The 72,089-nt window shown below is 44.9% G+C and overlaps 1 long non-coding RNA gene across 1 annotated transcript; it reads right to left on the bottom strand.

Annotated features, from left to right (window-relative positions):
• Window positions 1-18,329: 18,329 nt before the first annotated feature.
• LOC147584539 (uncharacterized) lies at window positions 18,330-60,396 on the bottom strand. The gene is made up of 3 exons (XR_015250752.1): window positions 60,241-60,396; window positions 25,821-26,063; window positions 18,330-19,924 (listed from the first exon to the last, which is right to left on the bottom strand). It is a non-coding gene; the product is annotated as an uncharacterized LOC147584539 (long non-coding RNA).
• Window positions 60,397-72,089: the final 11,693 nt, after the last annotated feature.

Raw genomic sequence — 72,089 nt, 5'->3', positions numbered from 1 at the left:
TGACCTTAGCCAGAGTCAGACGCTTAACCGACCGAGCCACCAAGGTGCCCCTCTTAGAAAGCTTTTTAACTTCAAACAGGAAGCCCAAAGAGAGATAGGCTGGAAAATGTGGCTCCAACTAGATCTAGATACCCAGCAGTCCAGCACCATAGTTTTGAATGGTGAACTTGTGGCTGGTCCCGTATATAGGGGGGCATGGCTAGCTACTTACACAATATGTTGAGTTTCTCAAGCACTTGTAAGTCCCTCATTCCTCCCCAGCCAATCAACCAAGCCCTGTGTCGTCAAGTGTTACAGAAAAAAAACACTGCGATGGGTTCTAGTCACCACGCTATTAAGATATGTGATTTCGAGAAAATCCGTTGGTGTCAATGAGTATCAGCTGCTTTGTCTGTAAAGCTAAGAATTAGTTCTCATCCAGTTCTGGCATTCTACAATCCGTAACTTACTGAGCTCTGTAACAGAGCAGCGGCTCCCAACCTTGGCTTGCACGTTACAAATAGTTTTGAGAATTTTATTTTTTATTTTTGAGAGAGAGAGATAGAAGGGGGGCGCAAGTGACCAAGGGGCAGAGAGAGAGAAAGAGAATCCTACAAGGGAGAGAGGGAGAGAGAGCAGAGACAGAGAAAGAGAGGGGGAGAGAGAGAGAGAGAAGCGGGGCTCACCCGAAGTAGGACGTGAGCTCACCCAATGTGGGACTCAAAGTCATGAACCAGGAGATCATGACCAGAGCCGAAGTCAGATGCTTAATGTCTGAGCCACCTAGGGCCCAGTTTTGAGAGCTTGAAAAATGACCTTGACACATGGGCTGCAACCCAGATCAATGAAATAAGAATTTCTGTGATAAGGCTCAGGCATCAATATATTTAACTCTGTCCCTGTGATTCTGATTTTCAGCCGAGGGTGAGAACCATTATCCTATTTCATTTTTCAGTTTTCTAGAAGGGCAAGCTGAACAGGGTGAACAATGAGCCCTGGAAAAGCATACCTCCCAGGGACCCCATCAGTAGCCAGTGTGGCCCCGCAGCCAACGGCATCTGCCATGCGCAGTTCACTCGCTGCATTAGAAATCATTGTCTTCTATGGATGCTCCCAGCGCTATCTGGCAGTCCACATATTCTAGGGCAAACTTCCAGAATTAGGGGATTACTGCTGTGGGTGCTGAATTCTTGCTGCAAATGGTTTAGATGCAACCATTTCAGCCAAAGGACATTTTTCCCTATTGAGAGAAGAGAAAACTTCAAGTTACTCCACGCACTGCAGAATGAACTAGAAACGAGTGGCACCCAAGGGATAATTTAATCGTTTCCCTTCTCTTATGTAATAATGCATATTTTTGTTCAATTACGTGAATCATCGGATTCGTCCTAAGATCAGAATGCATTGAAAAGCAGGAGGAAATATATCTGTGGCAATTAGCTGCTTTTTAAAAGAAAAAAGAAATCATAATCAGTTGAGCTTTCTATGGTTCAATAGCACTAACCAGCATTTATGTCACTTTCAATGATAGGTTGGTCTGTTTCATCGAACCTTTTTTTTCCTGGGGAATGAAACGGCTATATAATTTCATGATTCACCTCCATACCTCCTGCCACATAACCTCATGTTCCACGCGAGCCTGCCTCCTACGTGCAAGGGCTCGCCCTTCACCTTTAGTTGTTTGTTCCTTCTTGTCTCTGCTTTGTGAGCTCTGGTGCCCTTTCAAAGTAACAAAACAGAAATAACTTGGCTTGAAGTTTCAGGAAGTTAACTTGTCCCCCTGAAGCTCCATTCATTTAAAGCCTTTGAAAAATGTATCTGACAGGATTAAAACACATGACATAAAGGAAGCCCACGAAAAGAGGAGCCCTCTTCATTCCTCTCTTTTCCTTTGAGGCTTAAAACAATCAAATATTGTAGTGGTCAAAGAAAAGCAAACATGTCCATTAACCAAAGAGAGCATCATTAATTTTCTTCAGAGAGGCTCAGACCCAGGCAATATATTTTCCAGGGTGTGGAGAGAGGTCCCCAGCTGTGAAAGGGGGGCTTAGGCCTATTTTATATGGCTTCAAACCCAGCGTTTCCTCACTTCAGGGTAGGATGTGCTTCTGTGGGAAGGCTCAAAACCGATCTCTTCTATAAAACCTTTCCTATAGTGATTTCCCATATTAAGTTGGATTTTGCCTTCTCTTAATTAATCACACTGTCTGATAACACCAGATTCCATTCCCCGTGGCAACCCAGTGATCATTATTTCTCTGAGGTCTTACAACCATTACTTTCAGGTTCCCTGAACCCATCTGGGAGTTTTAAGGAGCCTGTATTTGTCAGGATTTTATAGAGATGCAAAACCCTATAGGACAGATAGATATAGGTGGATATCTGATATATACACATATACATACACAGAGAGAGACTTTAAAGAACTGGCTCATGTAATTATAAGTACCGTCAAGTCCAAAATTTGTAGGGCAGACCAACAGGCTGGAATTCAGTGAGTTGAACTTGCAGTCTTGAGCCCAAAGTATGGAAACTCAGGTAGGCTTTCTATATTTCAGTCTGGAGGCAGAATTCCTTCGTTTTGAGGGAAATCTCAGTCTTTAATCTAAAGGCCTTCAACTGACTCAACAAGGCCCAGCTACATTATGGCATGCAATTGCTTTCTTTAAAGTCTATTGATGGTACAGGCTAATTGCATTTTTTTAAATGTTTGTTTATTTTTGAGAGAGGGAGAGAATGAGCAAAGGGAGGAGCAGAGGCGGGGGGTACAGAGGATCTGAAGCGGGCTCTGAGCTGACAGCAGCAAGCCTGATGTGGGGCTCGATCTTGAAAGATCATGAGATCTTGACCTGGGCTGAAGTCGGAAGCTTAACTGACTGAGCCACCCAGGTGCCCCACATCTTTTAAAAATGCCTCCAAAACCACACCTAGACCATCGTTGGACCAAATAATTGGGCACCATCGCCTAGCCAAGTTGACATATGAAATTAACCATCATAGAACTACAGGTGGTAGTTCTCAGGAAATACAACGTTAGCATCTCCTTTGCTTCCCCTTTCACTCTCTTCCTTCCTCAACCAGGGGCTCTTTATGTAGTCACATGACCAAGCAGCCTCATATTCCTCCAAAATTATTGATGATATCCCGTGGCAGCACCCCATCACTGAAACTGTACGTACAGCAAGGCTGAGCTGCCTGAGTGGGGGAAAGGTCTGGGGTACAAGGACATATGGGAAACCGCACCCTCAAGCAGTATTTCAAAGATCTGCCACCATTACATTTTGTGTTCATCAGTACTGTTTGAGCTGAACCGGCTCTCTTCCTCCCCAGTGATAGAAAGTTCCCTTGGGGCACCTGGGGGGCTCAGTCAGTTAAGCGTCTAACTCTTGGTTTTTGCTCCGGTCATGATCTCATGATTCCACGAGTGTGAGCTCTACGCTTGACAGTGTGGAGCCTGCTTGGGATTCTCTGTCTCCCTCACTCTCTGCCCCTCCCCATTCGTATCATCTGTTCCTCTTTAAAAAAATAAATAAACTTGGGGCGCCTAGGTGGCGCAGTCGGTTAAGCGTCCGACTTCAGCCAGGTCACGATCTCGCGCTCCGTGAGTTCGAGCCCCGCGTCGGGCTCTGGGCTGATGGCTCAGAGCCTGGAGCCTGTTTCCGATTCTGTGTCTCCCTCTCTCTCTGCCCCTCCCCCGTTCATGCTCTGTCTCTCTCTGTCCCAAAAATAAATAAACATTGAAAAAAAAATTAAAAAAAAAATAAAATAAAATAAAAATAAATAAATAAATAAACTCAAAAGAAAGGAAAGTTCCCTTTACTCTTGTTGTGAATTCTTCACCACCCACTTACCCTTAAACATTTGTGCACCCTGAGTTCTGCTCTCCACCCGCACCTCAGTGAAGTTGGTCCTTGGAGATTTCTAGACGGCACATTATTTGTCAGATTCTGCTGGGTCCGCCCTGTCATTGGCCTGCAGCTGCCTGTGGGGCTCTTCCTGCATGTTCCTCTTGGGTTCTTTGTGCGATCCTCTATTTGTAGGGGAATCATCTTTATCTGACATCCTAAGAACAGTATTCTCCAAAAATTTCCTTTAGCCGTGTTCTCTTCTCTGCCACCAACTCCTTAACAATCTTCTCTACCTTCAAAATTCATGGCCTTGATAAAGAAGATTCCAACATGTGTATCTGTAGCTCCAGAGTCTCTTGCAAACTCTAGACTCATAACTTTTCCCCATATTCATGACCTCTCGACCTAGCTGTCCCTCCGGCACCTAAATTTTATTATATCCAGAAGTCATTGTCTATCTCCTTGCCAAACAAACAAGACAAAACAAAACAAAACAAAACAAAACAGTGTGTATGTGTGTGTTCCTGGTACTGATCTCTCTACAAATGTGCCATTAATTTCCAAGTACTTGGGTTTCAACTTGAAGTTGAGTGGTATTTTCTGACCATTGTTATGCCCTGCCCCCCACAGCCACTTCATTTCCAAACACTATTTATACCAACAAAACATGTCTCAGTCTCTGAAACTGTGTCCTCCCTTTATGTTCTCACGGCCGCCATCTTGGGGAAGGCCTCCTTTTCACTCACCCCCTCCCTTGCAAGAGCCACCTCACTGCCGTCCCTCCACCAGCAACTGAGCCTCTCCGTGTCCCTAAGCACACTTCGGTTTCTCGTTCTCCATGCTTTCGCTTGGGCTCTCTCCTTTGCAGCCCTCTTTCCAAAAGTTACCCTGGAAACCAGAGATTTTGTTCGCCATCTTGGCATTTTACCATATTGCCTTGAAGTATCTTGTGTACCTCTCGTTTTCTATTATGGCTTAATCTGTATTATGGCTCTACCCCTGTAGAGGTAAAGAGTTTACAATCTGGAAGGGAAAATAAGCTACATCCACCAGTATAAAGTGTTGCTCATAGAAGGTGCTTCATTGATGTTTGTGGAAGGAAGGAATACGTGTTCACGTTGTACCTCCTCCGGAATTTAAAATAAAGGTGAGGGGGGCGCCTGGGTGGCGCAGTCGGTTAAGCGTCCGACTTCAGCCAGGTCACGATCTCGCAGTCCGTGAGTTCGAGCCCCGCGTCAAGCTCTGGGCTGATGGCTCAGAGCCTGGAGCCTGTTTCCGATTCTGTGTCTCCCTCTCTCTCTGCCCCTCCCCCGTTCATGCTCTGTCTCTCTCTGTCCCAAAAATAAATAAACGTTGAAAAAAAAATTAAAAAAATAAAATAAAATAAAGTAAAGGTGAGGACTTTGCCTTCTCCTCCTCTATTCCCTCTACTGCTCTGAGCTCAGAGTGGTGTGGGACACAGAAATCTCAGTAAACCTCAGTCACTGGAGGATCTCATGGACTTAAAAAGACCTGGAAATACATCCCTACCTTAAGCCCAAAAGAATACCTTAACTAGTGACAGCAAACTGATGGGCCACAGGCTGACTACAGGCCAGATTGCAATATACTGATTGCAAATATATTTTGATAATCCTCCTATGGTTTTAAATACTAAAAATATTTTTTTAACGTTTATTTATTTTTGAGAGACAGGGCACGAGCAGGGGAGGAGCAGAGAGAGAGGGAGACACGGAATCCACGGCAGGCTCCAGGCTCTGAGCTGTGAGCACAGAGCCCAGTGGGGTCTCGAACTCACGACCCGTGAGATCATAACCTGAGCCAAAGTTGGACACTTAACCAACTAAGCCACCCACACCCCCCAAGGTTTTACATATTTTTAAATTATTTCAGTAATTGTTTTAATAAATACATAATAAAGCCTTTAATAAATCAAAAGATTGCATATGGACACCTGGATATCTACCCTCTCTTGAAAAACAATGACATTTAGCAAGACTGGAACCATGTTCCCACTGGACACCTATCGGCTGGAGCTGATTCGGTGCCTCCTTACCACGGGCTCAGACTCCACTTTGCCACAATTCCCTCTGACCCTCTTTAAAGTAAGAGCCTGGTCCCCATAGACTCAGCAACCCCTCATCTAAGCCATTTGGGACCATAATTTCCTTGTGTAGCCCACCCACTCGTCAGACTCTCCCTATGACAATGTGTGAAACAGTATTCCAGACTTCACACTGACATCCCTCTCCAGGCTGACAAATGCAGACCCTCTTCCCAGGGGATCTGTGGGGCCATTCCCTGTGCCAAGTACTGCCTGTGACCTCATTCCGTTTCCTTCTGCCTTTCTTCTCTGCTTCAAGCAGAAGCAAGCCAAGACCCTACACAAAACCTAGTTTTCAACCTCATTCTCCTTAGAGAACAAATGAGACCGATGATTGCCAACCCATCTCTAGTGTGAGTATCTTCCCAGAACAAACGCTTAGAGACACTTTTATGTGGCCTGGCGTCCTCTGGGATCACACGGAGAAATGAAGAGAAATGCCCAAGTTAAGAAAGGATTCAGCACCACTGTCCCAAGAGAGCTTGTAGATAAAACATGAACATTCCAGAAGCTTTTGGGGTATCTGGTTTATAAAACAGATATTTGGGGACCCCACAAATCTTCCAGATGATTAATTTAATCTACCCCTTTCCATCCAGTTACCTAATTTCCTATAGACTGAGCTTCTTACAGCTGAGCAAGACAGTGTGGTCTGTATAGAGACTGAACTCCCTTGGCCCTTAGGCATAGCAGAAATACTAATGATGGATTTGAAAAGGAAATTGCTGGGTGGGGCCCCAGCTCAGATGAGAAGTGAAACAGGGCATTTCTTCAAGTGGAAGTTTGTGTTCAGTTCATGTGTCATCAAATTCCTTAGGTTTTACTGTAAATCGGAGTCATTCCCCACAGCCAGTCTTTTCTGAGAGAAAATTAATATGTGTGTGTGTATTGATAATTCTATATATATTTGGTTGATAGAATTAATATTAATTTAAGAAAATTAATATTTAATGTATATGATTACAATTTATAAATAATTTTATAAAAATTAATTGAGATCTATATTACAATTGCTTGTACATTGGTTAAGGTTTGACTATGCTTTTCTTCTTCCAGAACTGTTGAGAAACACAATACAGATGCATCAGGAGTATGGTTCCTAGGTCATTTTTGTTTGCTTGTTTTTTAAGTTTATTTATTTATTTGGGGGGGTGGGTAGGGGCAGAGAGAGAGGGAGAGAGAGAGAATCCTAAGTAGGGCTAGAACCTGAGCTGAAATCAAGAGTACGACACTTAACCCCCTGAACTGACTGAGCCACTCAGGCTCCCCCTAGGTTGTTTTTAATGCAAATAAGGGGCAAGATCCTGTTAGCTTTCCAGGTGCCTCAACTCTAAGGAAGCAGGGGCAAGAGTGCCTGGGTGGCTCAGTGAATTAAGCATCCGACTCTTGGTCTCACCTCAGGTCTTGATCTCAGGGTCATGGGTTCAAGCCCTTCGTTGGGCTCTGCACTGGGCATAAAGCCCACTTTAAAAAAGAAGAAGAAGAAGCTGAGGCTTTTCTGGTGAACACTATCTCCTAAGCCTTCTTTGTGACTAGAAATGGACCTAATGCAGCTCTTGGATGAGTGTGTTAAGATGAGCAACATCGAGCCGTGCAGCCGAGCAGGTGTTGGAGGACCTAAGGGCCGATGATTCAACTCATCGGTATCTCCAGCTCCTGCGTGCAGAAGGCAGCCCACACCCCAAGACCTTTCCCGTGACTGGGAGTCAGGGTCCTGGGCATGGGGTGTGGGCAGGCTCCAGTGGGCCTCGCAAAGTTCCTGCTCCTACGTGTGGTTACCAGAAGACTGTAATGACCATAATAAAAAATAACACGAGCATGCACAGTTCTGGGCCTCTGAGGTGCTGAGAGTACTTCTCAGCTGGGGCTCCTAGCGTCAGAGACAAATGAGCTAAGTGCTTACCTTAGGGTGGTTGCTCAGCACTCGGACCCCCGTCTCCCAAGGCGACCACTCCCCACGCATTCACTATGTGCTTTCTGTTCTTCCTGGCTGGGAAGTCATAGCTCCGGCCATTACTCCCTGCCTGACCCTCTGACAGCCCAGAGGTCCCGAACTGGCAGCCAAGGAGCTGGATCCTGCCTGCAGGATGGCCCTGTTCACCCAGCGACGTATTTTGCTGGCTCTGAGCACCTGACTCTACGCCTCCTGGGCTCCCCTCCCGCCTCTCCCTCATGGGCTTGTTGGCTGCGGGCTCACCATCCTACCAAATGACTTTACTCTTGTTGATGGCATAGCATCTGGCTCTTCTCAGTCTTTCCCAACAGTGTGTACTTTGTTTCTTGCCTGCTGGAAACAGTGAGCTCCTTAAAAACATGGGCTTTGGGGATTTTCACACAGGGTGTTCTCAAGGGGAATTCTAACAGGACCATGGAGAAGATGCGTTGGGTGGGAAGAGAGGAAAACAGTGGTGAAGGACCAGTTAATTCATTTCCCTAATGTCCACCAAGACATGCAAAAGAGATTCCCGTCACCCAGTCCACAGGTAGGATCCTGAGGACCACAGACTGTGATGAAATCAACCACAGATTATTTATAGTAGAGCCTGGATCAGAGCCTAGATGCCCAACTCAGAAATATATATATTTCTTCTATCTGGATAAAGGGAGAAAACAAAGACAATTAAAACTCCCCTTTCTGGGAACGCTCTCGCACTGTTGGTGGGAATGCAAACTGGTGCAGCCACTCTGGAAAACACGATGGAGTTTCCTCAAAAAATTAACCTACCCTATGACCCAGCAATAGCACTACTAGGAACCTATCCAAAGGATACAGGAGTGCTCAGCCCAAGAGGCATATGTATCCCAATGTTTATAGCAGCGCTATCAACAACAGCAAATTCTGGAAAGAGCCCAAATGTTCATCAGCTGATGAATGATTAAAGATGTGGTGTATATATATGCATATACACACAACGGAATACTACTTGGCAATGAAAAAGAATGAAATCTTGCCATTTGCAGCAACGTGGATGGAACTGGAGGGTATTATGCTAAGTGAAATAAGTCAGATGGATATCATACGTTTTCACTCATATGTGGAATGTGACAAAACTTAACAGAAGACCATGGGAGAAGGGAAAGGAAAAAGACAGTTACAAACAGAGAGGGAGACAAACTGTAAGAGACTCTTAAATATAGAGAAGAAACTGAGGGTTGATGGCAGGGAAGGTGGCAGAGGGGTGAGGAAAATGGGTAATGGGCATTGAGGAGGGCACTTGTTGGGATGGACACTGGGTGTTGTACGTAAGTGATGAGTCATAGGAATCTACTCCCACAGCCCAGAGCACATGGCATACACCGTATGTTAGCTAACTTGACAATAAATTATATTTTTAAAAAATAGTAAAATAAAAAATAAATAATAAACAAACAAACACTCCCCTTTCTGTAGGGAGCCCAGAAATAAACCTATGCGTATATGTTCAATTAATCTACAACAAAGGAAGTGAGAATATACAATGGGGAAAGGATAGTCTCTTCAATAGACAGTATTGGGAAGGGGTACCTGGGTGTCTCAGTCAGTCAGGCTTTCGACTTCGGCTCAGGTCGTGATCTCACGGCTCATGAGTTCAAGCCCCACATCGGGCTCTCTGTTGTCAGCACAGAGTCTGCTTCAGATCCTCTGTCCCCCTCTCTGCTCCTCCCCCGCTCATTCTCTCTCTCTCTCTCAAAAATAAATACATATTTTTTAAAAAGTTAAAAATAAATAAATAAAAACAAATAAACAGTCTTGGGAAAACTGGATGGCAACATTCACAGGAATGAACCTGGACCACTTTCTTACACCACACACAAAAATAAACTCAAAATGGGTTAAAGACCTAAGTGTGAAACCTGAAACCATAAAACTACTAAAAGAAATCATAGGCAGTAATCTCTCTCTCTCTCTCTCTCTCTCTCTCTTTGTTTATTTATTTTTGAGAGAGAGTGTGTACAAGCCCCAGAGAGGCAGAAAGGGGGCGGACAGAGGATCTGAAGCAGGCTCCGCACTGACCGCATCGAGACCGACGCAGGGCTCGAACTCATGAACCGTGAGATCATGACCTGAGCTGAAGTCAGATGCTCAACCGACTGAGCCCCTGGGCGCCCCTCTCTCTTTTTTTGAGTACAGTTGACACACGATGTTACATTAGTCAGGTGTACAATTTAGTGACCAGACAAGTTTCTGCCATCTGTCCCGTTACATCGCCATTACAATACCATGGGCTGTATTCCTAATGCTCTGCTTCTTATACCCGTGAATTACTCATCTTACAACTGGAAGCCTGTATCTCCCGCTCCCCTTCACTTATTTTGCCCAGTCTCCCCTCCACCCCCCACTCCCCTCTGGGAACCATCAGTGTGTTCTCTGCATTTATAGGTCTGCTTCTGCTTTTTGTTTGTTCGTTCACTTCTTCAAGATTCCATTTATGAGTGGAATCATACAGTATTTGTCTTTCTCTAACTGATTTAGTGTAATACCCTCTAGTCTATCCATGGCAGCAGTCTCTGGGACACTGGCCTTAGCAACACTTTTCTAGACATGTCTCCTGTCACCAAGGGAAACCAAAGCAAAAACAAGCTATTGGGACTACACCAAAATAAAAAGCTTTTGCAAACTGAAGGAAATCATCAACAAAACAAAAAGGCAGCCTACTGAGTGGAAGAAGGCATTTGCAGATGTTATATCTGATAAGAGATTATTGCCCAAAATATGCCGAGAACTTATACAAATCAACACACACCGAAACAAACAATCTGATTTAAAAATGGGCAGATGGGCAGAGGACCTGAACGGATATTTTCCCAAAGAAGACATACAGGTGGCCAACAGACACATGAAAAAATTCTCAATATCACTCATCATCAGGAAATGCAAATCAAACCCACAATGTAATATCCATTACATTACCCCTGTCAGAACGGCTAGTATCAAAAATATGAGAAACTACAGGTGTTGGGGAGGATGCAAGAAAGGGGAACCCTCGTGCCCTGTTGGTGAGAATGTAAATTGGTGCAGCCACTGAGGAAACCAGCATGGAGGTTCCTCAAAAAATTAAAAATAGAAATGCCATACAATCCAGTAATTCCACTAGTGGGAACTTACCCAAAGAAAAAAACACTAATTCGAAAAGATACACAAACCCCTAGGTTTATTGCAGTATTATTTACAAAAGCCAAGGCACGGAAGCAGCCCAAGTGTCCATAAGAGACGAATGGATAAAGGAGAGGTGGTATATACATACACCATGGAATATCAGTCAGCCATAAGAAAGGATGAAATCTTGCCATGTGCAACAACATGGATGGAGCTAGAGGCTATCACGCTAAGTGAAAGAACCCAGAGAAAGACGGATACCATATGACTTCACTTTACATGTGGAATGTAAAAATTGAAACAAATGAACAGCAAACGAAAGCAGAAACAGACCCATAAATACAGAGGACAAAGTGATGGCTGCCAGAGGAATGGTGGGTAGGGAGATGGGCAAAATGGGTGGAGGGGAGTGGAAGTTACGGGCTTCCGGTTATGGAAGGGATAAGTCGCAGGAATAAAAGGCACAGCCCAGGGAATGGAGTCAGTGTATTGTAATAACATTGTATGGGGACAGATGGCTACACTCGGAGTCAACATAGCATCACACACAGTGCCCGATCACTATGTCGTACCCTGGAAGCGAACAGAACCTCATGTGTCGGCTATACTTCAATTAATAAAACAACTTTTTTCCCTCACTTGTGGTGGAAGCAAATGAGTGGCCAGCATTGGCCAAATGAAGCCACTTTGCTCAGCAGACCCCTGCTTTCTTTGTGTGCTTCCATTGCCCACCAGAAGGAACGGTCCAGAGGTTCCCGTGTGCCTCATTCAGTCCCCAGGCACTTACCCAGTGCCCCCGGGGTACTTCGAGTGTGCTAAGCTTGCAGTTCAAAATTCCCCACAAACGAAGCCGACTTAGAGACGGTCTCAGCTGTGGGATGCGAGCCTGCCGCTCGGCAGAGGAAATCTGCTGTTTTCTACGTTGTTTTCACCGTTCTAGGAAAACTGTAAGACTGACAGAGTTACTCCCTCACATGGCCCGGCCCCCTAGTGAGTGGAGGTGGTTCAGGACAACAAATGATGACCACCAGAGCTTCCAGACAGCCCTGCTGGGCTCGTTGGCTGGGCTCGTTGAAATGCTGTCTAGTAAAATGAAGGCATATGGAGTTTCCTGAACTGAGTCCATACCAATAGCAAGGGGAGAGGGGGATACGCAGGGAGTGCAGGCTCTGCGTCAGGAGTTGGGGGAGGTAAGCCACAGTGGGATTGTTTAGCCTCCCCCAGGCAGGGCCAGAGCAGAACACGCTCGGTTGGGAAAACTCAATGCCCCTGGGGTAGTTTAAGGTCTCCAGCATCACCCTGATAGTGGAATGGAGCAGTCGGTGCCAAGACCTCACTCCTAGAAGCCAGGCCTCATTCCAGGCGAGGCCATGCTCGCAGAGAGCTGGCATCATTCTTCGAGCGGCATACCTTGGTGCCACAGGACCCAGTCAAGCCAGGGCATGGTGGGACGATGACCTGGGGAATCACCTGAACTCCAAAGGGTACGGCCCTGGGTTCCACAAAATCCCGGTCGTTGAAAGAACCTCGGACAGCTTCTCAATCCCCTAAGCAATCACTCTACTCCTACCCAGCTCACTACATTCCATACTCTTCACCATATCTACACTTGGGGTGACACGTTCTCTCTTACTGGCCCCCAGGAGGTAACAGAATGCCCCCAGCAACTTGATGAATTCCCAGTGATGGCCCAAGGGTCAAGGATTTGGATTCTGTTGAAATGCGTGGATCTCCAGGAGCCTCCATGGCGGCTGGCTGGCAGGGGGCAAGTTCGTTGAATTTAATTATCTGAATAAAGACTCCATTAACATGCCTCAAAACTCAGGACGATCTAAAAAGTGCCATCAAAAAGTCTGACCCCCTCTTCCCCACCATCACCCACAAGTAACTGGTTTTTTGTTTTTTTTTTTTTTTAATTTTTTTTTTCAACGTTTATTTATTTTTGGGACAGAGAGAGACAGAGCATGAACGGGGGAGGGGCAGAGAGAGAGGGAGACACAGAATCGGAAACAGGCTCCAGGCTCTGAGCCATCAGCCCAGAGCCCGACGCGGGGCTCAAACTCCCGGATCGCGAGATCGTGACCTGGCTGAAGTCGGATGCTTAACCGACTACACCACCCAGGTGCCCCCACAAGTAACTGTTTTATTAGCTCCTCAAGTACGGTAGCAAATTATACATACTGCTCTGCATGTTGCTGGCAATCACTCTCCACCAGTTGACTGAGAACTTCCTCACTCATTTCTGCAACTATGAAGTGTCCACCTTCTTTCATCCCAGCTCATTTACCGGTCCTCTGTGAATGGTCCCTCAGATCGGGTTCAATCCTCGCTACTACGAATTGGGCTGCAATGGAAAATCCTGTACACACGCCTGGTAATATGTAAGAAGGCAATCCCAGAAGCGAGAGAGCGGGATCCAAGAATCAGTGCATTCGTAATTTTTGAGGGACGCGACCCCACCGTCTTCCACACAGGTGGCCAGTTTGCTCCTCGCGAGCGTTGGAGCAGAGTGCCTGCTTGGCAGGGGAAACGTTTGAAGATGGATGGTTCTGTGGGTCAGGGGTAGCCCTGCAGACACCACGTGAGAGAGAGGCAGAAGGCAGCGGGTGGTTTCATGCTGTCCGGAGCGGTATCCAGAAGAACCCCGGTACGAGTCTGAGAGATGCCAAATCCACTTGAGTTACTCTGGGTTTTAGAAAGTGCTCTAGAGCATGATCGCCCTCTGGGAGGCCTCTTGCAGAACAGAAATCCAACAAAGACCACAAACCCTTGGATAAAAGAACTAAAAAAATGATTTGATGCCCCCCCCACCCCACCCCCCACCCCCCGCCCCCCGCCCCCCGTCCAGACAAGACCGGTTTTTGAGCTTATGAGACTTTCCGTGTCTGGGGCTGAAACCCTGGTGAACAGCTGGAGGGCAGTGGGGCCACAGTGTGCACAGTGCACACCTGGGGATCAGGATTCGTGTGTTCTAATCCTACCTCTGCCCTTCAGTGTCCCCTGCCTTTCTGTGACTTAACTAGCTCTCCGAGCTTCGGGTCCCTCACCTGAGCAATAGATTCCATGCTCTGCGTCTAGGGAATCAGATAATGTGGATCCACATCTCCCGGAAAACTGGAAAGCGCTCTTCAAATGTTGGAGTTAGTGCTACTGAAGGGCAATGTCCAATCAGAATGCTGAGAACTTTGCATCGGGCCAGGAAAAGGAATGAGAAACCCAGTCACATGGGTCCCTTGGGGGGCAACCTGGGTCGTCTGGAGAATACACGTGCCAGCCTGTTGCACGCGTTGCAGACGAGTGCTCCAATTCTGACCTCTCTGACTCCTTCGCCAACTCGTGGCCCTTGACAAGTTTATCACGGTCAAGAGAAGGACGTTCTATCTCTTCGGTGTCAGAGGTTTCCCTCTCCGCTACAGTAAGCGCAGAAGCCAAACCCAGCCCCCTCCACCGAAGGAACAGCCAACAGCTCTGAGCGCAGAGTCCTTCCGGATCGGATCGGATCGGAGAGGCAGTGGGGAAAATCTACCCATGAATATTCATTTGCTACTCATTTAGGAGCGTTCTGTGTGAAGACCCTTTGAAAGCTGCTGGGAATTGGCATAAAAGGGTTTGATTAATTCCTGAGTCAGCTGGCGCCTACCCCAGAACACACGCAATGGTTGTCATCGAGAGCTGGTTTACTAAAGAAAAAGTCTCTGCAGATGTGTGGGCTTTGCAACGCTACAGCTGCCCACTCTCCAGCAAGAATAAAACAGACTCTGGGGCTGGGCTGGGCCCTCGAGAACGAAGGCACAGAACCAAACACCAAATGCAACTTCAGCTCCCTCCGGGAACATCCTGCAGGCTTGCGTCCGAGATGTCACGTCTGAGCAGGGAGGCTCTCTCCTCTGAGATGTCACGTCTGAGCAGGGAGACTCTCTCCTCTCCGCTTCATCGGCGGTGCTGTCCCCGACAGCATCAAGGAAGTGCTGGTAGGCACCTCCCAGGAGGGAATTCATTACACAGCTTGCCACCCAGCCATGTCTCCCTGCCGTGGTGGTCTGCTTTTAGAAAGGAGTTTCTTGGGGCGCCTGGGTGGCTCAGTCGGTTGAGCGTCCGACTTCAGTTCAGGTCATGATCTCACCGTTCGTGGGTTCAAGCCCCGTGCCGGGCTCGGTGCTGACAGTGTAGATAGAGCCTGCTTTGGATCCTCTGTCCCTCTCTCTCTCTCTGCCCCTCCCCCACTGGTTCTCTCCCCCACCTTGAAGTAAATTAACATTTAAAAAAATGCATTTCTACTTTCTTAAAGACTCGACTATTTAATTTTATTTTCTATAAAGCTTATTTATTTGAGAGAGAGTGAGCAGCAGAGGGGCAGAGAGAGGGAGAGAGAAAGAACCCCAAGCAGGTTCTGCCCTGTCAGTGCAGAGCCCAACACGGGGCTTGAAGGCACAGACATGAGATCATGGCCTGAGCCAAAGTCGAACACTTAACTGACTGAGCCACCCAGGCGCCCCGAACTTTTTCATTATTATTATATTTGTCATGCTCATCTGTGATCAGTGAGTATGGTTCGCTGAAAGCTCAGATGACAGTCAGCAGTTTTTAGCAATACGTTTTTTTTCTTTAATGAAGGCATGTACGTCCAGGTTTTTTAGACATAATGCTATCACTCAATAGACTACAGGATAGTATAAACATAACTTTTATATGCACTGGGAAACCAAAAAATTCATTTTGACTCTCTTTATTGAGATGTTTGCTTTACTGAGGCGGTCTGGAACCCAACCCACAGCGTCCCTGAGGCACGCCTATAATGATGCCAATGGTGTAGTAACAATACCACTAAAAATGATAACAGCGTTGACTGAGTACTGTACTTCAGCTTCCGTGTTTTCCTCAGTCATTTAACTACCCCAACAACCCTTGGAAGGAAGGTATAATTTTTATCGCCAATTTAGTGATGAGGCTCAGAGAGGCTAATTAATTTGCCTGCGGCCGCATAGCTAGTGTATGATGAAGTGATCAGTAAATCTTCAAAAAGTTCCTGGCTTTGTGAAGAGAGAAACCCCTTTTAAAAATCTATTTTTCTGGGGCGCCTGGGTGGCGCAGTCGGTTAAGCGTCCGACTTCAGCCAGGTCACGATCTCGCGCTCCGTGAGTTCGAGCCCCGCGTCAGGCTCTGGGCTGATGGCTCGGAGCCTGGAGCCTGTTTCCGATTCTGTGTCTCCCTCTCTCTCTGCCCCTCCCCCGTTCATGCTCTGTCTCTGTCTGTCCCATAAATAAATAAAAACGTTGAAAAAAAAATTAAAAAAAAAAAATCTATTTTTCTGAAGCGCCTGGGTCAGGCGCTTGGTCAGTTAAACAACAGACTCTTGACTTTGGCTCAGGTCATGATCTCATGGATCGCCAGTTTCGAACCCTGCGTCAGGCTCTGCACTGACACTGCAGAGCTTGCTTGGGATTCTCTCTCTCCTTCTCTCTCTGCCCCTCCCCCTTTTTCTGTCTCTCAAAATAAATAAATAAACATTCTTTAAAAATCTGTTTTTCTGAATCATCCTGTGCCATGCACACGAACTGTGTTTAGCTAGAACTCCACATGGGTTGTCTGGGGAACCTCTGAATTCCTGTGGAAGAGATGCAAACTAAAACCAGAAAACATGACGGAGGGTGTCCCACCCAACTCACACAGACTGTCAGAGGTCCAACACGAGGCCACAAACCCTGACAACCTGCTACCCAGATACATCATTACCTGTTGCCCTTATTCATGGTTTCAGAACACTTTCATGTTTATACCACATGGCAAACCCCTCAAGAAAAAGGGGGGTGGGATAAACTTACGTAGCTGACACTGTTAAAACCTCACCGACAATCATTTACCTGGCTGCCCCTTTTTAACAGGAACAGACCCCAAGTTTTGTTCACTCTCCCCAAAGGATTCCATGCACTTCAGGGATCGGTTAAAGCCTCCGGGGATTGGTTTAGGATGGACAAATGAACCAATGCTGGCCAATGAGACACAGAGGAAGGCTTTCAGAAGACTTCTGGAAATGTTTTCTTCAGCTCTTAAAATGATGCGTGAGAGAGCAAGAGTACTTTTTTTCCTGCCTCTGCACATTGTTGACTATATGTGAAGGCTGGAGCTGTGGCAGCCATATTGGCACCACGGGAACCAGACAAACCGGCATGCTGTAGATGGAAAGAATCTGAGTCTTTGCTGATACTGTTGAGTAGCTCAATTAACCGATCCTGCAGATGTCTTTCTGCCGGATTTCGTAACAGATGAGATCCTGAGTCCCTTTATTGTTCAAGCTTTGATACATTCTGCCATGAGTATTTGTACATGAAATGCCACTGTGCTCGTTGCTGGCAATGTTCTCCAGATATGGAGGGAAGGGTGATGAGTACATTTTGCTACCATGCCACTGTCCATAGTCCACCCATGGTCTCCCCTTTCCCCTGGCTCTCCCTGCTGACTCCCTTTCTCTGGTTCCCGGTCCAGCCCTCAGACCCCGAGCACAAAGCGCAGACATCTGATCACCTGAGCCTGACTCCTCTCCAATGTCAAGTTGTGGGTTTCCTCAGAGCCTCAGATGACCTGTCCCTCGCTCTCTGGGTCAGTCAGTGGACACAGAGGTGGGGTGGCACTGGTGGCCGTGCTGAAAAAACTGTATGAATTTGAACCCAGCGCTGAGTAGGGAAAAGCTCAACGGTGAGGAATTCTCGAGGAAAAAGAAATCAGAGGCTATCAGTGTCTGTGCCAACAAACCCTGCTTGAGATGCAGGGACAGCAGCGTAAGGAATGTGAAGAGGCAGGACACACGCAATCATAAAATTCATTTGTTTTGTAGAAGGTACTATTTCCTGAGCGCTTACCGCATGAGGGGCAGCGCGCTACGTGATTTGGAGATGACGTCTCCTTTGCTCCTTATGACATCCTGTGATGTAGATATTTCAGTGTGTCTACTTCAGAGAGGAAAATCAAGATTATCTAAGTCTCCCAGCTCTGTGCTGCTGGTTAGTGGCAGAGCCAGGATTTAATCCAACTTCAGCTGACTCAAGAGCCCATGCACCACAAACTACCACAATGGATAGCTTCATTCATTCCTTTGTTCATTTACCAGTTTGGGGTTTTTTTTTTAATTTTAGGGAGAGAGAGAGTGAATGAGCAAGCAGAGGAGAGAAGCAGAGAGAGAGACAGAGGGAGAGAGAGAATCCCAAGCAGGCTCTGCACTGTCAGCACAGAGCCCAATGCGGGGCTTGAACCCGTGGCCCTGAGATCATGACCTGAGTTGAAGCCAAGAGTTGGAAGCTCAAACGACTGAGCCACCCAGGCGCCCCTTCATTTACTGTTTCAATAAGAACTTACCAAGCACCAACACTGAGCCAGCCAGGACTTGTGTTCGACAGTGAAGATATAAAAGACAAGTAAGACAGAGTCTCTGTCCTTATGGAGCTAAGGGGCCAGCAGTGACATGGCTGGGCCAACATCTCCATTTGTACCACAGAAAGACCCCCAGGCCTCATGGAGCACAAAAGGGGCAGAGACGCCATAGAAGGAGTCCTGGACGAGAGGAGATCTCCTTAGTTTTTTGGTTTCTTTTTAGAATCATTCAACATTCTCACAATGTTGAGAATGTTATACATTCTCAAAATACAAATCAAGACCACAATGAGATCCCACCTCACACCTGTCAGAATGGCTCACATTAACAACTCAGGCAACAACAGGTGTTGGCGAGGATGCGGAGAAAGAGGAACCCTTCTGCACGGCCGGCGGGAATGCAAGCTGGTGCAGCCGCTCTGGAAAACAGGATGGCGGTTCCTCAAAAAACTAAAAATAGAACTACCCTACGACCCAGCAATTGCACTACTAGGAATCTATCCAAAGGATACAAACATGCTGATGCGAAGGGGCACATGCACCCCAATGTTTATAGCAGCACTATCGATAATCGCGGAACTATGGAAAGAGCCCAAATGTCCATTGACTGATGGACGGATAAAGAAGATGTGGTATATATACACAATGGAATACTACCCGGCGATCAAAAAGAATGAAATCTTGCCATTTGCGACAACATGGATGGAGATCTCAGTTTTAAACAATAGTTGAGAGTAGCTAAGGGGTTGTGGGGGGAGCCACGTTGCAGAGGGGACAGAACAGCAAAGGCTCTGCTGGTCCCTCTCTCTCTCCATGAGGTCTCAGGTCCCCTTCCTGTGATTTCTCCAGCACAGTACTCAGACTTCTTACGTGGGGTCTGGCTCTCCCTAGAGCAAGTGCCCCCAGGCAAGGGCCTTCAAAGACAGTTTCAAACAGACACGTCATTACGTTTGCCATATTCTCTTGGGTAAAGCAGTCACAGAGCCTGTCCAGATTCAACAGGAGGGGCCATACCCCCACGTCTCAATGGGAAAAGTATCAAAGAAATTGTGGCCAGCTGTAATCGACCTCGGCGGCTGCAGGAACTAAACATGCTAATACACATGAAACACTTAGAGCACTGCCAGCACGAAGCAAGCACTAGACCCACGTCTGTTGTTGTTGTTGCCACCACGTTATCACCAGTGGTGCATTCAAGATCCACAAGGTCAGGGAAGCAGGACCTTTCACCCTTGACTGCCCACCTCCCTCCACGACCTTTCCAGATAAAGGGGTGGTCCCCATTACAAAGAGGAAGATGTAACACTCACCTGCTACCTCAACCTGGCACAACAACTCTGGCCAAGACCAGCCCGCAGCCTGATGGGGCTCCTGAAGGAGATGTGCAGGTAAGGGAAAGGCTGTGCCCTTGTCTGGCACCTGCATCCAACACCACCTGCTTCATCCGTCTGCAGCCCTGACTCACAGGACAGAGGCTTGTGTGGAACACATCCAGCTGTGATGGCCTCCTTTGTAGAACGCTCTGCTCCAAGGTTTCCGGGTAAATAAAGCCTACAAGGAAAAAGAAAGATTGGGGTGCCTGGTGGCTCAGTCGGCTGAGTGTCTAGCTTCAGCTCAGGTCATGATCTCACAGTTCATGAGTTCAAGACCCGCATTGGGCTCTGTGCTGTCAGCACAGAAACCGCTTCAGTTTCTCCTTTCCTCTCTCTCTCTCTGCCCCTTCCCCCCCCTCTCTCTCTCTCTCTCTCTCTCTCTGTCTCAAAAATAAACAAACAGTTGGGGTGCCTGGGTGGTTCAGTCGGTTCAGCCTCCAACTTCGGCCCAGGTCATGATCTCACAATTCGTGAGTTTGAGCCCCGCGTTGGACACTGTGCTGACAGCTCAGAGGCTGGAGCCTGCTTCAGAATCTGTGTCTCCCTCTCTCTCTGCTCCTCCCCTGTTCTCTCTCTCTCTCTCTCTCTCTGTCTCAAAAACGAATGAATATTAAAAATTGTTTTAAATAAATAAAAATAAAGGGTTAAAATAAAAGAAGGAAGATTGTACTTTCCAGCTGTGCCTCTTGTCCTTTCTGGTAAATATTTCCTATCCCTTCCTTCCCTCCCATCAAGATGAATGTATGCAGAGTCACATACGCTTGCATTTACCCACTCACACATTGAACAAACACTTACTAAGCACCTACAGTGTATACAGAGCTGAACAAGACACACAAATCTTTCCGATATAAAGCTAATATTTTAATGGAGGGAGCCAGATAATAAACAAGTATGTAAGGAGGTAAACATGTGAAATATGTGATCACTGCTCTAAGTCAAAGCAGGTCACCTGATAAAGGGAACTAACTGCAGAAGCCTCTTTCACTCCGGTAGTTTTGGAAGGGTTCTTTAAGGTTACTGGAGTTTGGATCTAAGAAATGAGAATGTGCTAGCCTCTTGAAAACCTCGGGAAGGGGCGCCTGGGTGGTTCGGTTGGTTAAGAGGGTGACTCCTGATTTCGGCTCAGGTCATGATGTCATGGTCATGAGTTCAAGCCCCACATTGGGCTCTGCACTCACAGCACAGAGCCTGCTTCAGATCCTCTGTCTCCCTCTCTCGCTGCCCCTCCCTGGTCACCCTCTCTCTCTCTCAAAAATAAATAAACATTAAAAAAATATTTTTTTTTGAAACCTTGGGAGGAGAATTCTAAGCAACATGGACACCAAAGGCGAAGATACTGAGGTGAGAAAGGGTTTAATGTGTCTCAGGTCCAGGGCTGAGGGTAGAAAGGAAAATGGTTTGGGAGAAGGCTCAAGTGTAGACAGGAGTAGGTCCTGCGGGACAAGCTAGCCCAGAAACCCAACTTAAACAGGGAATGTGTTGGCTCAGCTGAGAAGTTGAGGCATGGCATGGGACTGACTTGGCTCAACAGAGTCAATGGGACTTGCCCACTTGACGTGATAAGTTAGATGGGTTCCCAGAGGTCCAAGTGTTCACCATCTTTGCAGCCAGCATTCCCCACCGTTCCTGCAAAAGACCTGGGCTTCAGTATTCCTGGATCAACTCAGGAGACGGACTCATCTCTGAGCCAGTCATTGTGACATAGGGAAAGAATATGCTGACTGTCCATGCTGGGGTTGCATGCCGACTCCCGGACACAGCGGGTGGAGGGAAGTCAGCCTGCCCAGAGCACCTGCGGTAAGAATCAGGGAGAGAAGAATTCCCCAAAGGAAAATGGAGAAGCAGCTCTCAGAAGAAGGTGCACGGATAGTGAACAGGCATAGGGTGGTGGTGGAGGGGAGGGGGAAGTTTCCACAAAGCAGGACCATGTAGACCATGGCAAGGAGCTGGGTAAGAAGCTAAGTACACTAGGAAGCCATGAGAGGGTTTTAAGCAAAGGAGTGGGAGGCAATCTGCTGGCATTTGATAACATTTCAAAAAGATTATTTTGGCCACTAGGTAGAGACAGGGTTACAAGAATCTAAGCCTGGAAGCATTGAGATCAGGGGACTATTACAGAATGACAGGCTGAAGAGGTAGGTGCCTTGAACGTGGGTATATGGGTGACAGCACGGAGTCAGAGAAACGTGAACAGAGCTGAGACACTCTTGTGGGGAAAGCTGATGTCTATAATCGATGGAGGAGAGTCAGCGGAGTAAGTAAAAGAAGTCAAGCGTGAATCCCAGGGTTCTGGCTTTGTCACCTGGGTGAATCATGAGGCCATTTGCCAAGAGGGGAAAGACATGGGATGTGGGAGGGCAGGGACAAGTCAGGAAAGTGAAAGAGGCCATTTGCCAAGAGGGGAAAGACATGGGATGTGGGAGGGCAGGGACAAGTTAGGAAAGTGAAAACCAGGAGGTCCATTGTGGGTGTGTTCCGTGTGAAATTCTGGTGGGATTATCAAGGGGAGACATTGACAAGGTCATTGGATGAGCGGGTCTGGAATATAGGAGAAAGGTCTGTGCTTGAGTTATATAAATCCAGGAACCATCAGCACACAGATAGTATTTAAATGTGCAGGACTAAATGAGATCACTTGGGAGCACATACAGTTGACCTTGAACAACATGGGTTCGAACTGCTAAGTTGCTTATTGTTGGATTTTGGGGGGTGGGGAGGTAAATGCAGCACAGTACTGTGAATGCATTTTCTCTTCCTTATGATTTTCGTTAAATTTTTTTTAATGTTTTATTTGTTTTTGAGAGAGATACAGAGCATGAGTAGGGTAGAGGCAGAGACTGCTGGAATCAGGTTCCAGGCTCTGAGCTGTCAGCACAGAGCCCAATGCTGGGTTTGAACTCACAAACTGTGAGATCATGACCTGAGCCAAAGTCAGACACTTAACCGACTGAACCTCCAGGCACCCCCGCCATTATGATTTTCTTAATAACATTTTCTTTTCTCTAGCTTACTTTATTGTGGGAATACAGTATAGAATACATAGGACATACAAAATGTGTTAATTGACTGTTTGCGTTATTGGTAAGGCTTCTGGGCAACAGTAGGCTATTTGTAGTTAAGTAGTGGGGAGTCAAAAGTTATCCATGAATTTTTAACTGCATGCTTGGGGGGGGGGGACTTGGTACCCTTAATCCCTGCATTGTTCAAGGTCCAGGTGTAGACAGAGAAAAGGAGGAGGCTTTCATACTAATTTCCCAACAAAACTGCCACTCTGTTCAAACTGGTTTACTTAGGTTCTAGGCAAATATAGGCTCTTCCACCCCTGGATATGTGTGTGCGTGTGTGTGCCCGTGTGTGTGCGCATGCACGTGTGTGCACCATTCCTTCTATCTGCAATGCTTCTGCTCACCCCTGAAGACTCATTCTTTAAAAATCAGCTTCAACATCACCTCCCCAGGAACATTTGCCTTATTAGCTCCACTGCAAATGCCAGCCCCTTGCATCCTATGATTTTCATTATCTGTTTACCATACATTTGGCATTTACAAAACATTGTCTTATGTTCTGTGTGTATATTACATTTCCCCTAAAGAGATGATAAGCCCTTAGAAGGCAGCCTTCAAGCCTTTGGACTCCCAACACGGGGCAAGTTGCCCCAAAAAAGAGTTAAAACAAAGATCTGTCGATCGATGCCAACATCCGCTCATACTTTCTTTTGGTGTCTTTGTTCCAGTGGCTGGGAATTCATGTCAAACTCCTACGCGTGGTGAGACAGGGGCTCAGCAAGGGTGTCCCAATCAACCCCCTGAGAACGAGGGAGGCAGCAATTGTTCACTGCTTTAAAATACTTGTGGCAAATAAAGGGAATATGACTCAATCCATATTGAAAAGAACCAGATGAAAGTAGTTCCCCACAGAGGAAAACCAAAGAATTAAAATGAAAGCCTATGAACCACTTCAACTATTTCTGCATCTATCCCCAAATAATATTCCACCCAAGTGGAACACATCTCAGTGTGTTTGCACCCGTTTAACACTCCCTCCTCCTTTCCCAGCCCGGGTTCCACAACTCCCAGCTTAGCGTCATCCCAAAATGTTTGCAGGTGGTTGGACTGGATTCCCAAGCTCCAGATGGCTCAGTCAGCACTGGAGAATCTGGAGAGCCCCGCATTCTCGTGCTTTTCTGGTTGCACCACAAAAGACCTTCCCATCCAGCCTCCTCCCCAAACGACCCCTCAGTTTTCCACGTGTGCTTGACTTAACCTGAGTCCCAACGGTCTCCGGCTCTTCCCGAGGCCCTCCATCTGCCCTCTCCTTGCTCTTCTGCCCACAACAGGGTTCTCCAATGAGGCAAATCACCCCTCCAACCCCACGAACACCCTCGGGTCTGTGAACTCCAATGGCCGTGACAATATTGAAGAGAAACTGAGCAGGTGTGATGCCGGTTTCCAAAGTTGACCTGCTGCCGATTGAGTCATATCTGCCTGTCTTCCGGAGGTTGTATTACGTTCCCCTTCTGACTCATGTCACTTCAAAACTTGTATAACTTGAATCTGCCAGGTGAACATGACCCTTCATTTTTTGCCTCTGGGTCTTCCAGCAGCAGCCGGCTCCCGGGGCTCAACCTACAGACACCATGCAGTGAACCCATCTGAGAACAGAATCCCTGGACCGACCATTTAAAGACTGCTGCATGGGGGCACCTGGGTGGCTCAGTTGGTTAAGCATTTAACTTCAGCTCAGGCCATGGTCTCGAGGCTCTTGAGTTCAAGCCCCATGTGGGGCTCTGTGCTGACAGCACAGAGCCTGCTTCAGAGCCTCAATCCCTCTGTCTTTGCCTCTCTCGTTCTCTCTCTCAAATATAAACTTTAAAAAATTAATGGGGCACCTGGGTGAGTGTCCGACTTTGACTCAGGTCATGGGGGGCACCGGGGTCTTGCATTCGCAGGTTCGAGCGCCTGTATCAGGCTCCGTGCTGACAGCTCAGAGCCTGGAGCCTGCTTCTGATTCTGTGTCTCCCTCTCTCTCTCTGCCCCTCCCCTGCTCATGCTCTGTCTCTGTCTCTCAAAAAATAAAATAAAATGTTAAAAAAAAAGTTTAAAAATTAAAAAAAAAAATTGCTGCATGATCTGCTAGTTAGACGGAGCCTGCTTTCTTACTTGAAAAATTAGGCTTAAGAACACTTTGAAGTATTGTCATGATGATAACATGAGATAACATGAGGGAAGGGTCTGGAATCAAACCTGGCATCGAAGTAGGGGCTCAGCAAACATGAAGTTGAATCTGCCATTTGTATAGGACCCAAAACTGGGCAAATATTGACAATTTCATATGACTCAACCTGCCACGAGCCTTCTAGTCAAGCACTGAGGACATTAGTATTCAACTGGCTGGAGTGTTAGGACCAGAGGAGATGGGATTTTAGGGATGGAACCTCAGAGATGACTTTCAAAGATTCATTTAAATCATCAATGATTTATTTAAATCCTCAAAGAATCAAGGAATGCCAGAATCCAGCAAGAGGCTTTAAAATGCTGGGAGATTTTCTGGACTCTGAGCTACTTAAGCAAAACTCATTTAAAGAGCTAGGATAACAATGTGGTTAGGAGCCTAGATTCTGGGGACAGATTTCCCGAGCTCAAATCCCAGCTCTGCTACTCATCAGCTTTTTGACCTGGAGCAAGTTTGTTGGCTAATTGGAGTCTCAATGTTTTCCTCCAGGACTCAGGATTGTACTGGGTTGCTATGGAGACTAAGTAAGTTAATATATGTGAAGTTCTTAGAACACTGAAGTGTTAACTGTCATTAACTTGATTTAGGTGGTATGTAGGGGCGCCTGGGTGGCTCCATCTCTTAAGCATCTGACTTCAGCTCAGGTCATGATCTCACAGCTCATGAGTTTGAGCCCCACATCGGGCTCTGTGCTGATGGCTCAGAGCCTGGAGCCTGCTTCGAATTCTGTGACCCTGTCTCTCTCTCTGTCCCTACTCTGCTCGTGCTCTGTTTCTCTCCCTCTCTCTCTAAAAAATAAACATTAAAAAAAATTTTTTAAATAGGTGGTATGTACTGACCAGAGACCCAAGATTGGAAATTCGAATTCCAGCAATGAGAAACCAGCCTCCTTCCTCTTCTAGCGCCGTTCCAGGACAGCAGCTGAGACACCCCTTGGGAAGTTCAAAGATGGTGGATGTCACCACCCAGGAGAGCTTAGGGAGGGTCCTCCCAGCCAGCGGCATTGCATCCAGTCCTTCCAGGTGCTTCGAGAGAAGGGCCGAGAACTTTAGTCACCCAAAGCAGAAGTGACTCAGGCGCACCTGCAGAATCCAATGGAGGAGAAGTGACGAGGGATGAAAAGGAAGGGAGATAGAACAGCCACACACCACGAAGAAGCGGACACAGCTCATGCTAGAGGGGAATGAAAGCATTAGTTGAATTCACGGTTTACTTAGAAAGTCAGATTCGGACAAAGACATCATAAGGAAAATGATAACGATGTCCTACAGGTTTTCCCATAACTACTTTCATGTGTATTACCTGATGACATCCATCCAAAACAAAAACAAAAACAAAAATAAAAAAACCAAAAAGTAAAACCCTATGAGGCAGGTAGGCAAAGCTAGCATTGTATTTGAAGATGAGCAATTAGGGGCGCTGAGTGGCTCAGTCTGTTGTTCAGCATCCAACTTTTGGTTTCAGCTCAGGTTGTGATTTCACAGTTTGGGAGTTCGAGCCCCACATGGGGCTCTGCACTGACAGCACACAGCCTGCTTGGGATTCTCTCTCTCCCTCTCTCTCTCTCTCTCTGCCCTTCCCTGCTCATGCTTTCTCTCTCTCTCTCTCTCTCAAAATAAATGACCATTAAAAAAAAAATTTAAAGATGAGCAACGGAAGGATCCGGGAGCTTCAATGACTTATCCAAGCCTACTTGCCCAGTAGGTGATGGAGCTGGAATTTGAGCCCCTTAAAGTCAGAGCCACATTTATCTTTGTCTCCCTAGCGCCAGCCACTAAGGTCAAGTTTACTGAGTGAATGGGCTCAAATGGGCTGGAACACAGACTCACGATCTCAGGCTGGTCCTGGATCTCAGGCAACGACTCAGATGCTCATGCTTTGCAGATTCCCAAACCCACAGCTGGACAGTCACTCAGAGGCAGTGAAGGGGTGGGGGGTGGGTAAAGGGACAGGGTTTCAACAGTTTGTGCCAGAACAGATTAGGTATCTCGTACAATAATCAGCATGCATATGTCCCTTTTCCATAGCCCTAATGACAAGCGAGACTATCCAGCCACAGCTCTCAGGCTGCCATTTATAACCCAGTTGCTCATGAGGGATAAAGCCTACCTTATAAGGTGGTTTTGAGGTCCTTCCTCTTCGTGTGTGTGTGTGTGTGTGTGTGTGTGTGTGTGTGTGTGTGTGTTTGTAGATACATACAGGTACTTATCAGGTACACCATTGATTTGCCCCACATCTTATTAGAGACAGATCTGGACAGAGTACTTAAAGACCTCAAGAGAAAGGGGCACCTGGGTGGCCTGGTTGTTGAAGTGTCTGACTTCAGCTCCAGTCATGATCTCATGGCTGGTGAGTTCAAGCTCTGCATCACACCCTGTGCTGATAGTGCGGAGCCTGCCTGGGACTCTCTCTCTCTCCCTCTCTCTCTCTCTCATTCTCTCTCAAAAAAATAAATAAATAAACTTAAAAAAAAATCTCAGGGCGCCTGGGTGGCTCAGTCAGTTGAACGTCTGACTTCAGCTCAGGTCATGATCTCGCGGTCCGTGAGTTCGAGCCCCATGTGGGCTCTGTGCTGACAACTCGGAGCCTGGAGCCTGCTTCAGATTCTTTGTCTCCCTCTCTCTCTGCCCCTCTCCCACTCACACTCTGTCTCTCTCTCTCTCAAAAATAAACATTAAAAAAATTTTTTTTTTATAAAAGGATATTCTTTCTCCATTCCAAAGCAGTGGAGATTTCACTGCTAAGTGTCCAAGCCCCTCTTCTGTTCCAAAGAGTTTGGGGGGATTTTGAGCCATTGGAAGGATGAGAGGAGGAGGCGTTTCTCCAAATGGAGTATGTTTGATGAAGCACCAGGGAATCTGGAGGCATCGCCATTGCCTGCAAGATAGATGGCCCCTGTGCTATCTGCTGTTAACTAGTGGTCCCTCAGTGGTGGCACATACAGTGACAGACACAGGAATGCAATGCTGGCAAAACTTCCAAGAGCCTGAGTCCTGGTGACAGACGATGCTTGCTCCCAAGAGACAAACATTTGCAGATTTCATTCGCTGGCTCGCTAGTCAGTGATTCTAATCTGTCTACCACAACGGACAAAGCCCTCAGGGTATAAATTGATGTAGCTCATTGTTGCTCTCTTGAATCCTTTAGAATTTCCTCTTTATCTTTCTGAAATGTTGCCCACGTTGTGAAAGAGGGTATGTGTGTTAGTGTGTTCTTCTCATTCTGCAACTGTAGGAACTCATATTCTTTCGTTTCTTTTGACCTCTCCCCTTTACTCTCTCTGTTCTCTTTTTTGTGAAACTCTTACTAGAAGCTGTTGGGACTGCTGGATCTGCTTCGACATCTCTTTGCTGTTCCCTCCTATTTTTTCTCTTTGTCCTTTTGCGTTATGTAATGGGGTTGATTTTTCAGGTCAATCGGCAAGCTCACGAATTTGCTTTTCATGTGTGTCCCTTGTGCCCTTCGTCTGAGGAATACTAGTAGTGACAGACCTAACATGAAAAATGTACAATGTTGCGGAACGTCATAATGAACAAAATAAAATGGAGAGGGGGCGCCTGGGTGGCTCAGTCAGTTAAGTGTCCGACTTTAGCTCAGGTCATGATCTCACAGTTGGTGAGTTCGAGCCCCGCATCGAGCTCTCTGCTGTCAGCACAGAGCCCGCTTTGGGTAGTCTGTCTCCCTCTGTCTCTCTGCGCCTCCACTCTTTGCACTCTCTCAAAAATAAATAAACATTAAAATAAATAAAATAAAAATAAATGGAGAGATTTACCATGTTCTCAAATAGGAAGACGCAGTAACATAGAATTGTCCCTTCTTAACCTAGACATTCAAAAGTAATCCTGGTAAAACCGTAAGAACATTGTTTTTGATAGACAGGCCATCTAGAGTTGATTGGGATATGTGTGAAGTAGGAAGATTATTGTCTCCTCTCCTGCTGGAGACTCCACTACGTTGAGAGTAAGGCAACTAGGATGACAAAAGAAGGTAGAAACCTGTAAAGAGATGCAATTTTGGAAGACGGAACTGGATGGGGGAGAGGTGACTGATTATAGCATGCGAAGGAAGTAATGAGCCAAGTCACCTGGAGGGGAATGACCGCTAATAAGTGAGCCAAATCACCGCAAAGGAAAACCTGAGATGCTCAGCTTTGGAGACGGCAGGTTCATTGAAAGGCTGGGTTGAAGTGCGGAGCTAAAAATCGGCGTTGCTCGTAGCTTGTCAATGGGGTAGCCATATCCTTCCTCTACCTCAGGCAGTCAGGCTACTAATCTCCCAGACCAAGGATTGAAGAGTTCTTTTCTGTTTAATTTAATGGGCAAGGCTGAGACTCAGGCTTACGCAAATGGAGACAGCAGAGGGGAGGCACACGGAATTCTGCAAAAGAAATGGTTGAACTGCATGATTCCCTTTCCCCAAATTGCGCTCCATATGCTGACAGGTGCATAAAGAAGATCAGAAGATTCTCTCTCTCTCTCTCTCTCTTTGTACAAACTAAATGGCCCTAAGGATGAAGCTTCCATTTTTCTCTTTTCTTCCTCCCTCCCTCCCTCTTCCTTCCTTCCTTCCTTCCTTCCTTCCTTCCTTCCTTCCTTCCCTCCTTCCTTTTTCTTTCTTTCTCTTTCCTTTCTTTTCTTGCTTTCTTGCTTCTTATGAACACTCTGTTCAATCACCCCTAAATGTAGCCCAGAGGTCAACAAATCCTGTCCACACACTCAGGCCCTCCAAACAATATTTTAGAGGCTCACTCTTAGATAGAATCAGAGTGCCAACCCTCCCAAACTATTGATGAGAACCTCCAGCACGAGAGAGAAAGACCAATGCAAGAATAAAGAAAAAAAAAGAAGAAATCTCGAGAAAACAAACGGAAGGGGATATAAGATTTCCTTACAACACTAGGGAAATAAGTGAAGAAACTGTATCCTTATACCCAGAAATAGAGGTGATATAAAAGGATAAAATCAAAGAACAAGAAGTCAAATTTTCTGCTGGAAATAAAAACTTAATCAAAATCCAATATTCAATAGGAAGGTTGGAGGAAGAAGCTGAGGAAATCTCCCAAGAACTAGCACAAAAAGACATAGCACTAAAAATTAGGAAAGGAAAGAAAAGTAATGTAGAGGATGAATATAAGAGGACGCACTAGCCAAGCAAAATGATTTCTTAAGAAAGAGAAGGGAGAAAACAGAGAGGTGGGAAATACAGAAGTAACACAGCAATAAAATTTCTAGCACTGAAAACAATAAATCTCCAGGTTGCAAGTACCTCTTCTATGCCCAAGAAAATGGATGAAATAACCCATACCAAAGTACGTAAGTTGTGAGATGTCTGACTTCTGGGGGAAAAGAGAAGATCCTAATGGTTCCCCTGAGGAGAAAAAAAAAAAAAAAGCCATTTACAAGGAAAACAGACAGGAGGTAGAAATAGGATTATTCACAGCTACAATGAATGTTAGAGACCAATAAGGTGGTGCCTTCAAGTATTTAAAGGAAAATTAAGTTTTAGCCTAGATTTCAAATCCTGGCCAAATTGTAATTTCAGGGAGTGGATAAAATGGACATTTTCAGGAGGGTAAGAACTGTAAAATACTCCCCTTCTTCCTTATAAAAAGCAAGTAGAGAACTTTCCGCTCTCTGGATTGTAGGCTATAACAACCTTCTCGCTGAGGTCAACTAAAACAGCTGTAGGGAAGGGCGCCTGAGTGGCTCAGTTGGCTAAGCATCTGACTTCGGCTCAGGTCATGATCTCGCAGTTCACGAGTTCAAGTCCCGTGTCGGGCTCTGTGCTGATAGCTCGGAGCCTGGAGCCTGCTTCTGATTCTGTGCCTCCCTCTCTCTCTGCTCCTCCCCTGCGTGTGCTCTGTCCCTTTCTGTGTCTCAAAAATAATAAATAAATGATTTTTTTAAAAAAGGAAGTAACAAAATAAAACATTCCTGGGAGTGGAAGCAGCATGGATACTTCCGCGTGCGTGCACACACACACACACACATACACACACACACACAAAATCAAAAAACAAAACAAAACAAAAAAAACAGTTGTAGGGAAACAATATATCCAGATACAATTTTAATTATTTAAATATATTATATATGTATATATCTTTATAATTATCTTATAATTAGCATACTTTCATTTATAAATGTTAAATATATTATTTTTAAGATACTAGACTGAAATACATAATTAAACTATATTTTACAAATATGAATAACATATTTATATTTCAATTCTTCTTCAAAGCATCAAAAAGCTGGTAAGATAGTGATGGATTACTGTGGCCAAATTTTGGAGAATCTGAGAAGCAAGGTCTCACCGCTGTTTTTGCTCTGCTTAGGAAGAAAAGGCTGCAATAGGGAGCTGCGGTATCTGGCAACCTCACTGGACAAAAGAGATAAAAGGGACAGCCAAGTGGAGAGTCCGATAGACACACACATTAAGTTGAGGTCCTGAAGGGCTTTACTCTAGGAGCAGGACTTCCCAAATGTGCCTGCATAGTACGATCTCAGGAGGGCTTTTATTTTATTATTTTTTTTAATGTTTATTTGTTTATTTTTAAGAGAGAGCACAAGCAGGGAAGGGGCAGAGAGAGATTAGGAGAGAGAGAATCCCGAGCAATCTCTGTGCACCATCAGCACAGACCCCAACGTGGGGCTCAAACCCATGAACCGAGAGATCATAACCTGAGACCAGGTCGGATGCTTAACCGACTGAGCCACCCAGGAATCCCGTCAGGGGAGCTTTGAAAAATTCCAAAGTGCAGGCTGCACCAGAGACCAATGAAGTCACAGTCTCTGGGGGTGGGACACAGGCATCAGTAGATTTGGAAGCTCCCCCTGTGATTCCAGTGTGCTGATGACTTTGGGAACCTTCCAGTGTGTGGAAGTAACACCGTTCTCATGTGGGTGACTCTGAGAATCTCAAGTCTGGGATCTCAGTTCATGTGGTCCCAAAGGGTCAGAAGCAAATGAACGTTCTCTGTGGTGGTATATATTTTCATCCTAGGCCTCAGATTATTTCTCCAAAAAAAGAAAAATGCTTAAATGCAATGTCAAGTGCAAGTTCTCTATGAGTGAAAACCAGCAGCTGGGAATATTACCATTCAAACAAACCCAGAAAGACACCCTAACTTCAGAGAGTGAAAGTACTGGGCACAGACTCCAAAACCATGTTTCTTGTCTTAAAAGAGAAAAGGAAAAGCTTGAAACTTTCAGCTGGGATGTGGAAACCAAAAAAGTGACTTTGATTTGAAAAAGAAGCAAGTAGAAGTTCTACAACTGAAAAATATAAGACCCATAATTAAGAATTTAATGCAGAGTCTAACAGTCCAGCAGATACAGCCAAAGATTAGACTAGGAAACTGGAATATAAATCAGAAGAAGAGATCCAGAATGTGTTACAGAAAGGCCAAAAGGATGAGAAAGAAAACAGAAGAGAGGATAAAAAATATCAGGTAAGCTTTGGCAAACTTTTTCTTGAAAGGTCAGGTAGTAAATATTTTAGGCCAGGCAGGCAGGCTATACTGTGTCGGTTGCCACTGTAGCTTAAAAAAAAAAAAAAAAAAAAAGCCATAGACAATAGGTGAATAAATAAGCATGACTATATTCAAAACTTTGTTTACAAAAATAGACGGCTGACCCACAGGCCATGGTTTGTCATAGAAAAAGATCTAATATATATATGTTAGATCTTGGAGACATATGTTCTCCAATCAGACCACAGAGGACAGTAGAGAGGAATAGAGTAAAAACAATAATCTAAGAAAAAAGTTACTAATAATCTTTTAAGAATTGATGAAAGACAACGACTCACAAATTTGGGAACCCAATAAATCCTCAGGACAAGTATAAAGAAATCCACACTTTGGTTTGGAAGAAAAGCAAAAAGAAAGAGAAAAGCCATTTTCTTTTTAATTTTTAAAATGTTTATTTTTGAGAGAGAGAGTGAGGGAGAGAGCAGGGGAGGAGCCAAGAGAGACGGAGACAGAGAATTGAAAGCAGGCTCGGCACTGCTGGTGCAGAGCCCCAGGCAGGGCTTGAACTCACGAACCATGAGATCATGACCCAAGCCAAAGGTAGACACTTAACCCACTGAGCCACCCAGGTGCCCCAAGAAAGAGAAAATCTTAAAAGAAGCTAGAGAAAAAGTTGCTTTCAAAGGAGTGATAGAGTGACAGCTGACATCTCAATATTACAAAATAAAATAAAAAGCCAGAACACAAGGGAATGTTATCTTCAATGTATTGAAAGAAAATAACCACCCATCTAGAATTCTAAACTCAGCAAAATTATATGCTTCAAAAATGAAGGCAACATAAAGACATTACTGGATAAGTAAAAGCACAGAAATTTTGCCTTCTGTAGATCTCCACTAAAGTATATGATAGAGAATGCACTTCAGACACAAGAAAAATGATCACGGGCAGAAGGTATAGTTGAGGGGGGAAAAAGGAGAGCAAAGAAAATAGTAAATACATGAGTAAATCTAAATGAATATTGACCATGTAGAATAATAACTTTTATGCCTTAAGGTGTCTAAATATAAAGAAAATTGAAATACATAGCAATAAAAGCATGAAATTTGGGAATATGATAATAAATACTGAAGTTTTTGTGCTGTCTGGGAGGAAGGTAAAGGAATTAAGTAACATTTGATAAGTCAAGGATGCATACTGTAACTTCTAGAATAACCACCAAGAAAAAGGAGATGAAGTGTGCAACTTCCAAGCAGATAGGAAAGAAAATTTTCAAGCTAGTAAAATCAATGAAAACAAAAAGAAAGAGAAGAAAAAAAACATAGAATAGATGGTAAATAAAAACGTTAAGCATTAAATTCTCTACATTAAACACAATGTAGAGAATTAGATTAAATGTAGATAGACTAACTGGCCGGTTAAAACACTAAGATTGCCCATCTAGATCAAAAAATCAACCCCAAATATGTACTATTTAAAAGTTACCTATCTAGGGGTGCCTGGGTGGCTCAGTGAGTTGAGCATCCGACTCTTGATTTCGGCTCAGGTCATGAACCCAGAGTCATGGGATCAAGCCCTTCACTGTCAGTGAGGAGCCTGCTTGAGATTCTTTCTCCCTCTCCCTCTGCCCCTACCCCTCAAAATAAAATTAAATTAAAATAACATATCTAAAACATAAGAATACAGAAATGTTGACAGCAACTGGAAAACATGCTCCAACAAAACAAGGAAACAAATTTAAAAAGAGAAAGACTTGAGATGAAGAAAATAAGGAATTGGAGGAGGAAGACAAAAGTTTCTGGGAAGAAAGCTTCCAGGTAAAGGAAGAAGTGAAAAAAAACTATCTAATGCTTCTGAGCATGGGAGAAAATCTGCTGATAGGTATGTGGTCCTTCAATGGAATATTTGGAAAAAACTGAGATATGTTTATAAAAAAAAATCACACAAGCAAAAACAGGAGCAATTAATAACAAAAAAAAAAAAAAAACAAGAAAGGATTTTATTTATACTGAAAAGGAAATGTAGTCATAATATACTAATCAACTCCCATAATATACTAACATACATAATATACTAATCAATACTAATATACTAATCAAATACTCCAAGTATTTGTCCAATCTTAATGTAAACATGAATTATGTATTTAGCCAAAATTGTGATAAACTCTGTTGAAGAGGGAGTGGGGTACGATGTAAAACAGAGGAATATTTATGAATGGAAGTCAATAAATGATGTGAAAAAGTGATCAATCAAGCAATTAGCAGTATAATAACATTATTTAGAAATTTAAAGGTTAATGCCAGAAATACCAGCTAGAAGAGGTAAAAGTGATTACCTCTGAGGAGAGGAAATGAGGAAATGAAGAGTAGTAGGACAAGTGTTGTTTGTAATTATAAGCCTTCTCATTTATTTAGTTTTTAAAATATGTACACATCTTATTTTGTTAAAAATTTCAAAAGTTAAAAATAAAACCAGAAAAGAGAGGAGGCAATGCAGGGAAACTTTTTCTACCGGATATAAAAAATTAAAATGGAAATTAAAATTGTAAATCACTTTATGCAGGAATAGACAAATAGCTATCTGACTACCTCATAAATTATATAAGTTAAACAATGATTAAGTGGCACAGATATAAACAAATAGATCATTGAAACAGAATAAAAGTCCAGACAGATTCACATTCATACAGGAATTCAGTTCATGATAAAAGCAGCATTTTATTTTTTTTTAAGTTTATTTTTTTATTTTGAGAGAGAGAGAGAGAGAGAGAGAACATGAGCAGGGGAGGATCAGAGAGATAGGGAGAGAGAGAGAATCCCAAGCAGGGTCTGCGCTATCAGCCCCAAGCCTGACATGGGGATAGATCCCATGAACTGCAAGATCATGACCTGGGCTGAAATCAAGAGTCGGATGCTTAACTGACTGAGCCACCCAGGCACCCCCAAAAAGCAGCATTTTAAATCAGTAGGGGAGGATAGTTTTTGATGACTGGGTGAGACACCTGTCAATTCATTTAGAAGATCAACGTTGGAGCCCTGTCTCACACCATACACAGAACGAAATCTCACACAGATTAAAAGGCTAAATGCAAAAAACAAAATTACAAAAAAAGAATGAGGTACTATCTCATTCTGAGTTTGCAATAGGTCTATAAAAAATTTGAAAATATGAAAAAGGGAAATGGCAGTACAGTATAATAAGGATGATTCCATTTTTTTAGAAATATATGTGAGGGGCACCTGGGTGGCGCAGTCGGTTGAGCGTCCGACTTCAGCCAGGTCACGATCTCGCGGTGCGTGGGTTTGAGCCCCGCGTCGGGCTCTGGGCTGATGGCTCGGAGCCTGGAGCCTGTTTCCGATTCTGTGTCTCCCTCTCTCTCTGCCCCTCCCCCGTTCATGCTCTATCTCTCTCTGTCCCAAAAATAAATAAACGTTGAAAAAAAAAATAAAAAAAAAAAAAAAAGAAATATATGTGAGTGAGTTTCTGTGTGTGTTTGTGTGCACACTTGTGTGAGTGTGTATGTGAGTGTGTGTGCTTATGTGAGTGTGTATATGTGGGTGAGAGTATATGAGTGTTTGTATGAGTATACGAGTGAGTCAGTGTGTGTATGTGGTGGGTGTGAATGTGCATGTGTATGGTTGTGGGAGTGTGTATGTGGGTGAGTGAGAATATGAGTGAGTGTGTATGTATGAGTTTGTATGAGTATGTGAGTGATCATGTATAAGTGTGTGCGTGTGTGTGTGTTAATAACAGTGACTAGATTTTGGTGGTGGTGATAATGGGGGAGGTTATAATTCTCAAAAATGTGGCAAAGATGGGATGACTATTACTTTCATTTTCTCCTCTTACCATTTTTAAAATAAAAAATGTTAAAAGAAAAATTTTTAAGTATTTAAAAGTAAAGTTTTCATCTTAACCTTCAAATTTATCCACCTGTTACTTACCAGGCAATTTGTAAAAAACTGTGTTCACTCGGCCACAGCAACTGCTTACTCAACACATCTCCAGAGGCAAGGGAAACCAAAGCAAAAATGAACTACTGGGACCTCATCAAAATAAAAAGCTTCTGCACAGAGAAGGAAACAATCAGCAAAATGAAAAGGCAACTGACAGAATGGGAGAAGATATTTGCAAATGACATATCAGATAAAGGGTCAGTATCCAAAATCTATAAAGAATTTATCAAACTCAACACCCAAAAAACAAATAATCCAGTGAAGAAATGGGCAAAAGACATGAAGAGACACTTCTCCAAAGAAGACATCCAAATGGCCAACCAACACATGAAAAAATGCTCAACATCACTCATCATCAGGGAAATACAAATCAAAATCACAATGAGATATCACCTCACCTGTCAGAATGACTAACATTAACAACTCAGGCAACAACAGATGTTGGCGAGGATGCAGAGAAAGAGGAACTCTTTTGCATTGTTGGTGGGAATGCAAGCTGGTGCAGCCACTCTGGAAAACAGGACGGAGGTTCCTCAAAAAACTAAAAATAGAACTACCCTACCACCCAGCAATTGCACTACTAGGCATTTATCCATGGAATACAGGTATGCTGTTCCAAAGGGACGCATGCACCCCCATGTTTAGAGCAGCACGATCAACAATAGCCAAAGTATGGAAAGAGCCCAAATGTCCATTGATGGATGAATGGATAAAGAAGTTGTGGTATATATATACAATGGAGTATTACTAGGCAATCAAAAAGAATGAAACTTGCCATTTGCAACTATGCGATGGAACTGGAGGGTATTATGCTAAGTGAAATTAGTCAGAGAACGACAAAAGTCATATGACTTCACTCATATGAGGACTTTAAGAGACAAAATACATGAACATAAGGGAAGGGAAGCAAAAACAATATAAAAACAGGGAGGGGGACAAAAACATAAGAGACTCTTAAATATAGAGAACAAACAGAGGGTTACTGGAAGGGGTGTGGGAGGGGGGATAGGCTAAATGGGTAATTACTCCTGAAATCATTGTTGCACCATGTGCTAACTAACTTGGATGTAAATTATAAAAAATAAATAAATTATAGAAAGAAAAAAATAATTAATTAATTTTTTAAAAAACCTGTGTTCAGATGTAAAGCCTGGAAGAATAAATGCATATATTTATATCTGCTACAACTTCTCCGATCTTTATTTTTTAAAAAGTCTTTGTTCAGCCTTTGTAAGTAGGAAATGTTCTCTTTAAGCAACATGTATTGAATGATTATAATATGCTGAACATATGACTAGGTATATCATGTAATTTCTCCTAACTCAGGGAAAAATCCCTAAGTAAAATTGCAAGCCAAATTACAAGAGGGAAACACTCTTTCAGATTATGACAGGAAATAACTTCAGAACTCCCAAGCAATAATGGCAATTTTTTTTAATGTTTTTATTTTATTTTTGAGAGAGAGAGAGTGAGAGCAGGGGAGGAGCAGAGAGAGAGAGACACACACAGAATCTGAAGCACGCTCTAGCTCTGAGCTGTCAGTACAGAGCCTATGTGGGGCTCGAACTCATGGACTGTGAGATCATGATCCAAGCTGAAGTCAGACACTTGACCGACTGAGCCACCCAGGTGCCCCTCAATAATGGCAATTTTTCAAATGGACTCCTGTATTGTGGAAAAACTAAAAAAATGATACAACTAGCACCCCTATATATTATGAGTTGTAAGAAGTGCAAAGGAAAAGATGCGATGGGAGAAATTTTTCTGGAAGCACTTAATTAGAAATAAATCCTGTTTAGGGTGCCTGGGTGGCTCAGTTGGTTGAGCATTGGACTCTTGGTTTCAGCTCAGGTCGTGATCTCACGGTTAGTGAGTTCAAGACCTGCACCGGGCTCTGCGCTGACACTGTGGAGCTTGCTCGGGGCAGAGAGACTGCCCCTCTGCTGCTTGTGCTCTCGCTCGCTCACTCGCTCGTTCTCTCAAAATAAATAAACTTTTTAAAAAATTGAGAAAAAAAAATCCTGTTTGCCCCAGTCAATTTAAAAAAATTTTTTTAATGTTTATTTATTTCTGAGAGAGAGACAGACAGACAGACAGATAGAGCGTGAGCAGGAGAGGGGCAGAGAGAGAGGGGAGACACAGAATCCAAAGCAGGCTCCAGGCCCCGAGCTGTCAGCACAGAGCCCCACATGGGCTGAACCCAGGAGCTGGAGATCCTGACTTGAGCCAAAGTCAGACACTTAACCAACTGAGCCAACCAGGAGCCCCTGCCCGTGTCATTTTCAAGCCACAAGAGTAAGGTCATTTTTTTTTTTTTCTCTCTGTGTAGCATAGAAAGCAGACCAACAAGATCAAATTGAAAGCAATAGGGGGGAAAAAAGCAAGACTAGAGGTTTTATACTGTCTTGGAGAACCTGCATGGGTGTCTGAGACCTTGAAGAGGATGGGGGCTCTATCCTGACCTCTGTTTTACCCCCCAGGTGACTGCCATCTCTTGCCGTCATTTGCTCAAAGACACCCTGGAGGCCCGCTTTTGCCAGGCACAGTGCTGGGCACTGAGGATGCGGCAATCTCAAGTTGCTGTGAGCAGAGGGAGTGGGCAAGACGGATAAGTGACAAGCAAGTACAATTCAGAACTCAAACGCCAGCCTGGAGGTGCGCGCAGAGAGCCGGGGAGCCGGGAGCTCAGACTGTCTCCCGAAGCCATCCGTTATCTCCCCAGGCGTGAGAAGCCACACAAGGAACAGAACAGCAACAGAATCTGAAAGCGTCTCTGTGATTGCAAAGCGCATACCCTGTTAAGATAACTCAGACGGGGAAGTGTGGAGGTGGGCTTGGGGAGGTGAATCAAGCACCCAGATGCACAGAGGGTACAGAGTCCTTAGCAGACCGGCTGGGACCCTCCCCCCACCCCTCACCCCCACGTGGCCCCTGCTCTCTGTCCGTTCCTGGTGCTGTCACCCTGCTGTCCCATGTCCTGCCGCCTCCAGGAGGCTGCTGTAGCACTGTGCACAGCTGAGCTCTGCTGGAGACACCCCCTCATGCCACCCCCGACTGCTCCTACCTCTCAGCCCTCAAGGGAGGGGACGCTTCCTTCCCACTGTGTTTTCTGTGCTCACTCACCCCTCCCTTCCCTTCATTCTGCACACACAAATGCCCAGGCAGCAACATTTAAGGAATCTGCACCGAACTGTCAGAGGTGATGGATTGGAAATATGGTTCAGGGAGTAGCTTCCAGTAAATGCCAAGACCCAGACCAGCCTACAGCATCCCTCCCGTCCCTCTCCCTCTCGGTGCCCAGCCTGCTGCCATTGTGGCAGGGACGTGCCCCAGGTCTCTCCTGCCTCAGAGCCCAGGGAGGCAGTATTTTCTCTTATTCCGCTCAAGTGTCCTAAGAGACACACGGTCAGTCCTGGTTCACACCTGATATGCCTGTGTAATTTTATTAATAGGCCCCCTTTTCCCTCCCCAGACAGACCTAGTCTGGATGTTAAGCTACGGGATCGCCTTGCCTGGGAATAATCTGCTCTAGGAGAAGCCGTGAGAATACCCATCCCTTTGGTGCACATCTGGTACACATCTCACCCCCAGCACCAGGGGAATGAGTGGGCCCCAGGAGACCCAATAATACTTAGCCTCTGGTTGTCAGAAAGCAGAACTTCTACCAAAGTCTGGCTCATTTTGTCGTCTATAATGTCACATGTGGGACATCGGCGGTCCCATCCAGGGCCCACTGTGGCTAAATCAATACTGTCCCGGGGCGCCTGGGTGGCTCAGTCGGTTATGCATCCAACTCTTGGTTTAGGCTCAGGCCATGATCTCTCAGTTTGTGGGATCGAGCTTGGGATTCTCTCTCTCCCTCCTCTCTCTGCCCCTTCCCCACTCTCTCTCTCTCTCTCTTTCTGTAAATAAATAAATAAATAAATAAACCTAAAAAAAAAAAAAAAAACAACCGTCCCTTTTAAGCAACAGGTGAGAGCTCTACTGATTCAGGAGTCCAAATGACGTTCACATCTGTCTGGGCTTGCCACATGCCATTCACACATACAAGCCTCCTGTACACAGGACAGTTCAACCAGTACGGTTCACCTTCAGTGATGGGAGCCCGTGTGTTAGAGGACTGAGAGATTTTTGCAGATATACAAGCAACTAAATATGCAAACAAACCTCAGACCTAGCTGCCAACTTTATTGGGAGAGGGACCGAAACGCCAGCTCAGAAGTAAGCATCCTTCTGTCTGCAACACTTGGGTGTGAACAGCCATATCCAGAGGCTATCTGATAAGCAAGCTTATGCTGTCTGCAGGGAGGTGATGCATGTCACATCGGTAAGAAAATTGGGCCTTTGCACCCCCCCCAACCCTTTCACCCTCAAACCCAATCAAACTGAATCAGGATGTGGCGGGGGTGCTGTAAAAGCAGGTCCAGGTGCCTAGCTGCTCTGGGGTCTGATGTGTTTTTTTCCATTCGCTACTCATTTCGATGTTTATATTGCAGGAATTGATTCTGCCCTTGGCTTTCAAAGCCTCCTGGCACGTGAGGCGATTGTTGCACCAGGAACATAGATTCCGTCTGGGCTGCCCAAGTGCCTCACAGCCTGCGAGTGGCTAAGCTTTGAAGGCAACCCGGCATTCAGCTCCTGCCAGATTTAAAAACTGCAAGGCCACCCTAGAGTGGCATACAGCTACCCCGTGGGTGTGAAACGCTACAGCTTCCCCATATGTCTATGTCTTATATGGAGTTCTGCAGTTTCTAAATGGAGTCAGAAAATGTAGACCTGAGTTCGAATTCTAAGCTCTTCTTCGAAGGAGCTCACGTCTGCTCTCCGGGACTTGGTGCCTTCATCTGGAAAGTAGAGTGGGTGGCTAGGAAGCCACCGACACCCCTCCTGTTCTGATATCCTGTGGGACTGTGCTTCTGTTGCTGTCTGGTTGTTGGACCTCAACAAGTATTCTCTGGGCCTCAGTTTCCCCATTTGCAAAAGTGGTACCATGGTACCCGTGTACTAAACGCCTTGCAAGGAGCCTGTGGGCTTTAAAAGTGGGATGGGGACGTGGAAACAGGCAGCAAATGAGTGCATGCAGTAGGAACTCAATAAATGTGTTTGCATGGCCTCCCAGATTCTCCATCTGTGAAAGCTGAGTGACACCTACATGCTTGTCTATCTCATGAAAATTGCAATGAGCTATGGAAAGAGATACAAAGCGCTTAGAATTAAGAAAAGCATAGGCAAACAGCAGGCATAATTATCATTCAAAAGTGGATGGGGGTCAGAGTTTAAGACATAGCGGGTAGCAGATATAAACCATAAATAGAGTCATCAGCTTAAACCCCTGGACTTGACCCCAGATCACACTGTGAGAGGGAAGGCAGAGGGGGACTCTCCGGTATTTCCAGGGCTTGTGGAGCCCCCAAAGCCAGGCCACGGGGGAAGGTGACAGAGTGGAGGCAATGGTGACAGAGTGGCTGTTGGGAGACTGGGGAGCCACCAAAGCCAAGGCAGCAGCAGGGAACAGAGGCGGTGACAGCTGAGGCAGAGGGGATCTTTCAGAACTCACGCTCGCTCTTGCTAGGGCAAAGGGATTGAGCTGGAGAGAGTTTGCTTTCCCTGTTAAGAAAAAGGGTGAGATTTTTGCCTGGGAAGGGAATCATCACAATAAATTGTGTGCCTGTTTCCTTCTAGGCAGAGAGCTCAGACCCTCAGGCAGTAGATCTTCACCTGGGAGCCTGAAGCAAAGCTGGAACCGTGGGCTGGTCAGAGAGATAAGGCCCTGCACAGAAAACTGGGCATGGCGATGGTTGTTTTCTCTAACATTTTGTTATGAAACTAACATTTTAATATGAAAAACCTCAAACAGGCAGCACAGTGGAAAGCACTTTGCTGTGAACCCTGGGCACCACCCCACCTGGATGACTTCATGATCATTTGACTATCCTTTCTGTATCCCATCTATCCATCTGTCTAACCCTGTCTTCACCCATTAGTCCATATTAATTCTGGTACATTTCAAAGGAACTTACAGGCCTCAGTACACTTCTCCCCCAAATACTTCAACATGCATAGGGTTACCTAGCGCTCAATATTTTTTTTTTACAGATCTTTCCTTCCCACGTAAAATTTATGTTCTATGAAATGCACAAATACTATGTCCATGGATGCTGTGTTTTGACGAATGCATGCACCTGTGTAGCCCAAACCCCTATCAGGACATAGAATATCCCCAGTTTCCTAGGTCAGCTACAGATTTGTTACATGACCTTGCACAGGAGTCTTATGTAACTTTGATTCCAGCATGTCCCCAACTTGTCTGATCATAAAGCCTTTTTTCCAAGTGCCAAGTTCAAAAATTCTACCTTATACAATTAAGGCTGCCTGGAATACTGAATATTATTTAGTTCAAGCCACTATATTACAGCTAAAGAAACTTGAGAACTGTAGATGTGATTTATCCTAGGTCCCTAAGCCGGTGGCACAGTTACAACAGGAAATTGATATGTATTGAGCAACCGCTCCCAACCAGGAAATGTACTAGATGCTGTATATGGGAACGCTTACCACAGCCTGCCTCACGGGGCTGTCATAAAGATAAAGGACAATCGTGTATGTGGAGTGCCTGGCATTGTCCCTAGCACAGAGAGGACACCAGAAGTCACCAGTGATTCTCTCCTCCGTTCCTCGCTAACATTTTAACGTGTTCATGTCGCTAAGATAGCAAGTATACACGCTTCATTTCATTCTGCTATCCCAATAACCTGTGAGGTAGGTAGGGGAGGTATTTTTATCCGCGCTTTACAGGCAATTATACAGCATGTCCCTGATCATTATTAGTAAATGATGGGGGCACCAGGACTTAAATTCAGTCTCCGGAGCCCAAGTAATTTCAGCAGAGAGCTTTAGGAGCTTTGTCCGTGTTCCTCCCAGGCCATCTGGGACCAGAGTGGAAGGGCACTTTGGAAATGCTAAGAAGGATATATTTGGCTCAATGACAGACACCCAACTTGAATTGGCTAAAGAAGAAAAGGAAATCTATTGGCTCCTATAATAGAAAGTCTCCTCCCGACGCCCCTCTCTCTCTCTCCCTCTCTCCCCTACACTCCCTCCAATTTCCTCTTGTCCTGGCTCCACTCTCAGGCAACATCACCCCCATGGACACAAGATGGCCCCCACAAGGTCTTGGTTTACATCCATTCAGGTGAGCAATCTCAAAGGACAGAGAGAACTTTCTTTGGCAATGTCAGGCAAACATCCAAAGACTAGGTTTATTAAACTAACTTATTTCATGTGCCCACTCTTGAAACAATTTTTTTTTAAAGGATGAACTCTGTTGACTTGCCACCATGTAAGCAGGGGGTGGGTCAGCTCCTCCCATGGTCTGAAAGGGAGGAAGGGATGATGCTCTCTGGAAAAATCAACATGCTGTTATCAGAAGAAAGGGAAAATGGAATGATGGATGCTGGGCAGCAAATTTTAGTTAACAAAAATAAGTTTAACAAAACTTAAGAACTTAAGTTGCTGAAAGTGGGTTGACTGGTACCCCTTGGAGCTTTCTAAACCCAGCCTTTTCAGAGATTTTCATGGTGGTTTCATCACACAAATGACTGAATTGTTGGTGACTGAATTCCGTCTCCACCCCTGAAGAGTGTAGGGTGGGGCGGGGGTGGGGAGCTGAAGGTCCAAAACTCTAATCACCTGTTTGGTTTTCCTGGCACTAGCTCCCTTCACTCCTCAAGCTGAAGCTACCCATGTCCCCCTCACTCCCCAAGAGTCACTCATTGGCACACACTCAGGTAAGGTTGAAAGGATCTCACTATGAAAACAAAAGACACTCCTAATAGAAGGTCCAGCTGAAGCTCCTGGCACTAAGAAAATGCTATAGAGTTCCCCTATTTTCTTTCTTTTTTATTTAATGTTTATTTCTTTATTTTGAGAGAGACAGAGAGAGAGAGAGAGAGAGAGTGTGTGTGTGTGTGTGTGTGTGCAAGAGGAGGAGGAGTAGAGAGAAAAGGAGACAGAGAGTCCCAAGCAGGCTCCCTGCTGTGAATGCATAGCCTGACTCATGGCTCAAACTCATGAACCATGAGATCATGAACTGAGCCAAAACCAAGAGTTGGATGCTTAATCGACTGAGCCACCCAGGTGCCCCAGGATTTTGTATGTTAAGTCTTGTGGCCCTTGCTGATGATCCTCCTAATAGACCTGGAGGAATTGGAGGGTGACAGTGATGAAAACATCCCTATTTCACAGATGCAGAAGCTTGCTATGCAAGGGTTGGCCAGGTGGCACCAGAGAGTGAAGTGTCAGCAAGCTCAACTTGAACCATGAATGGAACTATCTCCCACAAGAACTATCTCCTCACAATCCTGGGGTCAATGGTGTCCTTTAGGCCAGTGCGTGTTCAGGATATGTCTGAAAGAGGTTTGTGCTTGTTTGTTTGTTTACAAATGGCTCTGCTCTTTCTAACAATTAAATATGACATCTCAATGGTCAATCATTGTTTCATTCCATTTGACCCAAAGAATAAATGAATTTCTAACCTATGTCCTAGAGAATATTCAGTTGAAATGGTTCTCAGATAAAGTCAAAGTTTAAGTGGAGAATAGATTGGAACTCTACTAATATATTCTGAAAGAGATATACCTATTTGCGAATGAAGAGATTCAATTGGTTAAGTCTAAGGATAAGTAGACAGTTTACTCTTAACAGAATTAATTTACTTCATGGTAGTTTCCAGAGAGTAAATCATTCAAGTCCTACCTGATTTCTTCAATTTTTCCATTAATTCACCTGATCCCCTTGGGGTAGATATAGCATCAAAGAAGTTGAGATATGTATGGAATCTTAGAGGGAAGAATGGCATGTAGCCAGGAATATACTCAGATAGGGATTAGAAATCTGGACTCTAGTGGTGCCTGGGTAGCTCAGTCAGTTAAGTGTCCAACTCTTGATTTCAGCTCAGGTCACCATCCCAGGGTCAGCTCAGGTCATGATTCCAGGGTCATGGAATCGAGCCCCACATCAAGCCTGGAGACTGCTTGAGATTCTCTCTCTCTCTCTCTCTCTCTCTCTCTCTCTCTCTCCCCCTCTCTCTCTCTCTCTCTGGACATTTCCCCTGCTCACACTCTCTCTCTTTCTCTGAAACAAAACAATAATAATAATTTAGACATCTGAACTTGGGTAAGTCAAATCCCCACTCTGGGTGTCAGTCTCCTAAACTTGGGTAATAATCTCTAAGATTAGGGGCACCTGGGTGGTTCAGTTGGTTAAGCGTCTGACTCTTGATTCTGGCTCATGTCACGATCCCACAGTTGGGATCCAGCCCCATGTTGAGCTCTTCACTGAGCATAGAGCCTACTTTCTCTCTCTTCCTCTCTCTCTTCCCCTCACCAACTCACTCACATGCTCTCTCTTTCTATCTCTATCTTAAAATAAATACATAAATTTTCTTTAAACATTAAAGATTCCTTCTAGCATTTTTTTCAAGATATTAGGCTGTCAGGGTTAATTCTCTCCCCCATTTAATTCAATAATTTCTCCTAAAGTGCTCTAATGGAAATATACTCTTCTTAGCTGAGATGCGTGAGTGACAGGGAAGTCAACTTCCCAAGGCATTCACTCCTCATTAGTTGGTTTGTGGTCTTAGAACCTGCCTCTCTGTAATTTCCTCTCATTGATCTTTGTGCATCAGGAAAAGCCAGAACAACAGACCTTATCTGGCCACATGACTGCTGTTTAAAACTTACAGACCTTAGGGGCGCCTGGATGGCTCAGTCAGTTAAGCGTCTGACTTGGGCTCAGATCATGATCTCACAGTTCTTGGGTTCAAGCCCTGCATCTGGCTCTGTGCTGATAGCTCAGAGCCTGGAGCCTGCTTTGGATTCTGTGTCTCCCTCTTCTCTCTGTCCCTCCCCAGCTCACACTTTGTTTCTTTCTCTCTCTCTCACAAATAAACATTAAAAAAATTTTTTTGTAGACCTTATCCTGGCCTCCATTTTCCAGGAGAATCCTCTCTGCTTCCTTTCACTCCTATATAAGTGCTTTCCAGACACGTCAACATCCTCTTTGCTGAGATGTGGCCCCTCTCCATGTTATCAACATCTATCTTAAGATGTAGTTTTCCTGTCTGTGATCTCAGCCAAGCTCAATGAGTGTCTCCAGTGATCTAGCAAAAATACGTCTCCAAGTATTTTGGTTTGATGGGTAATGAACTCAAAGCAAGCACTGGCTGTGGATATGGTGGTTGGTTTTTGTTGTTGTGTAACCATCTACATCACACTGTTGCTTCTCATGGGTGTGGTTCCAGTTGAGCCTACGCGGGGATTCAGACTCTGTGAGGATATGATGCATTGGTACTAATGATGACCCAGGGCATTGGTCATTCTGCGTGAGGTGGCTTTCACAGAGGAAGGAATTTGCAGTGAGGGCTTGGTGTCAGAGTGCCTGGGAATGGAGATGGGAAGCGGAGACAGGTGCCTATCAAAACTGTGGCCTTGGAGATGTCTTAGATCTGGGGAGAGTAGGGCTGGGAGTTATATTAGGGTACACACAAGGCTACGTCAGCAAATGCAGGAGGTGGTACCTCCCCATCTCTGCTCATGGCCTAGCAGACTCTTTTTTTTTTTTTTTTTTTTGAAGATATTTGAGGGGGTTTTTTGTTTGTTTGTTTTAATGTTTATTTATTTTTGAGACAGAGGGAGACACAGAATCTGAAGCAGGCGCCAGGCTCTGAGCTGTCAACACAGAGCCCGACGCAGGGCTCGAACCCATGAACCATGAGATCATGACCTGAGCTGAAGTTGGACACTTAACTGACTGAGCCACCTAGGTGCCCCCCCTTTTTTTTTTTTTTTTAAATAAAATGGGCTTAAATTTTGTTTATTTGAGTATAGTTGACATACGATGTTACATGAGTTTCAGGTGTACAACATACTGATTCAACAAGTTTATATGTTGCGCTGTGCTCACGAGTATAACTACCACTTGTCACCATACAGCGTTATTACAATACCACTGACAATATTCCCTGTGCTGTGCCTTTTATTCTCATGACTCATTCATTCCATAACTGGAAGCCTGTATCTCACACTCCCCTCCACCCATTTGTCCACCCTCCACCCCCTAATGGAATCTTGATGTGGTGAATATTGAAGGAAACATGGCCCTTGAATATGTCTGCCCATTGGAGGGGATTTGGGGCTGCCATGAAACACCCCAGCAGGCAGTAAGTGACAGGCAACAGTCGGGGAGGAAAATCTGTCCCTCCAAGTGGCATGTGGGTGACCTTCTGAGGATTCCAAGGAAAGCTTAAAGGTACTTAGAAAGTGAACTGAGATCCTGTCTTAGACGCTGCCAGGGAAATCCGAGCTAGTGAGGTTGAATTCTTACAGATACCGAGAGCTTACTGGGACCATCAAGTCAGGGAAGCAAAGGAAATTTGTGTTCTCTTCCTACAAGCTTAACAGTTAACGCAATCTCTTTTTTGTTAATGTCAAGCAGGACTTTCCTGAACAATTCCCACGTGATGCCAGATCTTCTGGTCCGCATACTACCCTTTGGGTAACAAGGAATTAGAATGATGAGGCTGTAGATCCTCTTAAAAAAAAAAAAAGTATCGAGTGAAAAAGTGCCCTGAACTTGGACTATAACGTTTGGTGTCTCTGTTTCTTGCTGACTCCCCATCTTTCTAAATTCTCTGAGACTTCCTCCTACTTGTTAAAAATGAATCTCTGCCCCCAATATTTTTGCCGTGTTTGTGTGGTCCCTGAAAATAAAGAGAGAACAGCCATTTGCAAAGGAAACGGCTGGCAAGCAAATCTGTCTACTTTGCGGAAGGAGAAGAATCCGCTTTTCTTGAGGATATATTAAAATTAATCAGAGAAGCAGACTTGGAATTTTCATTATGTTTGATCTGATATTTGATATTCCAGAATGACTGGTAAATGAGCAGAGGGAGAAAATGCCAGGAAGTCATTTTAATATGATTTCTCCGCTCCTGTAATCCCAAAAACAAACTGTCTAGGGTTCTGTAGAGACTTTAACCCCATGCAATCAAAGCGTGTGCTCACAGCGACTCCCAGGTGAGCTTCTAGATCTTGTGAGCATTGAGATCACTGTGGACCTGGGTGCGTGCAGAAGCTACAGGGGTAGTGAGGGGTTAGAGAGAAAGGGAGTGAGCTCACCCTGATGGGGCTGAGTGTCTCCCTCTCTCTCTGCCCCTCCCCTGTTCATGCTCTGTCTCTGTCTCAAGAATAAATAAACGTTAAAAAAGAAATTTAAGGGGCGCCTGGGTGGCGCAGTCGGTTAAGCGTCCGGCTTCAGCCAGGTCACGATCTCGCGGTCCGTGAGTTCGAGCCCCGCGTCAGGCTCTGGGCTGATGGCTCGGAGCCTGGAGCCTGTTTCAGATTCTGTGTCTCCCTCTCTCTCTGCCCCTCCCCCGTTCATGCTCTGTCTCTCTCTGTCCCAAAAATAAATAAAAACGTTGAAAAAAAAATTAAAAAAAAAAAAGAAATTTAAACATTGTCAGAGTCTCCTCCATTTTCCTCAAGCATCACACTTCAAAATCTCGCACAGAAAAGCCTTCCCAACAACCAACCCTAAAACACTAGGCAGACAGTCAGGGACCAGGACACCAGCAGAAATTTCACATGACACTCAAGGGCAGAGGGAAGCATAGACATACGATCACCACTGGAAGGTGGCATCTCAGAGGAACACGCACTGACTCGGGCTCACGCTGCAGGGCAAGCTCTGTGGGTCCCCCTGCTCTTGTCCCTGCTACCGTCTTCAAGTGCCGGGGCTTCAGCTCTCCAAGAGGAGTAGTTTAGGAACCCTGCCCACTCAGGCTCCAGTAGGTTCCTTTCCACACTACATGAAGAGCAGATGTGTTCACACAGCACTCGCTCCCAACAGAGGCTCTCAAGCCCTGCATAAGAACGTTAACTGCGGATGGGGCGCCGGGGTGGCTCAATCGGTGAAGTGTCCGACATCGGTTCAGGTCATGATCTCACGGTTTGTGGGTTCGAACCTCACATCAGGTTCTTTGCTGTCAGCTTGGAGCCTGCTTCGGATCCTCTGTCTCCCTCTCTGTCTCTACCTCCCCTGCTCTCTCTCTCTCTCTCTCTCTGTCTCTCAAAACTAAGTGAACAACTGGGGCACCTGGGTGGCTCAGTTGGTTAAGCGCCTGACTCTTGATTTCTGCGCAGGTCATGATCTCACAGTTTGTGAGTTTGAGCCCCATGTTGGGCTCTGTGCTGACAGTGCAGAGCCTGCTTGGGATTCTCTCTACCACTCCCCTGCAAGCGCGCTCTCTGTCTGTCTCAAAATAAATGAATGAACTTAAAAAAAAAATTTACAATTAAAACAAAAAAGAATATTAACGGCAGAAGCCAAAGTGATGTCCAACTGACTTCTTTTGGCTGCCCAGGACCAAGCGAGTCCTAGATGAGTAAACACACGCCTTGTGTGTGGAGAGCAGAAAAGCAGCTGACTCGGGTAAAATGTAGCCAGGCAGGTATCTACACTGGGATAGGTGACTGAGAGAGGAATTTTTATCACCTTCTCCTTCAGCCTGCCTGTTAAGTGGTTGTTTTTCAGATCTCCTTCCATTTATTGATCTTTTATTCCTCACCTATTAAAAAAAAATGAGGAAGTTTATGATAAAAGTCCCAAATCCAATTTACTCATCAAAATAAAAATGAATGAATGGGGGGTCTGGATTGGAAAATACTGAATTATAAAATCTAAGCTACAGAAAGCCATTGCAATCAGTTCCCAGATTAGCTCTTTGCTCCCGGTAGCCAAAACAAAAAAAAAGAGGATACTATTAATTTAGTTTAATTTTTAATTTTTTTAACATTTATTCATTTTTGAGAGAGACAGAGAGACAGGGCAGCAGTAGGGGAGGAGCAGAGAAAGAGGGAGACACAGAATCCGAAGCAGGCTCCAGGCTGAGCTGTCAGCACAGAGCCCAACGCAGGGCTTGAACCCATGAACTGTGAGATCATGACCTGAGCCCAAGTCAGACGCTTAACCACTGAACCACCCAGGTGCCCTGGATACTATTAATTTTAAAACTGCTGTCTAACAAAAGGAGACACATTTGTCCATGAACAGAAAAAAAAATGTCCCCTTACTTCTAAAATGACCCTTCCACATCTTGGGTTTTCCCAATGTGATGAAATCAGAGTCAGAGATGTGCACCTGCTCTTGGAAATTCACACCAGCAGCACCGGAGGGTCAGAAAGCCACTGTCCTGCTCCTGGACTTTACATATACCTCTATGTGGGGAATGCGTGATGACAGTGAAATTGACAAGTTTATTTCTGGGATAAAAATGAATTAGTGGAGGGGAGCCTGAGTGGCTCAGTCAGTTAAGCATACGACTTCCGCTCAGGTCATGATCTTACGGACTGTGGGTTCGAGCCCATGCAGGAAGGATTTTCAAAGAGGAGAGACAATGAGACAAAGAACTTCGTGTATATAGAAACAGGTGAGGAACAAAACTTTGTGTGACTTTCTAATGTCCTTAATATAGTACTTTCTTTCCCTTCTGCTCCCCTGGGAGTGATTTAGAGGTGCTACTCTGCCACATGTTAGTTCCATAAGTTTGCAGCTGGTATCTTTCTGCCTTGATGTATTATTCACCTATGAAATGGGGTAGTAATACTGATATCAATGTCGTTGTGGTTTTAAATGAGGTAATACACATCAGGAGGGATCTTAAAATTATTCTGCACAAGTTGGCTATCATGTATGTGAAATTGCGGTCCTAATTAATTCCATTATGTTGCAATTTCCTTGAGGACAGGGTCTGGGTCCTGTTCACTGCTCTGCTGAGACTCCAGACTAAGCACGTGGTTGGTGTTGAGCAAATATTGGTTAAATGTATGGAGGGACAAGATATTTTCATTTTCCTGCAAGTTCCTAATGTATCTGGGATAATGAGGAGTAAAACCTTAAAGAAGAAGTAAGTAGACTCAATAAGAAAACGAGTCTGTGTGTTTCGTTGCACACTGGGTCCAACCTGGATGGAATTATCATTAGAGTGTGTAAAGCTGGTGCTTAAGACATGGGCACTAGTGACCCATCACGAACTTCCTGTAGGGCGATTTGGCAAAGGGCACAAAATCCTCAAAAACAATCACAACTTGACCCAAAACTCCACGTCAAGGAAGTTATGAGAGACATCCAAAGATGTGGGCAAACATATAACCATAAGGATGTTACCCAACAGGAAAACCAGATACCACTTTCTGACTCAACAACAGAGACTGGCAAAATAAATCATCTATATCTAGACAACAGGACACAATGCGGCCAACCTTTAAAATGACTGTATAGAGGGGCTCCTGGGTGGCTCAGTCTGTTAAGCGTCCGACTTCGGCTCAGGGCATGATCTCGCGGTTTGTGAGTTCGAGCCCCGCGTCAGGCTCTGAGCCTGGAGCCTGCTTCTGTCTGTCTGTCTGTCTGTCTCTCTCTCTCTCTCTCTCTGCCCCTATCCCACTCATACTCTGTCTCTCTCTCTCTCTCTCAAAAATAAATAAACATTTTAAAAAATTAAAATAATAATAATAAAATTATTGTATAGAAGTGTATTTGTTAACATGGAAAGATGTCTGGACATACTCAATTAAAGGAAAAAAAAAAAAAAGGATTGCCCAGCAATAAACACACAATGAAGGAAATACATGTAACAAAATGCCAACAAAGATGACCCCTGGCATTATTCCTGCTTCTCATTTTGCTGTCCCTGAATTTTCTCCTGATTCTATAAAAGGCATGAATTCTTTGTGTGGTTTTAAGAAAAGTTGACAACAGAAAAGGAAAGGAAACATAGTCTCAGATATGCTTTGAGGAATTTTGGGATGCTTGGAAAACACATGAGAAGTTCCAGAGAACAAAGCCCTATATTTATACACCAGCTAGGCAAATTGAAAGCTGAGGGGGAGCTTAAAAGATGTCAAAACAACTGATCAGCTGGCTGGTTTTTGTCCACTAAGGCATTTGGTTAAGGAAAATACCGCTGCTCTCTGCTTCCCGCATCCCCAGCCAATGCCACTCTGACCTCAGGCTGCCTCACTTAGAAACTCAGCTACCGGTGTCGGCCCCTTTTCTTCTCCTTTTGAGGTCTGGGCATCTGCACGAAGCAAAGGGAGGAAACGTCCACACTCTGAGTCACTCTGCCACGTTCCCAGCAGAAGACCATCGCACCTCCTTCCCTCCTCCCAGAGGAGACCACCCACAGCCAGTGCCCCCCAGCCACGAGTATGCTCCAGGGTCCAACACAGAGGGACTGCTGGATATCAGTGCACAGTAATTTCCTCCGGTTTAGTAACCACCCCCCACCCCCCACCCCCGCCCCCAGAACAATCTGAGGACTGGATTTTTAAACTGTGTTACACACACACACAAAAAGTGCTCACACAGTAAGAGCAGACAAGGAAGTATCAGTTCTGGTTTTTCGAAGTTGCTACACTTTCCGGTTGAAAATTGCTTCATTATCTACAATATCCTGCCTGCCTCGCCTCTCTGCCTCTCCAGCTTTCCTGCTTTACTGACAGCGCTAAAATCCCCCCATGCTTCCAGAGTATAGAAGCCTGTTCAAAAATCCATGCCACAGCTGTAGTATTGAAACCCTCCATAGCTTGTCCTTTCTCTGAAAATGCTTTCTTGTTGCTGTGCCTCCAACAACCTCCAAGCTCATCATGTGCCCAAATTTTGGTCTGTTCGGGGGGATCTGGGACGCTAGCAATCCCGAGGAAGACCTAGACCGAGTTTCCCCGAGAATAAAGGCCCTTCAACACGAACATCACACTGGACCCAAAGTCTGTGGTTATTATTATTATTAGACGTGTATTTTTTAAAGTGTCTATTTAAATGCCAGTATAGTTAACATGCAGTGTAATATTAGTTTCAGGTGTACAATGTAGTGACTCAACACTTCCATCCATCACCCAGTGCTCATCATGACAAACTATGCATCTTAATCCCCATCACCTATTATTTAACCCATCCCTTAGTCACCTGCCCTCTGGTAACCCTCGGTTTGTTCTCTAAAGTTCTGTTTTTACAAGGCTCTGGAGAACCAGGCTCAGTTCCTTCTGAGCACGAAAATGCTGTTCAGAGGACAAGTCCAAAGGCAAGACTTTGGAGACCATATGTTGGGCCCTTGATTACTTTCCTACACTCTACAGGGGAAAGGGAAAAAGATAAGGAAGAACAAGATAGCATTTGTTGTTGGCGTTTGGGGATGAAAAGTACTTTGTTCTAGAAGGTGTGGTCTTAAAGCACAGGTTTAACAAACACAGCATTAGGAAAGTCCACGTGTTGGGTGGATGTCTGTTGGCACTCTTTGAGTTCCAAATGAGAAAAAGCTCAAGACCCGAGGGCTTGAGCCAAGGGGAATTTGTTATCTCAAACATCAAGGCTGGTTCTGCCTGGATACAGAATTCAGATCAAACGATCGATGCCAGGGATCGGTCGCTCTCTCTCTCTTGCTAAGCATTCATCTAATTTCCTCTGGGTTGGCTTCACTTTTCAGTGCGCTCCCATGTTGAATTTACAAAGAATCCTGGCTTTCACCCAAGTACACCAAAGAAAGAGAGCTTCTGTCCTATTTATTTATTTATTTTCATTTGTAGAGAGAGAGAGCATGAGCAGGGGAGAGGGGTAGAGGGAGAAAGAGACTCTTAAGCAGTCCCCATGCTCAGCACTGGCCTGACATGGGGCTGGATCCCACAAACCACAAGATCAGGACCTGAGCCAAAGTTGGACGCTCAAGTGACTGAGCCACCCAGGCGCCCCACTGCAATTTTTGTCTTTTTTCTGATCACCCATGGCTTTCTTTGGCTTCTTGCCTGGGACGTTTTCCTAGACGATGGTCACTACTTAGCATCCCCGAAATCTCTCTATTTTCCCTTCTACCCAAACCTTTATGCACCCTTACTAATAACCTTTTAAATGTGCCTCAAACTTCTCATTATAGGACAGTGATAAATACAGATGTATTATTTTTAGTTATTTTGTATTTAATCTATTTTCCACAGCCCTCGGGTACCGGCACTGAATTAGCATCTGAAAAATGCTCACTAAGCACACAGTAGTGCTTATTCTAAATGCTAAATAGAACGTGTGATTTCAGTAAATACAGGTACACATCAGAGATATTTCAGGTTTAGTTCCAGACCAGACAATAAAGCCAACATTACAATAAAGTGAGTCAAACAAATTTTTGGTTTCCCCATGCATATTAAAAATTTTTTTTAATCTTTATTTTTGAGAGAGAGAGAAACAGAGTGTGAGTGGGGGGAGATGCACAGAGAGAAGGAGACATAGAATCCGAAGCAGGCTCCAAGCTCTGAGATGTCAGCACAGAGCCGGATACGGGGCTCGAACTGACGAACCGCGAGATCATGACCTGAGCTGAAGTCAGAAACCCGTGTATATTAAAGTTATGTTTGCACTGTTCTGTGGTCTATTAAGCATGTACTAGCATCGTGTCTAAAAAAAAAAAAAAAACAAAACAGTGTACATGCCTTAATTAAAAAATACTTCACTGCGAAAAAATGCTAAACATCATCTGAACTTTCGGGGAGTCGTAATCACTCATCACAGATCACTGTAACAAGTACAATCATAATGAAAATGTTTGGAATATTGCAAGAATTACCAAAATGTGACACAGACATGGAACGAGCAAATGTTGGGAAAATGACGCCGACAGGCTCGCTCGACGGAGGGTTGCCACAGACTTTTAATTTGTAAAAAACGCACTGTCTGTGAAGTTCGATAAAGTAAAGCACAATAAAATGAAGGGTGTCTGTCTTTGTTGCGGTCCCACCATGTGCACCGTGTGGGGCCACAGAGATGCCTCAGACCCAGTTCCTGCCCTCAGAGAGCTGACTCCAGTTTGGGAGTAAGGACTTGCTGCTAAGAAAACATTATACACATAAACACTTTGGAAATAAATATTCAAGTAATGAAGTCCTAGAAACAATGGTGGATTTCGAAAGCTTTGAAGTAGATGCCACTGGAAAAAAAAAAACATCAAAAGGTGAATTTTCTTTAACAACTTCTAATATTTTATTATTATTCTTTTAAAGTTTTTTTTTTTTTTAATGGGGAGCCTGGGTGGCTCAGTCGGTCAAGCATCCGACGTCGGCTCAGTTATGATCTCACGGTTCATGAGTTCGAGCCCCATGTCAGGCTCTGTGCTGACAGCTCAGAGCCTGGAACCTGCTTCAGATTTTGTGTCTCCCTTTCTCCCTGTCCCTCCCCCACTTGTGTTCTGTCTCTCTCTGTGTCTCAAAAGTAAATAAGTGTAAAAAAATTTTTTTTTAATTTTTTTTTAATACAAAGCTGCAAACTACTTAGTATTTTTTTAATGTTTATTTATTTACTTTGAGAGAGAGAGAGGGAGAGCACAAGAGGGGGAGAAGCAGAGAGAAGGAGAGACAGAATACCAAGCAGGCTCCATGCCATCAGCACAAGAGCCCAGTGCAGGGCTCAAACTCACAAACCGTGAGATCATGACCTGAGCTGAGATGAAGAGTCAGACGCTTAATTGACTGAGCCACTCAGGCACCCCTATTTTTTTGAAGTTGTATTTATTTATTTTGAGAGAGAGAGAGAAAGAGACAGAGGGGGAGCGGGGGAGGGGCAGAGAGAGAGAGGGAGAGAGAGAATCCCAAGCAGGCTCCACGCTGTCAGCCCCGAGCCTGACATGAGACTCGAACTCATGAAGTGAAAGATCATGACCTGAGCCAAAGTCAGACGCTAACTGACTGAGTCACCCACGTGCCCCATCAGCCTCAATAGTTTAAATGTCCGAGATTCTATCATTTTTCCAGTACAGATGGGTGATACTGCCTCAGTTCACACCACAAGGGGCCTCATACACACTGGTGAGAAGGCCCAGCCCTCCAGTCCAAGTTCCTACTATGCACCACTCTCCTTCCACAAGAGATGCTCTCAGCCACCCCTAGGGCCTGGGGGTGCACACACCAGTGGCTTGACCACTTTGGGACCCTTTGAGCAGGGGACCCAGGGTATGTCTAGAAAGGAGGATATGGGCTCTGGGTGGGCAGAGGTGAAGCCAGAGGACTCAAAATAGGGCCTTCCAAAACCTAGGGGGCCTTTGTGCCCAAGTCTAGGGGACACTGCACTTACGGCAAAGGTCTGCCACTCAGCAAGACTCATCAGGGCTGCCCGGCACCACACTGCAGGCATGCACCTCCACTGCCAACCCAGCCACACCTCTCTCGAAAGGCCAGGCCCAAGTGACACCATCCAGAGGCCACGCCCAAGTCACCTGTCTGCCCCAAGCCTATTTCAGGCAAGAAGAGGCCCCACCTGGGCCCCTGGGCTTCCTCCCAAGGCCCCAGACAGAAGCAGAAAGGGAATCTACAAAAGACACTCAGGGTGCCTCGGGCAAAGGTGATTAGTCAGATTGGCTCATTCGGTTACCCATCCGACTCTTGACTTCGGTTCAGGTCATGATCTCACTGTTCTTGACTTTGAGCCCTGTGTCAGGCTCTGCACTTGACAGCGTGAAGCCTGCTTGGGATTCTCTCTCTCTCCCTCCCTCTATCTCTCTGCCTCTCCTCTCTTTGCTCTTCCCTCTCTCTCTCAAAATAAATAAACTTAAAAGAAAAAGAAAAAAAAAGAAAACCATAAGTCGGAGAAGATATATTTACAGTACTGTACTCCACCGTATTTATTGAAACAAATATGTGTAAATGGGTGATGGGCACGGAGAAGGGCACTTGTTGGGATGAGCACTAGGTGTTGTATGTAAGCGATGAATCATGGGAATCTACCCCAAAACCAAGAGCACACTGTATACACTATAGGTTAGCCAACCTGATAATAAATTATATTAAAAAAAAAAAAGAAAGATAAGGAACAAATGGGTATAAGTGGACCCACAAACTTCAAACCCATATCGTTCAAGGGTCAGCTGTACATTCCTACTTGTTTATGCTTAAAGTGTCTCAGACGGGTGTACAAATAATCTAATAAAAGTGGTGGCAGGGACTGGTGTGGGGGGCGGTGAGGGGGGATGTGGAGGGGGGGAAATGGGGCTGGAGAAGGAGGGACACTTTCCAACAATTTCTCTGGTGCATTTCTTCCTGAAAGAAAAGTGTTATGAAAGCAAACAAAAGTGGGGACGTACTTAGCTTATGATATTACCTTGTGGATCCACAAAAGAATGAAACACGTCCACGTATTATTCAAATAATTCAATAATTGAAGAGTGATTCAGTGATACAAAGAATGTGAATATTCCTACAGTTCTATGGATAACTGTAAAAGGCAAAATGGAGAAATGCATTTCATAGTGAAACCAATGGGAAAGGAACTTGCGGTGCTGGGGAGATAAACAAAGATGCCTGGACCCCTTTTTCGAGAACACAAGCCTTTCACTCCACCCTCTTAGGGGCAAAGCTGTGTGCAAATGGGATATTTTTAAAAACATTTTTTAACACTGATTTATTTTTGAGAGACAGAGCATGAGCAAGAGAGAGAGAGGGAGACACAGAATCCGAAGCAGGCTCCAGGCTCTGAGCTGTCAGCACAGAGCCCAGTGAGGGGCTCGAACCCAGAAACTGTGAGATCACGACCTGAGCTGAAGTCAGATGCTTAACTTACTGAGCCACCCAGGCGCCTCCAAATGGGATATTTTTAAAAGAAATCATTGGGAAATCCTGAATGGCCTGATTGATGTATGCGGTTGACTGAGACCTGGAATTTGCTTCGAGAATTTGTTTCCTTTCTTTCTCTTCCTTTCTATGTATTCCTTCATAGTACAAACACAAGGGTTGGCATTCTTTTCTAACCTTTGGAGAAACAATGAAGCACCAGCCAAGGAGATTCTAAGAAGCCAAGAGGCATAAGAAGAAAGAATCACACAAATGCTTTTGGTGACTTCTTAAAAATTTCTTGAACATGCCCCGAAGCGTGGAATTGCAGATCTGCTAAAGAGTAAGGAAATGAGGGAGAAACGCAGAGGTGAACAAAAGACCCTCATGAAAGAGAAATTAAAGCCTCTGTTCCTCCCAAAGGGAAAAGAGACTAGGAACTCCAATAATTTTTCTATTAACTAAATACTCCCTTATAATTGCAAAATGAAGGGTTCAGGCATGTGGTTGACATTCCAAATGTATTTAAGCAAATATATTTCTAATAGGAGAAAGGCAAGAGAGATGACCTCAGTTATCTGACAAGGGTCCTCTAACACCACTTAAAACATTGTTTTAAAAGATGTGCCCTCATCTGTTAAAAATGGAAATTGAGGAATAAAAGGGCATTTGGTGCTTTGCTCCAGAATAAGTCATAAGTCAAGGGGGTAAAGAATGTTTTTAGAACGCCACCACAGTCACAGACATGACCACCCTGATTTTCTTAGTCACAACTTGGTCCTGAAGCTTCCCCAGGATCCCATATTGGAAACAATGATTTTTTTTTTTTTAATGTCTATTTATTTTTGAGAGAGAGAGAGAGAGAGAGAGAGAGAGCGTGCGAGCAGGCAGGGGAGTGGCAGAGAGAGAGGAGGAGGACAGAGGATGTAAAGTGGCTCTGTGCTGACAGCAGTGAGCCCCTATGTGGGACTCAAACTCACGAACCGCGGGATTGTGAGCCGGAGTCAGATGCCCAACCAAACAAGCCACCCAGGGGCCCCTGCAAACCATGATGTCTATCCGTTGGCACAGTGGACAAGAACTGTGGGATTCTGAGGTCCAGTGTTAGCACATAGCCCCCTTGTCTCAAAGGCATCTTACCTGGTGCGTCTACCCTTCTTCATTTCACAGAAGGAAAATGCGAGTATAGAGAAAAGTGGGGAACAAAGGTAAAGCCAGCCAGAAAATAACTCACTCAAGACTACAGCTCCCAAAAGAAAAGGGGAGGGAGGTAGCAACTTTCTTTACTGACACTCCTGTATGTGGGCACTTCACAAACGTCATCTGATTTAATCTCACAAGTGCTTATTGCCGACAGGTACTTTCCTCTTCCTATTTTTCATATGAGGAAACAGGTGTCAGGAGGTTAGGTACTTGCCCAACGCCACTGAGCTCCAGCAAGTGGCTCCTTTGGGAAGCTGGGCACGGAGGGAGGGGGTGCCAGGCAGTGCTGATGGCTCCTAACCTCACTTCTATTGGGGCCGACCCAATTTCACACTTGGCCTCTATTCCCTGGTGCTCAAGCTAATTTATAAGATTGCCCTACTTTTTTTTTTTTTTTTTAGACAGTGACTCTATTTGAAGGCTCTTCGTCACAAGGGCACAAACATCTTTTCTAAGTGAGTGCTGTCTCTGCTAATTCTAGAAGACTGGAACAAGCAGGAGGGCAGTCTGTGACTCACCCCCTTTGGCTCCGTCTATGAAAATGGACCCCGGAGATTCCAAAGAAGAGAGATGATAAAAGGCATGGGTCCGGGCACTCGCCTCCAGTTGGTTGCAAACATGTGAATGTGACTTCTGTCTGACCCAGAAATAAGGCTTCTACAACTGAAATCTGTTCAGACACTCATCAGAAATATCTCTGCCTCTTTCCTCTCTCTCCCAAAGTGCTTCTGGAGCCTCAGCAGATCTCGGCTCAAATATTCCAGAACAGCCCCTCCCATTGGCAAAGGAGGACTAAAGCTGTCTAATTTTAGGGTCTGACAGTTGGCATGCAATTAAAACTGTATTTATTATGGGCTTCAGAGGAGAATAATTTATTTATGGGTAAATTAGGATCATTGCAATACAAACACGCTCCCACGGACCAGGAATTTGCTATGCTCAACCAGGGACTGTAAGAACTCTGCCATTTTTACAACATGGAGCTTACCGTCGCAAAACACGCGAAAGATCCGATGTTTCTAGACTACTTTCAGCATCAGTCCCAAATGCTGAAGCAGGATTCCAGTCAAGACTATTTTTTTTTAGCATTGGGAATGATCTGAGGTAATTGATCAAAGGAAACCATAAACAAGAACATTCTCCTTCCTGAAAAGAAAAAAAAATTATATTAGTGTTACAGTTCAGAAAAGCGAACTGAGAGTATTTTGGTTTTGATTTGCTTTAACATTTTTGCTGACCAGAAATTCAGGCTGGAATCCGTGAGTCTAATTATGCTGGCTTATTTGATGACACTGATTTGCTAAAGCAGAGAAGATCATGCTTTATTATTTAATAATGAGAACTCAAAGAAAAAGAAATAAAATTGCTTCCAGCAGCCTACACTCCCATTGTCCTCTTGAGAAAACAAGGTTTCTATAATATTCCTCTCTGTCGATTCAGTATTGCCTTCAGTTTCCTGTTTAAGAATCTTCCAACCTAGAGTACATCGTCACCTTCCCCAGCACTGTTTTACAAAAAGGTATAAAGCATAAAAATACACAACAGTACGAGTCCTTTCCAACTGCAACTCAAAAACTGTATCACAATGTTCTATGCAGGGCAAGACTTTTTTTTTTTTTTAAGAGAGACAGAGAGTGCAAGCAGGGGAGGGGCACAGGGGGAAAGAGAAAGAACCTTAAGCAGGCTCCGCACTCAGTGCAGAGCACGACTCGGGGCTCAATCCCACAACCCTGGGACCATGACCTGAGCTGGAATCACAGGTCAGACGCTTAGCCAACTGAGCCACCCAGGTGCCCCATGTGTTTAACCTGTGTTTATGTTCTGATGTAGAAAAAAGTCTAAAACCGAAAGCTAGGATGTACTTGTGTGGTGTTCCGTTATATCATCTATTTCCCCTAGACTGAGGACAGATTGGCAACCTGTGACTACGTTCTTAGGGTTAGTGTCTCTGCATCTTCTTTTCCTGCCCAACTCACCATGACACAGTAGCCCAGGTGTTAGTAGTTACGCGTGATTTCCAACTAGTCCCTGTGTGGTCAAAGCCATTCAGTATAAAGAGAAATGCTGAGCTGATAATTACGCCCGAGCACCCATCCTAAATGAGTACAGAGACACCCTCCCAGCTTAGGTCAGGCTTCGTCACAGATCATGTTTTGTTTTGTTTCGTTTTATTTTCATGGAAACATTCATTACTACAGGAAACGATGTCGTTCACTTATTTGCTGCCTTGTTCATTGCCTGTCTCTTCTTACTACAACAGGCTTTCTACGATGTTAGGAAACTTGTCTTTTTAATTCATTCCTGTGTCCCAACCACCTAGAAGACACACTGGCACATAACGGAGATTCAGTAAATGTTTGCTGAAGGAATGAATGCCCTAATGACTTTGGAAAGTACATGCAATGGAGCTATAAGTGAATCCCTAGCGAGAGTACTCAAGGACTTTAGAATCTTCCGGATAGAAGGACTCTATCTCATAGGTCATTCAGAGTTGGCAAATTTATGTTAGAGGACCGGACAGTAAATACTTTAGGTTTCATGGGCCGCATGGTCTCTGCCATGGTGACTCAAGTTTGCCTTTTTGCAGCATGAAAGCAGCCAGAGACAGACATGTACATGAACAGGCATGCCTTGTTCCAACAAAGCTTTGTGAACGAAAATGGTCAGCACAGCAATCTGAAAAGATATCTGTATTCCTATGTTTATTGTAGCATTATTTACAGTAAGCAAGCTTGGAAGCAGCCTAAGTGCCCACTGATAAATGAACAGATAAAGAAAATATGATATATATATATATATATATATATATACACAAATAAATATATAGTATATAAGATGTGGAATATATATATATGGATGTACACACACACACACACACACACACAATGGAATATTATTCAGCCATAAAAAAGAATGAGATGCTGTCATTTACGACAGCATGGTTGGATCTAGAGGGTATTAGGCTAAGTGAAATAAGTCAGACAGAGAAAGACAAACGTCATATGATTTCACTTATAAGTGGAATCCAAAAACAAACAGACTCATACATACTGAGAACAAACTGGTGGTTGCTGGAGGGGAGGCGGGTGAGGGGATGCTCGAAATAGATGAAGGGTGAGGGGGAACGCACTTCCAGTTATAAACTAAGTAAGTCACAGAGACGAAGAGTACAAGCAGAGGGAATATAGCCAATAATATTGTAATAACATATTATAAGTAGCGTGGTGACTACTTATCATGGTGAACATGGAGTAATGTATAAAATTGTAAAATCCGTATCTTGTACACCTGAAACTAATATAACTATTAGTCAACTATACTTCAACAATATAAATAAATAAATAAATAAATAAATAAAAGGAAGTTGAGAACCAGGAAAAAAAATAAATAATGGTCAGTGATGGGCTGAAATCTGCTGACCCCTTTCATACCCACAGCATCCCAGTGGCTTTCTAAGAACACATTTTACCAAGGGCAATTAAAGGAAAATATAAGGATGTTACTCAGAAGTTTTTCATCAAGCTTAATGTTTTCAACTTAAAAACCATTTTTTGTTTGTTTGTTTTTTCTGAGTATCTGTCCTTCTTAGTGTTTTGATCATCAAAATATTTCTTCAGATCAGGGGTGCCTGGGTCGCTCAGTCAGTTAAGCATCCGACTCTTGATTCCGGCTCAGGTCATGATCTCACAGTTCCTGGGTTCGAGCTCCACGTCGGGCCCTGTACTGATAGTGCAGAGCCTGCTTGGGATTCTCTCTCTCCCTCTCTCTCTGCCCCTCCTGCCCTCTCTCTCTCAAAATAAATAAACTTAAAAAAAATATTTCTTCAGATCAACTATGGTGATAACAAATTCATTTTGAGTTGTTAATATTGTCAATATCCTTGGAACAACAGAAGTGAGCACCATTCATGAAGTGTCAAGGTATATTTTGGACATTCTTCCTATCCAGGCAACTCGAGCCACTGAGGACCACAGCAGCACTGTCCCGTACATCCATCGCATTCTACAGCCTGGTCCTCATTTATAGTCAAGAGAGCCCTTTCTATCTCAGGTGTGCAGGAGACTTTAGAAGTGGACAGAATCCAGGGAGGGACAGAGAACTAAGCACCAGGAGAAAGCGACCCCACCCTGTGTAACTGTCTTGGCATAACTACAGTTTTTGGAAGAAAAGCAGCATCCCAAAAGGTTACCTAGGGGGCTGACACCACCCTGAAACATCTTCAGCCTGTTGGTGAAAATAGAAAATTGAAGGACTGGGCTGTAATTATCCAGATAACTCAGATCTCAAAACAACTTTGCCTGACCACTAAGGCAAAAGGTAAGAAACAAAGACCTTTACACAATTCAAATAATTGTTTTAGTCATTTTTTGCATGTGCAGACTTATTTAAATTTTTTTTAATGTTTATTTTTGAGAGAGAAAGAGAGAGAGAGACAGAACACAAGTGGGGGAGGGGCAAAGAGAGAGGGAGGCACAGAATCCAAAGCAGGCTCCAAGCTCTGAGCCATCAGCACAGAGCCCAACATGGGGCTCGAACCCACAAACCATAAGATCATGACCTGAGCCAAAGTCAGTCGCTTAACCAACTGAGCCACCGAGGTGCCCTGAATGTGCAGACATATTTAAACCCTGGAGTCGAGGAGGATGGGGCTGGAGGTTACTTCTTCTAAGCAAAGCACAGTGGCTACTGCATGCAGCTATCAGACCCAAGCACTAATGTCAATGAAGCAACTGACCCTGAATAGAGAGAGGATTCTATTTAAACAAAATAAAGAATCACATCAGGGGTGCCTGGGTGGCTCCATTGGTTAAGCGTCCGACTCTGGATTTTTGGCTCAGGTCATGATCTCATGGTTTGTGGGATCGAGCCCCATGTCAGGCTCTGCGTTGACAGCACAGAGCCTGCTTGGGATTCTTTGTCTCCTTCTTTCTCTGCCCCTCCCTTGCTTTCACTGTCTCTCAAAATAAATAAATAAACATGAAAAAAAAAACCCTAAAAAAAAATTGCATTCGCTTCTTTTTGTCTATTAAAAGATCATTAGTGTGAGATAAGAGCTGGAAACAGCATAAAGAAAGTTAGACTTAAATAAAAGTTGTTTGATGGGATAGTTCCAGGAATCAGAGACCCAAGTAAACACACCAAAATGTCAGTAGTTGTTACTTCTGGATAGTGCAATAGTAATGATGCTCATTCTTTCCAAATCTTCAAAATCATGCATACACTATGTATTTAATCCTGTTTAAAGACAGAACCACTTACTCTCAAATGGTATATCAGTATATAGATATTTCTTTTTAATGCATTTAAAATGTTCACCCCTTCAGTAAATATTTACAGTTCATTAGGCACAAGATGGTATCTAAGACACAGGAGTCCAAAAAGATGCCTGAGATATGATCCTTTCCTCAAGAAGTGCACAACTGAATGAACAACATTTAGTAACAAATGACGTCATTACAAATACTACAAAAGGCATAAAGTGTTGTTAGAGGTATGTATGTTGAGAGAAACTACTCATTTTGTGAGGAAAGAAATGTGAATGCTAATGTACACACATGATTTTTTTTTTAAGAGAGAGAGAGGGAGAGAGTGTGTGGGAGGGAGGGGCAGAGAGAGAGAGATGGGGGGAGAGAGAGAGAATCTTAAGCAGACTCCCCACCCCACAAGGAGCCCAACTCGGGGCTCAATCTCACAACCCTTAGATAATGACCTGAGCTGAAGCCAAGTCTTAACTGACTGAGCCACCCAAGTGCCCAGCACATGTGATTCTTGGATGCATGAAATTTGTTATTGTGAGAGGGGGTGAGCGGTTGAGGAAGAGGTGAAGGAAGCACATTGCATCAGAGGGAAGAAAAACAAAGATGTACCCACCGAGTGGTTAAAGTTTGCTGATAATCTCAGTTCAGTGGTGTCCTCAATTTCTTAATATATAACCCAGGGACCAAAAATATCACTCGTGCATATTTGTGTAACAAAGTCCTCCTTAGGATTAAAACACATCAAAAAAGTCACAACCACTGAATTTTCTAATGAAACAAATCAGGATGAACGACGTTATGTGTTACCAGTCCATTTGGGCTGCGATCACGAAACACCACCAGGCTGGGTGGCTTATAAACAGCAGAAATTCATTCCTCACATTTCTGGAGGCTGCAAGTCCAAGGTCAAGGCATCAGCACATTCAGCATCTGGTGAGAGCCCGCTTCCTGGTTGATAGACTGATGGCCGTCTTCTCCCAGTGTCCTCACTTGGCAGAAGGGATGAGCAAACTCTCTGAGGTTTTTTTACAAAGACAATAATCCCATTCCTGAGGCTCCGCCCTCAAGACCTATCCACTTTCCAAAGTCCCCACCTCCCAATATCATCACAGTGGGGATTAGGTTTCAACATGGGAATTTTAGAGGGATACAAACATTCAGTCTATAGCGTTATGTCCTAGTATTTGTAAACAGCAGGCTAAAAAGTTAGGGGGGTGCCTAGCCATGTTCTGAATATCAGAGCCAGTCCCCCCCCAAAAAACCTGCTTTTTCTTTCTAATTTTTTAATGTTTGTACCTATTTTTTAGAGACAGAGAGAGACAGTGCGTGAGCCAGGTAGGGGCAGAGAGAGAGGGAGACACAGAATCCGAAGCAGGCTCGAGGCTCTGAGCTGTTAGCACAGAGACCGACGCAGGGCTCGAACCCACAAACCTTGAGATCATGACCTGAGCCAAAGTCGGAGGCTTAACCGACTGAGCCACCCAGGCACCCCAAGAACTATTTCTATTAAGCATGGCACCCTTTAGAGGTTAGGACTAGCCACACAAAAATCCTCTTTCTTTTGATGAATGGGAACATTCTCTCCTAGACTTGTGGTCAATTTCCAATCAAAGATTCTTAGCAGAGTGGCGTCTACACTGCGTTCTGAGACCTGCCTCTCCACCAACACTGGGAACACTTGTTGGCAGCCTCTGGGATGTGGTTTACATTCAGGAGATTCATTTACAAGGAAATAGTTCCGTTTATCTCTTGGCTGGGTTGCAGCTTAATCCCATGAAATTACTGACTTAATATTAAGTGGAGTTTATATCTACTGACCTAAATGTAGGCTGACCGAAAAAACAAAACAAAAACAAAACAAAACAAAAAAAAAAAAAAAAGAGGAAGCATGTTTACTGTTGGCTTCAGACATACACAGACAGGGTGATAGCCCTCAGGCTTTGACGGAAGCCAGCTTGTAGGGTCAGAGATAAGTGGTTGCAGAGAATCCCTCCTGATCCAGCTACTTGGGTGGCATTTCTGTGTCCTGGGGAGAAAAAGCCTTGTATTCTGGGACTGACAGAGCTCCCCGCAAACCCTGCTCCAGAACCGACACAGTCTGTGCAGAGGGTGGTGTGGCCCGCGTTAGCATTCTTACTACACAAAGGTGGGAGCTGAGAGATAGTCAAGCATCCTGGGGAAGACTTTTGTTCAATATAAGGATGACTTTTTGGTTTATAACCTACTGGAAATGTGAACAAACCATCCCCCCCCCCCCCCCCCCCAAGTGGAGTCCTAAACCTTTAGACACTTCACTTCCTGGTTCTTCTTCTTTCCCCTCTCCGTTTCCAGGGCTTATTTTCACGGGCTTTGCAATGAGCATGCGCCAGAGAATAAAGGGAGGAGGGACTGAAAGTTTCTGCGTCACCTCTGGGAATGTTTGTTTGTTCCCCCTTCCGTGGGCATAGGACCTCCAGGTAAGGCTGCAACGTGGTAGAATTCAGCCAATGAAGAAGCAGGGGAGGGACTTCATGGTAGGAGATACATGGTCTGCTGTGACTGCCCCTGAGTCTGCCTGTCCAGACACCTGATCTTGTAAAAAGGTTGATTAAAGCCTCGCTTCACTGTGCTCTGGGTGTCCGCGTTCCTCCTTCGACTGGGGACAGTGGGCTTATTTCTCACAATAAGCCCCCCCCCTCCCCAGCACTGGAAGGAGTTAAGCAGAGACTGAAAAATCAATGCTGGATGGAGAGCAGTCTGACCAGCCTCTAAGATTCCCTTCCAGGGTTCTATGCTTCTAGCTAAAAAGTGGGCTCAAGGCGCCTGGGTGGCTCTGTGGGTTGAGCGTGGGACTTCGGCTCAGGTCATGATCTCGAGGTTCGTGGGTTCGAGCCCCACGTGGGGCTCTGTGCCGACACTGTGGAGCCTGCTTGGGATTCTCGGGATTCCCCCACCTCCCCCTCTCTGCCCCTCCCCTTATCTCTCTCTCTCAAAATAAATAAATAAACTCTCAAAAAAAAAAAAAAAACAGCAAAAAAAGGAAGACCCTATGTCGATCACGACTCCACACTGGTGTTCCACACCTTAATTATTTCACAGGGAGCCTTGCTCACACTCACTGGGACCTTACCCGTCACGGATTGAAGCGCACACTGCCCTCCCTTCACCCTCAATATTTCTTTTACGTGAATTTGGTTACACAACTTGACGATCTTCCTACTTGTCCTGTCTTTCACGTCACTTACAAATTCACTTGCCTCTCTCTCTTCCATGGCTTTCTTAGCCTTCTGCATCTCTGTGAATATCTTGCTTAAATTGTAGGTTCTGATTTCAACCAAGGAGGCAAGAGACTTACTGTGCAAGTACCATATTGGAGGTGCTAAAAAAAAAAAAAAAAAAAGATAGGAAAAAGAAGAAAACAGGACACCCTCTCCTTCTTTTCCTACCCTCCCAAACGCACCCCAATCAAACTCCGTGTGTCAAACGTGAGGCCAGACCCTGCTCAGGGACTCTGTCAGCCTGGCCCCCTTGGCTGGATGGGTGCCTTGTGTTTGATCTGGACTTCCATCATTTCTCCTGACGGCAAATCACAGGTCAAAGGGCGGCACAATTTCAGTGAACCGTGAACACTTTGGAAGACAGAAAGAGCAGCGTGAACTGAATATGGGCCTTCAAAAAAGTGCACAAGATGTGTAGGTGTTATTTTCAAGCATATGCAAAGAAAATGTGTAAAATGTGTACAGAAAGGAGCAGTGTGACCTTGAATGAGTATCTGTGTCACATCAAGCATCTGCCTGAGAAAGTCATGGGAACCGATTTCCCATCTAATGTCCTTTTTTTTTTTTTTTTTTTAAGTGGATGGTTAATTTTCAGAGTCCCTTGGCACATTTATTTTATTTTTAATGTTTATTTTTGAGACAGAGAGACAAAGCGCAAGTGGGGAAGGGGCTAAGGGAGAAATACACAGAATCCAAGGCAGTCTCCAGTCTCTGAGCTGTCAGCACAGAGCCCGATGCGGGGCTCAAACCCACAGACTGCGAAATCATGACCTGCGCTGAATTCAGATGCATAACAGACTGAGCCACCCAGGCACCCCATTTCTCAGGTTTTCTTTTGCTGAATAGGCAAGCGGGAGTTTTACTAAAGCCAGGGTTTGTTACTAAAACGATACAATTTAACTGTGTCTCAGCTAGGGTTCCTCCATCATAAGCCATAGAAACTAACACCAGCCAACTCAGCAAGAAAAGGGATTTCTTGAGAGGATATGGTAGCTGATACTCACAAAGAAACAGCTGACGTACCAGGTCTCACCAGGGACAGGAATTAGGCTACTCTGGGGATCTAAGTAGTTGAAATCAAGAGGGAGTCTCTTCACGATGCCACTGAGTTTAACGGGTTCCAGTCATTTTTTTCTCTCTACTCAATCCACAGAGACAGCATCTGATTGCCCTACTTTACTGAATGTTCGCAGAGCAGTCCCACTAAGGGCGAAACCCTGTGGAAGAGGGGTGAGTCTACCCAAAAGAATCACGAAGCTGCTACCAGAAGACAAGAACGGATGTTGTTGGGGGGTGGGGGTGGCACCGGGTGGATACTGATGGAAGGTGTTTTCAACTTACTTTGAAGAGTTAATTTGATGACAGTGACTAATTTAATACATTAAGAAAAGCCTCTTGGGGCGCCTGGGTGGCTCAGTCGGTTCAGCCTCTGACTTCAGCTCAGGTCACAATCTCACAGTTCATGAGTTCGAGCCCAGCGTCGGGCTCTGTGCTGACAGCTCAGAGCCTGGAGGCTGCTTCGGATTCTATGCCTCCCTCTCTCTCTGTCCCTCCCCCCGCCCGTGCTGTCTCTCTCTGTGTCTCTCAAAATTAAATAAACATTAAAAAAAAAAAAAAAAGCTTCTTGCACTCTGCATTGACTTAGCCATCAGAACGCTGACTCTGCACAGGGGTTGTCTTGAATTCTCACAGGAGGGAATATTCTGTGTGCCACTGAACGTTCACACTCCTTAGGGACACATAGGCTGCATATTGTTACTCGCCAACCCCTGCTGCACTATCGTTATTTTAGGGAGAAACAGGTACTCCAAACACGGATGGATAGACTGTCTTAACTGTTTCCTCCCCTGAGTCTCTCAATAGGCTAACATTTTTTAAGTTGGCTTTTGCATTGTGGGTTTGGTTTTTATTTTCTGTCTGAACCACTGCCATTTGCAGAGTTCATCTATTTCTGCCTTTGCATTTTTTTTTCTTTCTTTCCTTTTAAAGATTCTGACAGCTAAGGGAATATTTGCTCTTCCCTTTGTGAGACAAAATTACCATGGTAATCTAAAAGAAAACATTGTAAAGCTTCAGTTTTTCAAATCCCATCCTTCCCTCACAAGTGCACCGGGGACTGTCAGTCACTGAGGCTGCTGTGTTTCGTACTGTGTGGCAGAAATGACAAGGGGCCATCAGCCAGGGTGGGTTTTGTTTCGTAACTGCTGAGGAAGCGACAAGTTGCCAAGCACTATGTTTAGAGTCCCCGAGTCGTTCCGCCCTCCCACGCATCATCCGACCCATCAGCCATCCTTCAGGAACCGCCTCTGAACTCGAGTCTGCACCCCTCTACTTCTGTCTCTGTTACCCGAGCCCTGGGGGCAGCCACCACTGTCTCTCAGCTGGACTACAGTAAGAGCCTCCTCAAGTTCTTCAGCCCCCACTCACAGCCACCCCTTCTCTCCTCTCTCTCTCCCTCTCCTGTCTCAGTGCAGATGGCAGATCCTCGGAGCAGCTGTAGGGATCGATCGCCCACCCTAAACTGCCACCACGGTCCCATTCCTACTCCTTCTCCACCCCTCCACATTGCTTGTATGTTTCTCCTTCAGGACATGTATTCCTATCTGAAATTATTTTATGGAGGTCAGTCTTCCACTGGAAGGTAAGAGCCGTGACAATGGGAAATTTGTGTGCCCCTGCTGCCCCTCCTCTAACTCCTCACCCATCACACGGTAAGCTCTCCATCAAGACTTGTTGGAGGAATGAATTCTCGGGAATACAATATTGTTGTTGTCTCCCCATGAGCTATTTTTTTTTTTAATGTTTATTTTTTTATGAGAGACAGAGCGTGAGTGAGGGAGGGGCAGAGAGAGAGAGAGAGATTGAGAGACAGAACCCGAAGCAGGCTGCAGGCTCCAGGCTCCGAGCTGTCAGCACAGAGCCCAACGTGGGGCTTGAACCCACGAACCATGAGATCATGACCTGAGCCGAAGTCGGTGGCTCAACCGACCTTTCCCCCCAGGGCGCCCCTCCCATGAGCTAGTTATGAACCCAGTTCTCCTAACAGGGGAGATTCCTGCAGAAGGGATGTGTGACAATGTGGTACAGTAACAGAAGCGCAGTTGGAAGGGACCCTGGAGCCTCGATCGTTTCACGTGGGCTCCTCCATCGCACCACACCGCCCGGTCACTGAAAGACTGGCAGTGACTCCCTCCTGTCTGTACTTTAAAGGTCTTTGGCAGGAACGCGTGGTCACTGGAGGACGTGATAGGACGCCCCTGTTCTTTAGCAGAGTTAGTAATCAGAGCTCAAGGCCGTCTGAAAAATCCGGGCCTGTGTCTTGACTTTACAGAATCTCCCCACTCTCAGCTGCTGTGGCCTAATGCTGAGCCTACTAACCTCTAAAGACAGCCTGGGGTGGCGATCGGTCCTAAGTGCAAAGGCGGGAAGTCTGCATTCTGAGTCAGAAAAGGTAGGTTTGAAGTTAAGAGTGCGGCCGCTTCACAGCCTGGGGACTTGGGTCCAGTTTCCGATGAACTGATTGCCTTATCTGTCTGTACAGGAGAGATAAGGCTGCCTACCTCACAGGTTCTGCTTGGGGAGTGGGCAGGCAAGCTAGGGCTCCCTCCAGGCACTGAAGAGTTCAGTGCATGTTAGTTTCTTCCCATCCTGCAAACTCTGTGGCTCTTTTCCCCTTGTCCTTCAGGCAGTCAGGAAAGGATTGCGTATGCGGGGGCGCCTGGGTGTGTCAGTCGGTTAAGCGTACAACTCTTGGTTTCCGCTCAGGTCACGATCTCATGGTTTGTGAGTTCGAGCCCCGCATGCAGCTCCGGGCTGACACTGCGGAGCCTGCTTGGGATTCTGTCTCCCTCTCTCACTCTAAATAAATAAATAAATAAATAAATAAATAAATAAATAAAAAGATTCCACATGCCATATATGCTTTTCCAGCATCAATATATAGGCTTTTGAGGTGTGTTTTCTTAGCCTCACATAATCGGATGAGTTATGGCTAATCAGCCAGAGATATGGTCTTATTTGGATAGTAACAGCTTTAGATTTTTCAAACACATTGCCTGTGCTGCATTTTATTCTCGGTGCATCACTAAAATGACAGGCTGCTTTCCTGAGAATGTATCAGGAATTCTGTTTCTTAGCAACACCCCTCCCACAGGCAATAAAAGACAGAACACAATTCCCTTTGGGCATTAGGGGCCTGCTCATAATACGGAAAATGCGGCCAATTTCTCCAAAGAGGCAGAATTAGAAATCAGTTCTCTACCTCTGAAAGACAATACAATTGAGACCCTTCAAAGTAAAGCGTTTAAAAAGTTCAGCACATT

This window comes from Puma concolor, chromosome A1 (genome assembly GCF_028749965.1).
Source record: "Puma concolor isolate L17-30 chromosome A1, mPumCon1.1.hap2, whole genome shotgun sequence".
NCBI classification, from domain to species: domain Eukaryota; kingdom Metazoa; phylum Chordata; class Mammalia; order Carnivora; family Felidae; genus Puma; species Puma concolor.
Note: the sequence above shows the minus strand (reverse complement) of the source record. Positions and strands in the feature narration are given on the sequence as shown.